Source organism: Hoplias malabaricus, unplaced genomic scaffold (genome assembly GCF_029633855.1).
Source record: "Hoplias malabaricus isolate fHopMal1 unplaced genomic scaffold, fHopMal1.hap1 H_2, whole genome shotgun sequence".
NCBI lineage: Eukaryota > Metazoa > Chordata > Actinopteri > Characiformes > Erythrinidae > Hoplias > Hoplias malabaricus.
The window spans coordinates 367302-428249 of NW_027101325.1; the positions used below are offsets into that span (position 1 = coordinate 367302).

Below are 60948 nucleotides of genomic sequence, written 5' to 3' on the forward strand. Positions count from 1 at the left end.
TATTGCATTATTTAGGGCTCTAGGAAAACCATTTTATTCTTTTGGCAAATTCCGTTTTCTATTTTTTCTGTTGAAAATAAATGGAATTAAACAAACCATAGGAAACGGCAACTTTATATTTATTGAGACTGCTACAGTAACATTTAGCAATAGCAAAAAACGTGAATGAAAGTTGTAAAAATATATTCAGGGCACATATTTTAAAACTATATTTATAACTATATGTAATTGTTTTCAAGGCGTATGTTGGATTCGACACAAATAGCAACAAAATCTTCCACAAACTCATGTGTCCGAAGACTTTGCTGTTTCCTCGATAGTTACTTGGACGGGCATATTCGCTGAGCTTGATTTCACCTTCCTGTTTTGGTGTGTTTTGAAATTAATGTGATCATTGCAGGTATCTTTTTGTGTCCAATCTAATGTATGTTGGCAAAACTTGCAGAAAAGCTGTTGGCCAGATTCATAAAAGTTATTGGGATACTGCTGTGTCCTGAATTATGCAGTATGCTTTTGGCATACTTAAAGCTGGTCTTTTGGACATGCCCACACCACCTACCACACCACGTGATGTACGTACAGGTATATGCATGAAAAAAGAAGCATTTTGGGATTTGTAGTAATTACAGATACTAAAATAACAAATTCACAGTTTCCAGATAGCAGATTTTATTTTAGATTTTCTAATTCTGTGTATTTCGTGCATATTCATTCATTATCTATAACCGCTTATCCAATTCAGGGTCGCGGTGGGTCCAGAGCCTACCTGGAATCATTGGGTGCAAAGCAAGAACACACCCTGGAGGTGTATTCACAGGGCAACACACACACTCACACCTACAGACACTTTTGAGTCGCCAATCCACCTACCAATGTGTGTTTTTGGACTGTGGGAGGAAACCGAAGCACCCGGAGGAAACCCACGCGGACACGGGGAGAACACACCAACTCCTCACAGACAGTCACCCGGAGGAAACCCACGCAGACACAGGGAGAACACACTGAACTCCTCACAGACAGTCACCCAGAGGAAACCCACGCAGACACAGGGAGAACACACTGAACTCCTCACAGACAGTCACCCGGAGCAGGAATCGAACCTACAACCTCGAGGCCCCTGGAGCTGTGTAACTGCGACACTACCTGCTGCACCACCGTGCCGCCCTATTTCGTGCATATTCCATATCTGAATTCCACTTTAATTCCTCAATTCCATGATTCCTTCCATGTTCTCCTCATCACGGAAATCATGGCACCCTAATGAGTATTTAGGTATAATACATCATGTGTTAATTTAGACCAGACTGTTTATATTTTTTGACACAACATTTAGTTACTTGTTCCAAAAGAGTACACATCTTTTAAATTGCTGCTTTTTGGTTGTGTTTCAGAGTAAATCACTTTTTTCTTTTTGTATAACAGACATACTGGGGTTTAACTTGAATACTTTTCTTTGTAATATAAAGGTTTATGTCAGTCATTGAAATCATAGGCGCTCTCTTCTGTTGACTGAAATGACAACCCCAAGTGTGAAATGTTGTCTATGCAGCTGGAGTCATTGGGACACCACTGTGTAAACTGAGGGAGGAAGAATGCATCGTTACTGCCACGACTGCCAGATACCAAACAGCAGCTGTGGCCAGCACCACGCCCTGCACTGTCTCAGGAAGCAGCCTGGCAGAGAGCCTGCACACAGCAGGGTGCCCTACATGGTGGGATGTGCAGACCATCTTTAGTCTCCAAGGCTAAATAGCAAGCTCCATTTCCATGTGAGTGTTAGCCCATTCTTTGTTTTCAGGCAAGCTTGAAATCCAGGGAATATTAAATTAATGTGACTCCCCAACAGTGTAATCATTCATGAGAAGATATTAACACTGAAATGGCTAAATTACTGTACAGTTGAGATGGATTATGAGAATAGCAATTAAGTATTATATAGCTTCCTTAGATGGTTGGGGTTGCACTAAACACCAAAGTATTAGATATTTGTGACAGGCTGTTTCAGTTGTTTAAATTTTTGTGTTTGCTCCCAAGAATATTTTGGTGTTGTTTGGTTATCATCCAAATTTCTGTAATGTTAGTGTTTTAATAATAAAAAAAAACACCCTTTTTTTAACCTCCTGGCATTCATAATAAGCATTTGGGAAAAAAAGTGTGGCTGTGCCTAGAGGATGTTTTTATGATAATATCATTCATTCATTCATTATCTGTAAGCACTTATCCAATTCAGGGTCGCGGTGGGTCCAGAGCCTACCTGGAATCATTGGGCGTAAGGCGGGAATACACCCTGGAGGGGACGCCAGTCCTTCACAGGGCAACACACACGGACACTTTTGAGTCGCCAATCCACCTACCAACGTGTGTTTTTGGACTGTTGGAGGAAACCCACGCGGAAACAGGGAGAACACACCAACTGTCACCCGGAGCGGTAATTGAACCCACAACCTCCAGGCCCCTGGAGCTGTGTGACTTCGACACTACCTGCTGCACCACCGTGCCACCCTGTGATAATATCATCTTGAGAAAAAATATATTGGTTTGACAACACCAAGATTTCTTGTTCCCTATTGGTCCTCTTCATTTTGTTGTTTATCGCTTCAATTTAGCGTTCCATACACTTCCATACACTGTTGGGGCAGCTGTGGCCTGGTGGTTAGGGAATTGGGCTTGAGCAAAGCACCTAGGGTTAGGGTTAGAGAATGTATGCTCACTGCCCCCTAGTGTTTACTAGTGTGTGTGTAAATGTGTGTTTCACTGCACGGATTGGGTTAAATGTGGAGAACAAATTCCTTTGTCTGCAAGTACAGTGACCAATAAAGTACTTCTAATTCTATTGCCTGATTGGGCAGTCAGGACTTCATGGCAAAACCACTTGTCCTTGTTCCTTGTCCGTGATGGGTTTTTTTTCAACAGGTATCCATACCCAGAAATAAATAAGAAGACTCAAGCTCCAGAGCTTCAGATAACCACGAGTCCTGCTTCCATGGTCTAGAAGCAACCAGTCATCACTCTGGAGTCCCTAAATCTTGATATATATGTCCATGTATTGACAAAGAGTAGATCAGGTGAGTCTGTCAACCCACTGAGATCTTTGATACACAAATCTGTGGAGAAAGAGAAACAAACCATTGTCAGTCTGGACAGACGTCTGTGGGAAGTTTGTTTTTAAGAGAACAATGGGTGGGTTTCCTCCGGGTGACTGTCTGTGAGGAGTGTGGTGTGTTCTCCCTGTGTCCGTGTGGGTTTCCTCCGGGTGACTGTCTGTGAGGAGTGTGGTGTGTTCTCCCTGTGTCTGCGTGGGTTTCCTCCGGGTGACTGTCTGTGAGGAGTGTAGTGTGTTCTCCCTGTGTCCATGTGGGTTTCCTCCGGGTGCTCCGGTTTCCTCCCACAGTCCAAAAACACACATTAGTAGGTGGATTGGCGACTCAAAAAAGTGTCCGTAGGTGTGAGTGAATGTGTGAGTATGTGTTGCCCTGTGAAGGACTGGCGCCCCCTCCAGGGTGTATTCCTGCCTTGGGCCCAATGATTCCAGGTAGGCTCGGAACCCCTGTGACCCTGAACTGGATAAGCGCTTACATATAATGAATGAATGAATGAATTACAAGCCTAACTAATCAGTTTCAGTTTTTTGGTTATATTACATTTGATCTTGATGGTTCATGGACACTGAGTTGATGCGAGTATCATGTATGTGTAATGTGATGTGTAATGATTCTGTTTCGGAGAATGCATGTATGCACACAAATACGTTTGTTGTTCCAGCACAAACTAGCCGCTTGTTAAATCTCTCAGTAGCGGTCACATTTTTTTTTATCCTGCTCACAATGGCAACTCATAACATTACCCCATGGTGTTCTGAAGAATTTCAAACGCTCCTTAGGTTGGAGTCCAACAAAAATCTCCAGCGAAAGCCAAATGTACAACAAGGAAAACTGCGATGTTTTGAGAACTGGGACACAGACCAAAAAACAAAAACAACATGCAAACACATGACAAGTAAACATTTCCCATTAGAGACATGGGTTTTGAAATGTCGCAGGATCCATTTTGCGCTGTGGGTGTGTGGGGGGTGCTATGCTACTGAAAAAATGACCAGAAAAAGTGAGTTGTGCCGTGCTGTGTCGATTCGAGCTGATCCCATGCAGTGAAAAAGCACCAGTAGTGCAGTTTCTACAGTGCTGAGCCCAAACTAGCAATGACAGAGGCTCCGTTCTCTCCATTACAGGCCAGTGAAGCATGATTTTTAAGCTATATTTTAGATTTAAAGCTATAGAATGCCTACAATAATAATCACATTTATTTGTGTGTGGTGTTATCTGGTGTTGTTAGTTATTGTACTTCTACAGTTTGACTTTCTCGGGAGAAAACATCTTAATACCATTGACCCAAACTGCACCTTTTTTTTCTAATCAGGTATCGTGCCTCTACATATTTTAGTTTCCATTAATGGTTCCTATAACCAATAGACCGCCTGTTATTCCGGGGTCTATTTTCTTTTAATCAGCTTACATTTGGTTTGTAAAGTGGGAAAGGACTTTAATAATTCTCTCAGGTAACTTGATTTTCTATGATGGCAGCTTTGCAGTATGTGATCCCTTGTAAATGCTTCCTGCCCAGTTTGTGACTAGCATTACAGCACTGAAGACATCTGGGTACTGCTATTATCTTAGCAGAGCTTATTCTCAGTCTATAGCACTCATGTGTAACATTGTCCCCTCTAGTCTTTCTACCCTTGAGTTAACACTGTGTGGCAGCTGTTTTTTTAACACTATGACTTGGTTGAGAGGCGATATGAGACTAGTAGCCCTGTTGTCTCCAGGAACCCTCAACACTCTAACCGTCATAATTGTGCTGCAGATGATGTGTCTACATGGTTCACCACAAATTTAAGAGTAGGCTAAGAAACTACAGATAATTTGGCTGTGATGGATATGAATACATCATACTGTCAGAGGGAGCAGACACTGCTGTGGCCTTTACATGACATCAGTGCAGACCAATATAAAAGTCAGCACTGTTAGATAATGCTAAGCAACTTTAGATAGTGCTACTGGAACTTTCTATTCAAACTTTAGAGGCCTGTGAGTTTCTTTCCACACAGAAAAGTTTGTATATACAACAACATCTTCAGTCATGGACAATTCATTGTCCTCTTTTTTCCTTATTCAACAGGTAACCAACTACAGACCTTGACTTATTACTATACCTGATTATATTCTATAAACACAAGGAATTCAGAATCCTAGATCCAGTGACAGCCATGTAGGGTGATATTTTGAAGGACATGGGGCACAATTAGGACTGGCTATCATGTCATCATGTCCATCTATTAGCTCCCTCAGGGCCAAGTCTACGTTAGAAGCAGGATGTTGTAAATATCACACTGTGGTGCACTCTAGGCAAAAGAAAGGTTTTACCGTTTGTTCTTTCAGCTTTCGCACCACCTCCCGAAACAAGATCTTTATTACAGTCAGCCCTAATTTGCCATAATTCTCACAATTCACGTGGAGAAGACCGTCCTTTTTATTGTCATTTCCCACCTATTTGCTGCTTTACTGCAGCCATCACCTGTTGAGTTGTCTGTCTTGACCAGGATGTTGTGGATTAGGGCTGTTTTTATCTAAATATTGCTGCAGGTAAGCAAAGGTAAAACCGTTATCAGTGGCAATGAAGAAATGGTGGTGGTCTAGTAGTGAAGAATCTTGAATTGTGAAGAATGGTACTTTGTTGCTACGACAATATGTCCCTTAGACCTCAAATTCCCTACTGCACCACTTACTACGCTGCTTAGACTATAGAAGACCCTTAGCCTTGTAAAGACAACCCCTTGTTTATATGTAATGACTCCAGCATGAATAAGAACGGAGTATTGTTTTAGCTTCATGAGCTTCCACACAGAGGATCTACTTCTGCTTGAATGAATGTTGTTGCAACAACCAAGCAGAGCTGGGTTTCCCAAAAGATCTTTGAAATCTTTGAAAAAAAGAAGATTCTTAACTGATAGAGTGCGCATCACACTGAGCATTCTCTATGTGAAGATGATCTGAACACAGATGTTTTGGGGAAACGTGGATCAGATTCGTTTGTATATCATTACTGTCCAAAGGAAAACAGGTACATCTATTGTTGTGGACTTTTTCTTTGGTTTTTCTACTGTGTAAAATTCATGATGGACCAATAGAAATGCTCCAAAATTACTTGGAATTAAATCTTTTTACACTGATATCCATTGAACGTTAAGAAGGTTTTCCTATAAAATTACTTTTTTGGAGATGCAGGTTTTTTTGGACAGCAATAACGTATTTTATATGGCCGTATAATTTGGGAGTTGGGGGTTTAACAAAGAAATGCCAGTTGGATTACATTCAGCACCACAGGGAATACCCCGGCTTGGGAAAAGTGGTCAGATAAAAATTCTCGTAATTGTGATACAGGTGCATGCAAATATATAACTGCATATTGGTCCATGCTCATTTACATTTTATGCAAAAGCCATGTCCTTCATGTAGCAATTTGCACTTTGCTGGTAACAAATGATATATTCCACATGAAAATTACAGACTACTTTTTACATAAAATAAAGAAACCCAGTGAACTTAGATGGAAACTGGCAGCTTACCCCACTAAGCCCTGAAAAGCAGAAGAAATTTGTGCTCCTTAAAGACCATCATCTCAAAGTGAGAATTAGCAAGTTAAAATGGAAGAGGTCCATTTTAGCTTAGCAACAGATGAAGCAGGCCCTCTGCGTTTTTAAATCACCTGTAACAGGTGCGGCTCAAGTAAGCTAACACACCTGGAGCCCAGCAGGTGCCTTAATCCATACAGCCTTGCTGTGACGCGTCAGTAGTTTTGTATTAATGCCTAAATACAGGCTGATTCACTGCATCTGCCTTGTTTTTAAATAACAACATTGCTACAAGAACGTAAACTTGGAGTTAGCCCTGTGATTGCTATGGCTATTGCTGTCTTACCGAGGCAGAAAGCACAAAACAGTTATGAATTGAGAAGGACTTTTTTTTTTTATTAAACACAGCTCTTAGTGTATGATTTTGGCTCATCATTAGATAAAGCACTGAACCTGTCTTTGGTGATTAGTGGTCTCAGACAGCCCTGTCCACCTCCTGTTGTTTTGTCTGGCTGGACTTTGTTTTAAGGCACGTTGGACCCAAGCTGCAGTGGGTTATGTCTAGCGTGGGCTATAATGACAGGATTAGTGTAGTGTACTATCTGTAATTTTGATAAGTGTCTCTTAGTTTAGCCACTGTCTGGGTTTTCAGGGTGGAATAAAAGACACCTTAACAGGTGCAGTACATTTAACAGCCATATAGTGATTTGTGAGTTGTTGAAGAGACATTGAACTTGATCGGATTGTTACTGCTTTTCATCTCATTAGTTTTTTAACATGTCAAAATGTTCTTGTAATTGTAGACTTCTTATATTTTGTTAGTCGATGTGCAGAAATGTCATCAGATCGTTTTCATAAATATTTTAATAGACTTGTTTGTCATAGAGCTTTTTAAGCAAATATATACACAGGTTAATTTTACAGTGTTCAGGAGCAGCATTCTTTGCTATTTGAAGAAAAATCAGCATGTTACAAAACACCATAAAAAATATTCATCTTTTAAACATTTCCACATGAAATTACAAAATTCAGTAAAGCAACATGTGGCATTACCCCATTTCTATATTTGATTGTGCCATAGCAATATAGTTCTCTATTAAATAGCCACCAACAGTTTTTACTCATAACATTAATATTCATCAACATGTGTTGGGATTAAAACAATGACCAGATGTGTGGGGGGTGGGAGTACAAAGATGAAATGTCAAATGTTAAAACAGACCCTTCACTGAGGCAAGGGCACTTCTTCTCTGCATTCTAACAGTGTTGCTGCAGGTTTTGGGCTACTGGTCAGACCCAAGCCAAGACTGTGTCCTCCTCTGGCTTTGAGCAGTTGATCTGGTCCCCAGTGGAGGCAATAGGGGCATGGGCAGGCTGGAGGGTGTTGCATTGTGTGCACTGGTGGATAAAGTACTGGAGATGGAAGCCCACCAAGCCTAGGGTAAGGAGAATGCTGAAGTCTCATAGTGTCCATTGGTCTCACAGAGGCAATACTATAAGGACTGGAAAGACCAGAGAGGGGGGGCATGCCTCCCATACCAAGATGAGAGTACAGCTGTAGGGGGATATGAGGCAGCAGGGGATATGGCATTCCTGCAGCTGCCTGGCTCACCATGAAGGCACACAGGTTTGGGTCCAGTGGGTGAGGCCAGCTCAGGCTGTGGCGCTGTCTCTTATCCTTCATCCGTCTGTTCTGGAACCACACCTGCAATTACATAGAGGAAGTCCCTGTGAGACCAGCAGAACCATGCAACATTGCTGGTAAGCGTTTAAGTGATTGCATAAAATGAATACTCCTGATTACTGTATGGACCAAGTTTGATAAACGATATGTGAGGGTCCTTTTAAGGGTTCAGGCACAAGTTTACACTCAAAATCAAAGTACGACACTTTAAAAGGTTCACTGCATTGGTCCATTTGCATGAAAAAAGTTCTCAAATAAGGTGTTGGTTATAATACACTGAAACAAGTTTTAAGGAGCTATGCTCATACAAAATCTAATCTGGGAAACCGTTAAATTTGGGAGACCTACATTTTTAAAGCTACACACAATTCCAAGATGGTTCCTCAATGTCATTCATTGAAGAACCCTTTGGTTCTGAAGGGAACCACTGCTGAGACTTAAGACTTGCTACTACTGTTAGGACCTGTTCTGCTCTAAACTCCCCTGTCCCTGAGCTCCTTCAAAACTGCAGTGTAATCGCTAAACACTATAAGCGTTTTTGTGAGTCTCTGTGGATAAGAGCATGCGCTAAATGCTGAAAACGTATATGGAATGTAATCGATAGGGAAATAAGGAGAGTGGGAACGGAAGTGGGCCACATACTGACCCTTGCAGTCGAAGAAGTTAAACAAACAGCCCATGAATATTTTGAGTGCAACGTGTCCGAACCTTTATGGTGGTCTCCGGGAGGTTGAGCGCCGTTGCAAGCTCACAGCGTCTGGCTCGTGACACGTAGCTCTCCTTGCTGTATTCCTGCTCTAGTCGCGAGAGCTGCTCGCGGGTGAACGCGGTCCGGTGCCGCCGACCCTGCTCCACTCCGGTCAGGAGCGCCATGCGGGCGCACGAGTCCTCCTCCGCATGATCACTGTCAGCATGAGCCACCGAGGACACTGGAGACTCCCTGCCCTCCGCCACTGCAAAGTATTAAAAAAATAATGAATAAAAATAAAAAATAAAAACCCCACACGCGGTTAAATATCGCACAATTCAGCAGATTTAAAGGCCGAGGGCCCACTACAACAAATTGCCATCCCTTAGAACCCTTCGAGTGTATAAACAGCAGTTTAAATTATTCTCTAGAACCCTACGTGTCCAGCCCTGTGGTCCCTATCAAATGTGGTGGTGGTTGTCAATCAAAACCCGTTACCAAGGATATTTCACACAGTCCTGGAGGGTCTCAGATCAAGTAAAACCACAGTTCACTTACACATTTTCCTTAGCTGATTCCCCGAATGAACTTTGACCTCTCTGCAGCGTAAAAGATATGATCAGTCCAGATATGTCCAAAGTGGAGGCCTCAAAAGTTCCTAAAGAAGTCAGCAGGCTTGTGGCTGCCCCACCGCTAAAGGTACCTTTCTAGACCCGATCCAAGTTCGTATACAGGGGGAACGATGAGTTGTTTTTGTAGCCTCTGTCCCCCCCACTCCCCTCCTCCCTGCGTGCGCTCGCTCTCCACTGTCCCGTCTTCCACTAATGAGAGGCGCGCGCTATCCGCTGCGGCGCCGCCTGGGCGCGCGGACGCAAGGAGGTGTTAAAGTGCCTTTGGTCTCCGACCCGCCTTTGTACTTTTTCTTTTTTGTTATGGAGAATTAAGATCGACCTCCCTTTTGCGGACTGTCAGAGAAGAGCGAGAGAGGCCAGGCCTGGCAGCTTCCAGCCGTTTGATGTTGGGAGGTTTTGGAAGTGGATCATTAGAAGCCTAATGTGCGTCGCTGGTGCGCGGAGACAGAACGACCGCAATGAACAACCAAACTGAGGCTTTTGAATCGCCATTATCCGAACGTGTCTGTAATAATGTTACATTAGTGCATCTCCTGGCCTTACGACTCTCTTCAGACTCATAAGTTCAGCAATGGACTGCAGCGCCCAGAAAAAAAATCCATATACAAACTCATGGAATCTTGCTGTGGTATTAAAAATAGGCTGTTTTTAACCAGACCAACGCAGCTCGGTTTTTTATTCAGTTAGCAGCAGACGTAGTGGAATAATCTTTGTAAACTTTGTAGTCTTGTGTGTAGTTAGAAACCACTAGGGAATGTCAATGTAGATTGAAGATTTCACGCTTGTCGTCCCTGTGAATGTGAGAGGGTTCTTCTAGGGGCTTCTGTTTAGAACAATTCGTTCTATATAAAGCCTTTTGTGGATTTTTCTAGCACTGAACGAAGAGTTTATTTTGTATTTTTTGTCATCCATTATTACAATGGAAAACTACTATTGGTTCTAAAAAGATTTTCCATCTATCTTTCTGAAGATAAATTTCACCAAAGAATGATTTCAGCATGCAAATGGTTAAGAGTGCGAATTCGTTAAATGGACACAGGTCATCGCTGGATTATTGGTTACCAACCTGTGATCATCGAGTGGGATGCCTTGTCTAAGGAAAACGAAGCTCTAAAAGCATATCCTAAAAGGCGCAACCGTAAAAAAGGCGCGAAAAAATAAATCGTAAATTTGAAAATATGCACATTTATGGCGCGTCAAACTAAATAGCTTTTATACGTTACGAAAAATAGGTTCAACTGGCGAGTTCGTTACCTCATAATCAATCAAACCAGACACGTTTGCGTGTGTTTGACAGCTGACAACCACTGACTCCAACACCCTAACCCATATACAGCTCGAGGTTTTTTTTTTTTTTTTTTAAGTTAAAGCGACGTTCCTCCGCTTCTCTGACGATAACTTGCTTGGTCTCGGTCACCAGGAGGTGCCTGGCATCACTCACTGCAATCAATGTAGTTTCTTTTGTGTTTTCGACTGAAATACGTTCTCCAAACTCTCGTAAAATGTGTTTGTGCGTCAGATACCGTACTCATATCGATTAAGAGTTTCTGTAAGGCAGCCCTTTAAGGTGCATTCAGTGTTTCAGACCTCTGGTTCCCATTACCACTAGTGAACAATGCTCTATGTTGCTCTAGAACGGAACATTTCACTTCACTCTGAACTACTTTTTTTGACATTTTGCATTTCATTTACGTAGTTAATTTTACAGGTGGTGTATGACAACTACGTGAAGTGTGCCTTTAAATTTCAGGGGGCAAACAGGTTCAAAGTGGTTATTCAAAGAACTTTTTTTACGATTGAAATGTGTGGAGGTTTGAGTTTAAAAAACCTAATGTGGCGCTTCTGCAACCAAACAATCATATTTTCAAACCAGAATCATCTAGTAGCCTTCATCATTATTATACGACACAAGGTGAACTTTGGTGTTATTTAATGACACTCGAGATTCTTTTTGATCCCCGAGTTTGAGCTTTCAACTGTATCATTTTATTTAGCAGAAGATGGTGCTGTATCAGCTCACTGTACTGTTACATTACACCTGAAACAGCCCTATCACCGCGTGACGTTTGTGTTTCCGCTTTTTGCACTGCGGCTCCATCGAGACTGGAGCAGATCTCACGCCTGGGTGGTAGAATGACGCTTTATACAGGCGAACAATAGTAACACACACACACACACACATACACACACACACACACAAATGGCGTTGTTTGATGGAACTGTTCAAAATATGTGTTAATATGGCGAACACCGCTGGGTTCCTGGTTAGATTTCACAGGGTCTGGCGCATGTTCGGTTCTGAAGGGTTCGCAAGAATGCCATGGACCCAATGGCAGTAATATAATATAATAACGCATATAAATTACACATGAATGATAATGCATGATCAATTGGGTTTCATTATTCTTAAATGCCACATTAAAATAATGTCATCCCAGTAAACATTTAGCCGTTGATTCAACGTTGAAATAACGTAATGACTGCTGTCTAATCAACGTTCTCTTAAGGTTGAAAATGAAAGTTGAAAAGACGTCCAAACACAGACATTGAAAAGACGACTATTAACTAACTTATTAAGATGGATTTTGGACGTCCATTGACGTTTAAAATGTGTCCTTGACGGACAGACTACTTTTAGACCTATTTTGAACGTCCAGGGACGTTCCTTGTTTACTGGGATAAACAATCATCTATATCAGTGACTGCGGATGGAAGCCACACATTGTCTTGGGTGAGGCTCTGGAGTGATGTAAACGAGAGAGAGAGAGAGACATTGTGTACATCCAGAAACACTCCCTGGACAGGGCGCCAGTGCAGGGCATCACACACCCACACAAACGAAGAGTCCACCTATCAGCTCGTGCTTTTGGGCTGAGGGAAACCGGAGCACCCGGAGAAAAATCCACGAATAAAAAACACCAAACTTCTCACAGTGATATGAGGTGTGATTTGAAAATCAACCCCTCCGTGGCCGCGACATTGTACCCCCTCCGTCATCCACGAGAGAACATCATTTTGATTCTTAACTTTGTCGTTTCAAAACTTTAACTTTTTTTACAAGTGAGTTTAAGGTCCTTGGAAAAAAGCCAGTTGAAGCAATTCAAAAGACTTTGTTATGGCTGCTGTCTTTTGATCTCTTTACTGTCTGATTATCGATCTTTTACCGTCAGGTTGCTCATCTCGTATCATCTCTCTTTTGTGTAAAAGTTCAGACCGCGCTCTCTACGCCGTGGGGGAGGACTCACTGCAGAAGTTTTGAGCTTGTGCCAGTCCGTCTCCCTTCACTGAAACTGAAGTTTGTTAATTTAATGACACTTGGCAAATGTCCATGGCGCTGGCGGTCAGAATAAACCAGATGTGTTGCGTGCAATGCGCAGGTATTTCTTCGCATGTTCCTCCGGATTTGAGTCACGCAAAGAGGCGTGGCTCCTCATCCCCAGAATATATATCCAAGCAGAAATAGCCAGGGGAGGCTAAAAAGTATCCATCGTTTTCCTCATTGACATAAAGACACTTGTAGAAATGAAAGTAGCCACTAAAATAACAACAATTAAATAACAAAAATCGTCCCTGAGCCTCTAAAGCACTACTGAGAGGTTTTACACTTTTGCAAACGGATGAGACAATTGAAGGTTTTGCGCAACGTCATAAATAAAAACAAACAAACAAACAAAAAAGCCCACATTCGGATGGGTGCAAAACTGGATGGATGCATTTAATTTGGTCTAAAACATCCCGAAGTTCTTATAGATGATGTAGAATTTGAGCAAAAGTGCAGTTATAAGACAAAGGCTACATTTGAAAGGAAAGGTGTCGTTCGTATTTTTGTTATTTTGAAAGTGTTTCAAATAACAGAACAAAAACGTAAACAAAAACAAAATCAAAAAGCACTATTCACGTTTAAATATTCAATCGCTCTGAGTCACATCAAGCGGCAAAAAAAAAAAAAAACATTCATAGCAAGAATCTTGCTGAACAAATCCTCTGTGTTTCGCTCTTTAAATTATACAGCGATTGTCCTTTTGCACTAAATATACGGAGGTCTTTTTGCACAAACAGCCCATCAGTTTGTGGATATATATAATATAATGTAATGTAAACACACGTAATTTGGTCGAAGGATTATTTAAATTGCGTACGTTAAAATTTAAATAAGACCGTTTTAATCGGTAATTAGCGTGGATAGTTATATTAGCCAGCGATGCAGGTGGAACGTTTGAGGGAACGTACTTTTAAAGATGTAGTGATTAACAGTAAATATGTTTAAAAAAAACGAAAATACACTTTTTCACGAATTTACAGACATTATTCGGGGTGTAAAGTATGATATAATTATTCTATGATATATAACTTAAAAGAGCAGACCTACTACAGTCCAAGCGAGAACGGTCCTATAACGCTCACCTGTAAGACGCGTTACGCATTGCGACTTATTCTGCGTTTGATCTACAATTAGCCATGGAATAAATCTGTATATTGAAGACTCGCTGAAAAACAACAGTGCAGATGTTCTACATGATTTATACATCCCCTGATTTAACATGTTGAAAGCTAACGGATAATACCACAGTCAGAGCACACTACAGCTTTATACCCGTGTGAATTATGAGCACGTTTGCAAAATCTGAACTTGGCTTTATTAACACGCCCCTCCCTCCCCAAAAGTCAGAGCAGGTAATTCAGACATTCTCTGTAACTAGACCCCTTTTGAACGTCACGGGAGTCCACCCTACTGTACATATCACGTTATAACCCGAATGTGGACGACGAATAAAAAGCTCCATCGTGTTCTGCTCTTTGTTCAATGTTTGTTTTCTCAGTAAATATTGAAAGAGCAGACACACGGCCTTATAATGGCGTTTCTTCTTTTTATTTCCCAGTTTTTGGAATCGCATTGCGCCAGTGTCGATCCTTTGGCCCAACGTGTTATTGGAAGAAGCTGGAATAGAGCGGGGCTCTCATCCAACCATAAAGCTAAATCAATTCCAAAGGCTCGTGTGATATTTTGTAAACATTTATAATGACCGCCTATGAAAATGAATACAGATCGTAATAAAGCATTATTTTTACAGAGCCAGCATGATGCTTCTTTACCCATTACAGCGGACATGTCCCTCAAATTAGGCCAACATTCTTCTTTTTGGACTTTCACATGACCGTGAAAGGCCATTATTGCACAGTCCCCAAGAGTTTCAAACTATATTCAAAACATTGTTGAGGAAATTACTGAGTAAATGAATAAAAAAACAATATTATAGCACTTCTCCAGAGGGGTTCCATTGAAATCAATTCTTCATATGAATAGCAGTATGCAGTGGTTAGTACCTGCCAAATGTGGTTTAAAGGAAGACAGCCACTGCAGGGCCATGGGTGGTTAAAGCTCAGTGATGTGCCCTGAGAGCAAAGGCTAGCCCATCTCGTTCCATCTGGTTCCATCCCACAAAAAGGCTACAGTAACACAAACTCTAATAAAAGGCCACTACTGGATCTTAATGAAAGTTGCTTGAAAGCATTGCATGGCAGTGCTTGTATATGGTGCTGATGCCCATGGTAATCCCTCTTAAGTATCTGTAAGCCACAAGCTGCCTACCCGTCTCCATGCAGTTCACCATTTCCCTGTTTGGACCACTTTTGATAGACGCTTAACCACTGCATACCTAAGAACACTCAATGAGACATGTGTTTTGAAGTTGCTTTGACTGTAACATCATGACCCTCGCAATTTGACCATTATTGAAGTCGCTGAGATCATACACTTGTCAATTTTCCAGAAACAACAGTTTAAAAAAAATAATAATTCAGAGAAAATAAAGGTACGGTAGGTACATTATTGTCACTAAAGTTACAAACAGTGTAAATGTATCTTTTAAAAAGTTCAGCAGTGGTTGTGAAGTCCAGTTGTGTTCCCTAAATGTACATTACATTCTCCAGAGAGAGAGAGAGGCAATCTTTCATTATAAAACGGTGTAAAATAAAAGAACTGGAGATTACACTGGACATAAATGAAATTAACACAATTTTAAAATCTTCTATTAAAATAGAATAAAGTACAATTATGTTCCCTCAATAAAGATATATAAGGTTTACACTCAAATTATCGAATGACTATTTAAGGAAACGTTTTTGCATTATTAAACCATTCTTTGCATCATGATGGGATTCTTCGGATTGATGGAGAATGTTCTACAGATTATAGCACCAACATGTTGCAATGTCAATCTTGTTACAGTTGAAGAACCGTTCTTGGTTCTATAGAGGACTCTTCTCTAAAAGGTGCTATATAGGACCACCTAGAACATTCTCCATCAATCATGAGGCAAAGAACCTTTTAATCATGGAAAAGTTCCTTCAAGTGTTCAGGGTTCTATATAAAACCATTTTCTTTACTAAAGAACCCCTGTAGAACCATCATTTTTTTCCTTTTGAGAGTGCCAAGAAAACCAACGTTACTTAATTAATTTTTAGTGGTTCTAATCTTGTGGCTCACCAGTGTATGTATAATAACACCCTTGATTAGAACGTTTCATGAATGTTTCATGCCTGGATGCAGATTTGCAGGTGTAGAATGTGACCATGCATTTCTGTTCTGTCATGTAATAGTCACCAACTCAGCTCAGTGAATAATAAATCTGGAAAAAACACAGACAGTGGAATTAGGGCTGAATTTTTGTTAAAACCCAACCAAAATTACCTTTTCTGGAGGTTTTGGAATTTTATGAAAGTTATTTGAACGTACGAACCTCATTCAAACGTACACACAAAGACCTTTCAACAACTAAAAATGGTGAATAAACAATAAGTAGTTCCAGGGCGGATTCGGAGACGTTGATGTTTTGGGTCTTGGGTGATAAGGCCATTCTTTTTGTAAAAGTTCGTTAATGTAAACAACGTCTGACACCGCTGTTAGTTCACATTGTCTGTTTAACTTTTGATCACAGCTTTTTTTAGTTTGCACTCATGCTTTTTTCTTCCTTTGACCTTCCCTCAGATTAATTGTTTAGTTTTTAATCTCCTCAGAAATAGCTTTCATTTTCTTACTTGACATTTTGCATGGAAATGAAATGAAACCTGGTCTGACATTTGCACAGTACTGTATTCAGCTAATTTAGTTTACACTGTACTAATATGACTGTGTTTTGCTGTAACATCTTCCTAACATCTGTCTGAAACTTCTATAAACAGTTTAAACATTTATGTCACTCTAAGCTAACCTTGGTGTGCATCTACACTGACATATAATGGGTCACTAGAAAACTAACGCCTCTCTGGTGTCTCCTCTAGTAAACAATTGTATACGCATTGGGCCCATCCATTGTAAAAGTAGTCGGTAGCCACATCAGATTAATTTGATTAACTCATGGCATTAGAATACATAGAACTGAGATGGTGCACTTAGTATTTAAATGCTGTGGCTTTATTAGCAACATGCTAAACTTGTTTGAACCTACTGGGCAATCTTTGATATTTGGACTGTTTTTTTTGTATATATTTTTGACAGATAGTATATCAGTGGCCCCTAATAAAGTTCTTAAAGTCCTATATAGGCCTGGGTGAGATGGGCATATAAAATATGATCATGGTACATTTTTCTGCATTGATCCATAGATAAAAAATTTCTAAATTTCTATTTCTAAATGCTGTAGAATGTAAACACAATGTTTTAATATGAATGCTTTTTATTATATTTTATCATTTAAATGTGCAAATATTTCAGAACATAATGCACATGCACAATATGCAAATGACTCCAATCCTCAAAGAAAGCATTATTCTACTAATGTCAGTTTACATTTTGATAATTCGGCCCAGATAATGGAAAAACTAACACTGTGAAAAACTGCAAAAACAATCTTTCCATTAAGAAACAGTGTGATCTGTGCCATGAATACATTCTAAACTCAATAACAGTTCCACAGTTCGGTGCAGGCTCTGCCCCGGAGAATAAAAACACTACTTTTAACCATTCCTTAACCATTTCATTACCATTTCCTCATTACTAGCTGTAAATAAACAGGCATGATGTTAAAGCTGTCTCTCGGGTTGACTGGTGTTTATGTTGTTGGTATTAGCTAATCGGCTAGTTACGGATTTGACTATTCTTAACTCACAATCACTCCACTGTGCTCAGTGTGGCCAGTTACAAAGGTTACAGTTATGTATTATTGGATAACATTCTGTTATATTCTTTTATAATATTATTATAGTAGAATGTGATCTATTATATTAGAATGTAACACGGTATGGTGGCTTCTAGGCGTCATTTTGTTAAGCAGATCGCTAACCAATTATTTAACTACATTCCTGCTCTTGGTTGGGACAGAGCATGTTCTAATAAAATCTGTCCAACTGGTGAGCTGACGAGTCCTTGTTATACATAGCTCCCTCTACACACTTTGTCACTCCACATGCTACAGGTGATTGGCTGTTTGCATGTCACTCCTAGCATGATACATTATGAAGGGACCTCATAGGCTGTTTTAGAGCCAGGGCAGGAGCTCGTTGTTCATAAAGCCAAAGGCTGTGTATTCCTTATGTGTTTTCCTAGTGATATGCCAGGTCATTTATTTTTATCATTATTTATCAATGTCATGTCTATTGTGATATATATTGCTATCATTTTATCACCCAGTCCTAGTCCCATTACTTGTGTCAAGGATTACAGGATGATGTGCATTTAAGCTAAGATATTTCAGTTATTGTCTTCAGTCTTGTGTTTTGGCTTTGGAAATGCCCTTCAGATTCTCTTTTGAACATTGAGGAAATACCTTTGTTTTAGCCTTGTATAAATGTTCGTTCATTTAGTCATTATCTGTAACCCTTACCCAGTTCAGGGTCGCGGTGGGTCCAGAGCCTACCTGGAATCATTGGGCGCAAGGCGGGAATACACCCTGGAGGGGGCGCCAGTCCTTCACAGGGCAACACACACTCACACATTCAATCACACCCTCAGACACTTTTGATTTACCAATCCACCTACCAACATGTGTTTTTGGACTGTGGGAATCAAACACACAACCTCCAGCTTCCCTGGAGCTGTGTGACTGCGACACTAACCTGCTGCGCCACTGTGCCGCCCTTGTATAAATGTGCTTTGTTATTTTTATTCTGTGTATAGAGCATGTATTTAATGAGTGTCCCAGTGTCAAGAAAAAAAAAGTCCAGCACACATAATTTGTCCAAAATCCATGCTCATTACCATTGGCTTCATTGGTAAGAAAGAGAAAAATAGAAGACATTGACATTTTGTGCAAAGACTGAATGCTTTTTGGCAAGTTATGTGTAATAGCTGTGCAGTTTATTTTATTTCCAGTCAGAATGGTCATCATTAAAACATCTAATGTTTTGACAGCTATCATTCCATTCCCAACTGTAGGACTGACAAAAACACCAGAGAGTTTTAGCTCTGAAACAACACATTTTGTCCTGTTTATCAGATGGTCACTATGTTGGTGGTCTAGGATAATTGTTAGGAGGTCTCTATACCTGTTACTACCCCCCCCCACCCCCCACCCACACACACACACACATTCAAAAAGCCTCCTTGTTTTTTTCCCCATATATTTGTGACATCTTAAGTTATGAAAATGGAGCAAGCCTTTTTCTTATGTGTTGTAGATAAGAACATTGGTTGTATATTTGTTCTAAGTTCACTTGCTTCTTGAAAGCTATCAGATGTTTCACCTCACCATTAAATGTAGTGTGAGGGTTCTTTCATATAGTTTAAAAGGTCAATTTGGGAGTCCATGTTTGACTGGCACCAGTATGTGCCGTGTATGGCCAAAGATTAATATTTATGCAGCCAGTTCTTTGTATGTCTGTTATTCCATGTGCCCTCAACAAGTACAGAGTTTTGTATTATTTTTATTATGCTGCATGGCACTGCACCATTCTTAATTTAAAAGTTCCTCTGAATTCTTTTATCATTGCCCCATATTAATAACACTTTATTTGGCACTAATGAGTTCAACAATGACAAATAGGTGTTAAATGTAAATAAGCATGAAGATCTGTCTCTTGCCTCTCTCTCGTTATCTCTTATTTAAACTTTAGCATTGACTAACTTTGTATTGTGCACTGCTTTATTTTTGGGGGATGTTTTTTTTTATGTTTTTACATTAACAAGCTCAACTTCAACATATTCCATTATAGAGTTTGGATAACAGCTCAAAACTAGTTGTTTTCTTTAGACAACTGACCTCAGTTTTCCATCAAAGGTACACAGTTTGTAATCATCATCACACAAACAGCCATAGCTTTTCAAACATTTAACATAATCTTAATGTTTATTAATGTTTAAAAACCAGGGACAGAGGTCCATATAATCAGTTATTCAGTTCATAAAATTCTCACTGTTACATTTAAACCCATATGTATCTGATTGCGAACTCCCCAGGAGTTTTATTAAGTTCATTACACAATCCTCATAAGCCTCTCCACCCTTATTTTCTCACATTTGGCTTTCACGGCCTGTACACTCAGAAAAAACATTAATATTCAGTTCAGCACATGATCTTTGCTGATATATGTCGTTATTTAAATCAGACTCGACAAGTCGAATTCACCTGTAGACTTCGGTTGATTGATTTGTTCTCGAGTGCGTAATTTTTATATTGGAGTTTATAAGTTTAATTTTCAAAAAACTAAAATGTTTGCAACACAGAACTCGTTGTGTTGTCAGTTTGTCAAGTGCAAAGAACGTACTCGTTTACAATTATTTCCCCCTATATTCCGAAGATTAAAAATTCATACGAATATTGACGATTCGGTATTTTATGACTTTGCGGTTAATGTGAGAATATTTTAGTTGTTTTGTCTGAATAAAGAATTTCTTATCGTTAATTTTCGCTGTAATATAGTTCATCATTTTGTTATAAAAAAAAACAATAGTAACTAAACGCTAAATGTGTCTCTCGTTGTGATTGGGATTATGTTTATTACAGAACTTCCTTAGCTCATTAATAATCTAATGATAAACGATCTAAATGTATGGCGACTAAAATACTCGCACACCACACTTCATCTCGGGGCTGCGTAACAGTCTGATAAACGACATGAAAACAGCTTGCCCAGACAAACAGTAATATTCATACATCTACACTACACTAATGTAGTCGCATTAAATAGAAAGTACATTACTGTTTCTTAAGGAAAGTTACATACCTTTTCATAACTGAACTGTTTAAAACACACACACAAAATAAATCTGGATTTGAAATTATCTTAGTAAAAGAAAGCTACAAATATAATATGACAATATTATGTTCCCGAATTAAAGGTAGACGTCTGTACCTCTGAGGCTCCCACCACAGCTACAGCGCAAGGTACCACCGCAGTGACTGTTTAACAGAGTGTAGTGGCGTTCTGTTTTACTAAGTTAAAGCGTTATGTATTAAATGCGATTAATAAATAAACTTCCACGGCCTTCCTGGCGCATTGATTTATCATGTTGAACAGTTTCCGGTTTAAAGCGTTCGAAGACTTGACAGAAATCACTCAAATCATCGGCACCACTCAAAGCTGACACAAATGAAACTGAGATTTCGTTCCTTCATTTTAGTATTTTGAGAATGCCTTAAATATTGACAAAAGTGGTGCAGTGGACAGCAGTCCGTGAAGTATTGCAACGTCTGATGGACTTGGTGACAGCTTGATTAATGCTAGTGTTTTTCCCCTCTTTCGTCCTCCCCCTATTAAAATTCTAAGTAATAAAATTATTTTCAATTATTTTCGCAATTCTATGAAACATTGCCAGAATGTGGTGCTCAGGATAATATTAAAACATGTTATTTAAAAATCTCGTGGACTTTCAAACGTGCATCTTAACAACAATATCATTTACACAAACTGAAGAAAGCTACCTCAGCTCTGGTTAACTGTGTTGGTTTTGGGATATTCACTGTTTCAGAGCTCATCTTCTTCATGAATCTCATTTTCAGCCCCGTGCATATTTTTAAATGTAAAATCTAATTTTATTCTCTTACCTTTTAAAGTGATGTCGTAATGATTTCCTCTGATCATTGACACCAAAGGAAGTATAGTTTTATACGCAAACAATGACATATTATGGCCCACATCATATCATATAATTTATTAAAAATATACAATAAAAAAAAATGGATACTGACTTGATCCTAGAGAAGAACAACGTCATAAGCTCTTGTTGACACTGAAGGATAATGATAGTTTACCTAAAGATTTTTGATTGTTCCTATTTAGTTCCCAGTTATGAAAAACGCGTAATTTTAAAACGCGTAAAAATATGCAAATTTCGACCCTCCGTATTGCTATGGAAACGTGTTCTCAGATTTTCCCGACAATATATTCTTAAAGTTATTTTCTAGAGGTTTGGTTTAGTTTTGTGTTTATTTACAACTCGCTAACAGTGGTGAACGGGGGCTATTCCACAAAGCAGGATTTCTTTTTTCATTTTTCTTTTTTTGCCAGATACAAAGGCAAGCCTGTCCAATAGGAAAAGGAGCAGATCGACATTCCTGTTGGACAATCCTCAGCTTTTGGATTAAGTTATCTAGCTAACTGAGATAGCCTCCGGTAAACAGAATGGCAAAGATTTTCTAAATAGCATTAGCGTGTGGGTATTGTTTTACTCGTGCACCGCGGCTGTTCATATAAACTTTACACGTGGCATAACGGTAAACAACCGCCGTATTCGCTATGTTTATATAAACTTACCTCGACTTGCTGAAGTCGCCAATATTTAGTGTCGAAGATTGATTGGCGTTTATTATTTTTCTCTTGAAAGGCGGGAGGCTAGTCAGATGTAACCTGCCTGAACGTGGACTCGTTATGGACCTATACGTGTGGGCAGGACGTTTGACAAAAAAAAATCATTAAACCATTTCCTGGGTACAGTAGCTGCCACGAGGCAGCAGTGTTGGGGGATGACTACAGGACCATGACTACGCTCTGGGAGCTCAGCTGACGGTTTGAAATGTAAATATCGAGGTCTTGGGTTAAGTTTATTGTGTATTATGTAGATTCAGTGATATCTGTTAGCATTGTTTGTTACAAATGTACGTTTCTGTCTGACTCCTGTACCCTCAGGCTCCGTGTCGGTCTCCTCAGTGTTTGGCTGTGATGACAGACTCAGAGCAAAGGCCTTGAACTTGGAAGGTTTGTTTAAGGAGGGACTGTCTATCGCCGCCGCCCGAACAAGCCCTTCAGGGAGGGCAAGGCTCGCCACTTTAAACTTGGCCTTGACCTTGAAGGCCCCGCCTGACCTGTAAAAGACGACGTGTGTGTGTCTGTGTGAGAGAGTGAGTGTGTGTGTGTGTGTGTGTGTGTGTGTGTGTGTGTGTGTGTGTGTGTGTGTGGTGGGGGGTGTTGAGGGGAGGGGGGTGGCAGAAAGACAGACAGACAAACAGACAGACGGGTGCTGTGAAGAATGGGGTTTAGCGTGGGAGGGTTCTTACTCATCTCTTTTAAAAATCTGCAAACGCCAGTCTCACCCGAGATAGAGGCCTGCTTTAAGAATCGCTGCTTTAGTGAAGTACACAGCGCAAAAACACTTCCTTCAAACATAATGATTAGACTGATTTAGTCAGCGCTCTACAACATGTTTCTTTAGACGAGCGTACAATACTGTGTATATGTACTATTTCATAAGCTCGTGAAGACGTACAGGTAACGTAAACGTGCCAAAAAGAGCGTGCCATTTAAGGTCCCATCCAAGTGAGCTGAGAGACATCAGTTGAATTTATACAGTAAAGTGGATTCAGACGTTATCTTTCAAAGAACTAGTTTTGACATCGTTATTTTGTGTTATGCTTCGGTGTGAAATACAGATAATTATTTTGTCGAACATCGCAAATTGGTTGATTTCACACAAAATTGCGCACGTTTGTTTCGGGTGAAGGTACAGAACTTACATGGTGACAGACAAACGTGTGAAATGTAAATTCATTCAGAATCCATTTGATGAGGATATTTATGTCATTTAGATTAAATGAATTATATAATACGCTCTTGCAGTCGAAATGCGGTAATTACATTTTGAAACATCCTGAAATTGTTATTTTTTGGGTGGCGTGGGAGCAGAGTGTATAATTTTCTAAGAAACCCAAATGTGATTCATTTCTAACGTCCTTCCAAAGAACCAATTTTAGCAGATTTATTTTATTGATAAACATTGTACAGTGAAAGAAATGCCCACTGAAAGAAATAAAACAGTAATTTTGTTTGAGAATTCCTCTGATCCGTAACGACAGTCGAACAATATTTGTGTTTAAATGCAACGTATTTTCACGAACATTTTACTAATTCGCAACTTTTACTTGAACTACAAAGAAACAGTGACCGTCACTGCGGTCAGACTCCACAGAGATTCATCACTGCTCTGCACGAGCCCGAGGGCTTTTACACTCTGCGTGTGTGATTAGTATATTTAAAAAATAATAATAAAAAATTATGCGCGAATTGCACCACTGAGACCATCGGAAAAAATCATTTTAGTGAAAGTGTGAAATGGGGGATTTCCATAAAACTCCATTTTAAAGTTTTGTTTTAAGAGTTTCTTTAAAGATTTAAGACTTTTAATGTGAGCGGGTGTGACGTAATATATAAAAAGAAAAAAGAGAAAGTTATAATTTTTCATTTTTTTATGGCCTGATAAATCATTTATGCATTTGGCACCAAATAATACTCAGCCCAGTCGTGAGCTGTTAAGAATAGACCTAGATTTTCTTCAGCGTGTATTAAAGTGTGTTAAATTTTTGAATATTTGCATATTAAATATAACATGCTCGTTAATACACGTATTACCAGCATAAAATGCATTATATAATTAGATATTTTACATTCTGTTTATGTAATTAAATAATTGGTAGATGCATTTTAGGACACCAAGGTACAATATAAATGTTCCCCGAATGAGCACTGGCTGCAAGCTCCTGCTGTGTACTTCCATTATGTTATAAAAACATACTAGTGTCACATAACATTTTGAAACAGAAAAAAAAAACAAAAAAAAAAACAAGAGACAACATAGCAATTACAAATGAATAGGAGTGGAATATGGTACCATTCTGTTCCCAAACTAAATGCACTGGAGACATACCCCTGAGATGACAGTACGCATTTATTTTATTGCATTTTTAAAAGTATTTATATCTTTTAAATTTTTTTAATTCTGTGCGTGACGTTAAAACGCAGAAGATTGACTGGTGTTTTTTGCTTTATGATAAACATAGCAATTTCTCAAGGGCAGATATATATTTCTTGTCAATATATATTTTGCTGCTTATCTTTCTGCAGCGTATAATTTTGTTACTATTTCGTGCGTTTTAAAATTGCGGTTAACACCGTGAATTTCACCGTTATTCGCTGTAACCAGACTACTTTCTTCTGAAAGTTCACCACGCGGCTTTGTCAAGAATACAAAGGGTCTGTAATGGAAGTAGAGAAAGACAGGCGTGTTTAGGGAGGTAAGATGCTGATGTGCACCTCCACCTCCATTTCGCAGGATGACTTAAAAAAAAAAAGAGAAAAATGAACTCTTCCATGGTTAGGGCCAGTTTTGCGCCTCACGTGACCCGCCCTCCATCCAATGAGCGCACGGCGATCCAGACTTTAGTCCATTGCGTCAATGCAGCTGTGTGGATGTAACCGCGGGTCCTGCTCCGCGCTCGGGTCTTTGCACGCTAATTCTTCGCCCGAATGGTGAGCGTGCTATGACCGCCTCCCTGCTGCTGAATCCTCGCTGGGCGGACACGGTAATGTTTGTGTATGAAAACAACTTGGATGAGCTGAACAAGAACATGGAGGGTTTGGTGGGTGGCGGCAATTTCGCGGCCAACCAATGCAGGAATCTTATGGCTCACTCGGCGCTGAGCGCGCACCCTTCCAGCCTCGTGCACGGCTCCAGTTACCCAACTGTGGACGTGTCCACTTCGAGCTCAGCCGAAGCGAACAAGCAGTGCGCTCCGTGCCCGCCGACGGTACCCCAAGCCTCATCCACCGGTCCCATTCCCTATAGCTACTTTGGCAACAGCTACTATCCCTGCAGAATGGGGCGGGGTTCGCTCAAGTCTTGCACCCAAGCAAGCGCGCTTAGTTACTCTGCGGAAAAATACATGGACACCCCCGTCACGTCTGAAGAATACCCGAGTAGGGCCAAAGAGTTCGCCTTCTACCACGGCTACCCCAGCCCCTACCAGTCCATGGCTAGTTATTTGGACGTGTCCGTGGTCCAGACGCTCGGGACCGGGGAGCCACGGCACGACAGCCTCCTGCCGATGGACAGTTACCAGCCCTGGGCTTTGGCCAATGGCTGGGGAGGTCAGATGTACTGCTCCAAAGACCAGAGCCAAGCAGGCCATCTGTGGAAATCTGCATTAGCAGGTATAACTCATCTGAGCACTCCAGCTCAAAATACTTCATTTTAGAGTACGTTGTCTGCAAATGATTGAGCAAATAAAAATGTGTGTTTTCCACAGGTACATATCCTCTACAGAGAAAATCATTTGGCACATTTTAATGTATAAAATTGGATAACCAAATGTGGCTCATGTAAAAGGCACCACATGTTTTATTTTCCCAAATAAAGGGCATTTGGTGCTACATTTAGCGGAACATTTTCATATTCAGATGTTTTCTCCGCGCAGAAGGTTTTATTTATTTTCTTTTACCACTTTGAACACTTACAGTTGAAGCGTATTTGCACGCGTTTACTAAAATAAATCAATGCTAACCAAACACATAAAGACGTAACAGAATTTAGAATGAAGCAATGGCTCCCTCAAAATACTTCTGTGAGACCAAAACAAGTTCAATAGCTTGTTGCACATGAAGGTATTTTCTGAAGCTATCTGTGTTAGCGCTCATGCAGCTCCCGAGAAAGTGCTGTAAACAACCGCCGTCGACCGGTCATATTGTCAAGATATGTCATGGTTTGTAGAACTGGTAGGCAACTGGAAAGTCCATCAATACTAACCCTGTTTATTACTCGTTCCAGATGTTGTGGCCCACCAACATGACGGGGGCTCTTTCCGCCGAGGCCGAAAGAAAAGGATACCGTACACCAAAGTGCAACTAAAGGAACTGGAGAAAGAGTACGCGGCCAACAAATTCATCACGAAAGACAAGAGGAGAAAGATTTCCGCAGTTACCAACTTGTCCGAAAGGCAGATCACAATCTGGTTTCAGAACAGAAGGGTAAAGGAAAAGAAATTTATCGCCAAAGTCAAGAGCAGCGCGCCTTAGTGCGGATTGGCGCAAACAGACATTTCCAGATTTAAGAAAAAAACAAAATGTCGACTTATTTTTTTTTTAAACTGGGCTTCTTTGTGCTCGCCTGCTTGCGTATTTTGCATTGTAAATGCATTAATTGACGGACGAATAACACAAATATGAATGCAAAAGGACTATATCTGTGTAAATATGCCTGAGTAAATATACCGTTGTGTTTTGCTTGAAGCCCTTTTAGTTGTGTTTTTATATGGATTTTACATAATCTAGAATAAATGTAAGGCATGTCTGTGTTGTTACTGCAGTAGGTGTGTAGTTTATTACACTATACCCATCAATATCCCCTATAACTGTTATGTAGCTTGGCTTGTAATATATATATAGGAGAAATGCTTAATAAATTTTTAACTCTCACAGGCTTCTGGAGTTTGTAAGTCGGTTAAAAAAAACTGTAAAACTGTACATACTATTTTTTTCCTCGTCCCCGCATGGTGATGTACACTTTCAATAGGACTAACATTTTCCAGAAGAATTTTTAAACCTTCTAAACCTTATCAAACCTCACATTGATAGGCTTGTGTTGTTGTCCTGTGTTATTCTGATGAACTGTCTGCCTTAACTAATGCCTGAACGGTTCCCAGTAAACAATTAGCCCTTGATTCAACGTTGAAATAACGTAATGACTGCCGTCTAATCAACGTTCTCTTAAGGTTGAAAATGAACGTTGAAAAGACGTCCAAACACAGACATTGAAAAGACGACTATTAGACGTGTTTTGGACGTCCATTGACGTTATTAATTGGTCCCGAAATAAATTACTTGTATAAAACTCGTTTTGGACGTCCACTGACGTTATCGATTGGTCACCACTTGATAACTAACTTATTAAGATGGATTTTGGACGTCCATTGACGTTTAAAATATGTCCTTGACGGACAGACTACTTTTAGACCTATTTTGAACGTCCAGGGACGTTCCTTGTTTACTGGGTTACCCCCGTGTTGTCCTGCAAATGTAGCGCTTCTGTGCATGTCCCTCTCAATCAGATTCGAATGTTGTTGGCGCTTGTACAATCCTTCAAGCTGAAACAAATGAGCTTCCGTACTGTTGCTTACATTGTGCTTTGTATTCGTTTTTGCAGTTTTCCTGCTGACAATCTTTACAAGCCTCCTCTTTTATACTTGTATCGTTAAATAACACTCTCAGCCTTTTTAGACGCAGCGTTTTTCTAATCTCGGTGGAAACTGTGTAAAATGCCCGTACTCATTTTCAATGCGTAAATAAAAAGGATGAGCAGCTGTGCTCGAAATGCATGGAGGATCTGCAGTGTTCCTCATCCCTACCAGACAGGGACGGGGGTGGGGTGGTGTGTGTGTGTGTGTGTTTGTGGGGTGGGGGGTAAGGACCGCGCGACTTGTAGACAGACCCACTAAATCAGCCCTTAACCTTGACCTTGAATGTCACGTGCTCTTCAGATAAGCAACCACTTTCCTCTTTCCGTAGCCCATGAATTTCTAAGCATTGCTCTAATACGGCAACATCGAGTAACGCGCGCGCTCGACCTCTGACGTCCGTTCTTGTTGCGATGCAATTATCCGTCATTCCTCTTCGGCCAAAATGAAATCCTGTTCATTCTGTTTGTGGCTGCACCATGGGCCTTGCGTTTTAAAAGCACCCTCTACTTCCTGCCACTTTATGGTGCCTTAAACCTTGAGCCGGGAGACATAAATATCTCCCTTTCGCGTATCTCATTCAGGTAAACAGATTTACGCACCCTGATCTACTTTATAATCTCCCGCAGGCGTAATTTACGCTCCTGTCCGAGCTGGAGCAGTGGAACCGGGTGACAGTTAGCAGAGTCGAGGCGCGCTCCCTTTGCAACTCTACGCTTTATGCCGCTGTGGATTAGTGGGGATGTAAAAGGTCCATCATTACTCATCATCGCCTCCCTCGCTCTGATCCGGGTAATTCACGCGCCTGTAGCTTTGCTCTGATTACACCCAGCGCTGCTTCTCACATCTGCTCCTGTCTCTGCCGCTTTCTTCACCTCTCCCCGCGCAGTTGACTCTAACACGGAATTATTGCATTGAAAAACGTATTATTCACTGATTACACACAACAACGTTTAACCTATTTGTAAGTTGTTAAATGTGAGGGATGGAACGTGGACCGCGGGCCTGCTCGTGCTGTGCTGCGAGCCAGTGACATATGAGGCTATGTTACCCACAATTGTAATATTATCGTGACTCTCTAAAGGCGGGAGGAATATATAAGAACAATAAAAACATAAAAAATGTAGTTTGAATGTCATTCTTTTAAAAGTTCGCCGTTTGCGGTCACTGTGGTGAACATTTAAATAGCGAACATAATGGTACCTTGCTTTATTATTATTTTAGATTTTATAATAGAGTTGGTTACACACGCCCACTTTCATCTCCAGGACTTTATAGATTATGTTTTGTTTTATTTTCCACAGTTAAATAATGAACGTTTACAAATATTCACATCTCCTTTTGGAGAAGGGAACGTAATGCACCTTTAAGGAACGTAACCGGACTTTAGAAGCGCTTTAGTTTACACTGTTTGTACATTTAGTGACCAATAATAGAGGAATATTATTTTCATGTTATAGAACAAACCAGCAGCCGTCATCAGTCAAGAACCTTTGAAGAACCCATTTAAAATATATATTTGTTGTATTTCAAACTCCTCGCCATATATATTGTGTTTTTAACTCCATGTCTGTTGCTTTACTTTCAATAAAATTAACGTTATTTTGCACAGACAGTGCCCTGGTTTGAGATGTTTAAAAACAATTGAAAAACAAACAAACGCTAGTGATGTTTCTGGTGTTGCTAGTGGTTAAATTAAAGCAGAAATGTTGACCTAAGTTAGCTTGAGCCTAAACCCTACGTGTGGGTCAAGGCACATGAAAATGCCCAACATCAATAATAACCACAACAAAACCGATAATGAAAAACGCCATTTGTTTTTTAAAACACCAGTGGTCTCTATGGTTGATATCAGACTCAGATTTCTCCTTTTCCCAACATAATCGGGCCTAGCAACTCTCGGGGTTTTCACAACACAATGCCACGAATGTAGACGTGATTTCTCTCACACTCAGACAACAGAATGGGCAATAAAGTGCTCGGGCCCTTCCTTCCACTTCTAGTTAACATTGAACTTGACAAAAGCATTCTAACAAACGGTGCGCCTGCTTGGTGTTTACTCTGAGATTTAACTGTGGTTCCTCTCCCTTTTCACTATGTTCACACCAGCCACAGCTAAGTCACAAACTATCGACTACACTGTCTTTGCTGAAAAGCCAAATTTCCCCCTATTTGTTTATGCTACATGCTGAAATTTCGCACATGCTCTGGTCTACAGTGAAATTGGTGGCACAAGGAAAGAGTGAAACCTTTTGTTGACATTGGAGGTCTTCCTTAAGCTAATGATTGACTTACTACAACGTGACTTCAACATCCACACGTCCAAGGGTGTTCCTGCAGTCTTTTTCGAGAAACCAGTACTGAAGCATTGATTTAAACAGGCATTCGCAATGGTCGCCTAAGTCAAAGGTCTATTAAAAATGCGGCGGTAAATTAAACCATTAAACCAAGAGCGATTTTATTTAGCGTGTTATTGTTTGTAATTCACATTTTTGGCGGCGACATATGCTTTTACGTCAAATCGTTAAGAATTTTGCTATAGCTTTTAGAAGAATACACATTCTGTTTATTTATTTACATTATTTTGGAGAAAGCGACCCCTCAGACCTGAGTTAATTTAGCTAATTGTTTAACCACAGCCACGTGGAAAGAACCCTTAGACCTATGCATATCCTTGTGATTAATCTGAGCTGAAGCAGGTGAAGGTGAGTCGAGCGTCGTATTCCCGCTCTTAGAGTTTTAATGAATATGTTTAATGCTCACATGGAGGAACATAAAATAAATCGATAATAATAAAAGAATTACGTTCACACGGGTAATGTTTAAAGGGCACAGGTCGTATATTCATTAAAATATATCTGTTTGAGAGGAATGATTGATGCCTTTTCACTGGTCACTTTCTGGCAGACAAATCTTTCCAGCTGTTGGCAGTCGTATGACCACTGTTCACTTTTTGGAATGTTGGACAAGTCTCTCAAGTTCACGTCCAGTTCCCCTCCCCCACCTAACGACACCCCCCCCCCCCCCAAACACCCACACACCCACAACCCAGCCCTGTCTGCGTCTCGGACGGTCTTTTGTTCCGCAGCGGACTTTGCAGTTGAACTTGAGACATCTTGTAAACAGTAAGTAGTCTGGCCCCTGTCTGCTTCCCGGGCCCACTGACCACCTCTATCCAAAGATGCAGGAAGAGGAGAAATGACTTCACAAGGCCCCCCAACGACGCGTGGGGAAATGTTTGTCCACGACCAAAACTGATAAAGCGAGAAATAATGCGCTGCTTTGACAGTTACGAGATTATGACTAAGCCATGTTGATGGTAATGCTGAGAGTTCTGAGTGTTTAAATTCCACCTAACATTTTTGTAGCTTTTGTAAAGCACCTTTAGCCCAATGTAACCTAAGGGCTACATGCATATGTCCACGCCTATTGAGCTGGATTCCACTGTGAAAGGGAAATGTCCTGTTTTCTGAAAGAAGAGAGAGAGCAGAGAAATGTGTTGTAGTTTACAGGCAGCCGAAACGGGTAAAATTGATATAAAATTTAGAACATTTTAATGCAGAGAATACGGCATTAAACCAGTGCTGACACGGTGGTGACATGTAATGCGTAATGTATAGAAAGTCAAAGAAAACATAAGAGTTAAGATTTTTAAGGACGTTAGTCAGATATTTACCCATAAATATTACATTTTTAGGAATTTGAATAAAAACATCAAAACGACGTCTTCATATGATTTGAAATGGACAATAGTGAACACCAAATGCCGTGACGGAATTTTCGGAGGTGTATATCAGTCATTTTAATGTAGTTAATGCCAGAAGAGTGTCCACTGTGTAGAGGATATTATTAATATACTTTGTACCATATGCACATTTTAACCAATTAAATTTGAAGTACGCTTTTTCAATAATGCGAACTTACCCCAATTCTACGGACTTGAAAAAAACTGCTTAAAAAGCTGTGGAATTAACATTAGGACGTACAATTTGGATCTCATTGATGAAAATATTATTATATTTAATGTAAATCCATGCGCGTATAATGTATGTCACTTTTATATTCCGTTAAATCATGTGCCCTAACACACAGCTTTGCAGAAAGTGTTGTGGAGCTTTTATACCGGTGATGTAAACGCTAACTTCTCCATTAAGGGTATGTGTCTAATTTTTCCTCCCCTGAAATGATGTCAACAGAGAGCTATTTACAAGCGTCTCTATATATTCCTTCTGCATTAATGCAGCTTGATGTCCGTTGAGTCAATTAGGGTTAAGAGCATTTTAAATATATTGCCTCACAATCGCCTGCCTTTCAGTTTAATGAAATGCTGTCTTTCCTAAAATATAAGATGATTTGGTGTTTTCGTAGTAAGTGAATTTGAATCGTTAGATTGCGCATTATTTTGAAAGTTGCAGTATGGTAAAGACGTCAACGGAAGAAATTCGTATATAAATGAGCTCACGTTTGTTTTCCTAGATTTAAAAAAGACAACAATTAGCGAATTAATGAAAATGGTAGAAATGTAACACACAATTATCTACAACATGAATGTGTCGTGTCAACTGTTTAAAGATAGTCACCGATATAATTTATTATTTGGGGTGCACGTCCCAGGAGAAATTCGTAAAAACATATATAGTGCTAAATTATACACAAATGTAAAGACATTAAAAGATTACCCTTTATTTTTTAAAGAATTGCGCATTGCGTTTTTCCTTGGCCCTGTTTGTTAATGTGCGTCGTATATGGACTGTATACTCTATTGATCCTGTGCTATCAGCGCTCAGTAAACTCTTGTTCATTGCTTAGTCTCTCTTTTATAGCCACTGTAATATGACACGTATCAAAGCTGAGCGAGGCTCTGAAGTCTGGTTTAATTCTTGTGGTTGGGACCCTTGGCAGGTATGAGATAAAGAAGTGAACTAAACGTGATCAGGGTGTTTACAGACTGCCTCGTACAGAGGACCGAATAACTGCAGGGACGGTGACTCTTGTTGACAAACAAGAACAACAATAACAAATCTGAGATCCAGCTAATGAGCTCGAGGCCACCCGTGAGCGGTGACGTCACGTGATGGATCTTCTCCCGTTGCAACTCAATGCCAGTCCGTTTCAAACACCATCTACATAACTTTAGGGCAACGCAATAAAAGAACCGAATGTATTGGCATGCAGCACGCAGCTCATGTGTGAAATTTTACAGGGCGCTACAATTATGTTGACCTTATAAAGAGGAGTTGTTTTTGGAATGAATTGGGGTTCTGCGACATGATGACCCTTATTTGTTCCTTTATTCCCCTGGCCGCTAAAATCGTTTACGCGGCGAAATCGTTGATGATCATGGGACCTAAAATGGCCTTTTAAGCTGGTGTGTAGTCTTATTTACTACATACGGAAAGCGCTGAATTACATGGCTCAGTCTACCTTTGTTTAATGTCAGAATATACACACATACGCACTTTCACGTGAGAAAATGACAACGTTATTACTCTAAGGAAAATGTTAGCGTTTGTATTCTTTGATGAAGAAAACGAAAACCGTTTAGCCGTTTCTGCAACAATAAGTGCCTTATTGTCTTTGTGGTCTTAAAGCAGGAACGCTGTACACACTCCAGAAACATCTGCACGGGCTTCAATGAGAGCTGTTTACGTTTGGCAGCAGCCGGTCCAACCCACTGGCGCTGTGCGGTCCAGATGTGGTGTGCTGGATGCGCTTTAATGCGCACATTTACTGCCCTCCACAAATCTGCTGCGGTAAAACACAGGGCCTAGCCAGCCCTGCAGCATTTCTTGTTGTTTACCAAAAAAAAAAAAGTTTATGACAATGATGGGAGCTAACCTCAAGACACGGCCACAAACGACTGACCAGAGACAAAACCATTAAGACATAAAGCATTGATCTCTGATCATGCACTTCGCCTTGGACACGTTCATTATAATAACACCCTGGTATCGTACACAATTCTGGTATCGCGTTTATAAATGAAACGTTTTAAATTTGAGGTACGTTTTTAAAGTTTTGTTGGTTCAGTCTTAGAGTCAGTGGTCATGTTTTATCATTATTTCTGTTGTTATAATAAAATGAACAATAACGAACTAAAAATATAAATAGAAATCCAATTAGACCTGTAATTAATTGGCGTACTACAACAACACAAATCCTTTTGAACTACTGTAAGTGAGTATTAACATTGTCACCTCAAAGCTTAATACAGTATTATATTTCCATTTGCTCTTCGTTCAGCGCCAGCGTGCTTCTAATGTTTGATGTTTGTGGAGTAACTGCGGCTGCGCTGGTAATTCCAGTCTATATTCTTTAATAATTAGTGATAATAAATGCGGTTTTTGAAAAATCAAACGTGAACGTGTATCCCAGTAAACAAGGAACGTCCCTGGACGTTCAAAATAGGTCTAAAAGTAGTCTGTCCGTCAAGGACATATTTTAAACGTCAATGGACGTCCAAAATCCATCTTAATAAGTTAGTTAAGTGGTGACCAATCGATAACGTCAGTGGACGTCCAAAACGCGTTTTATACAAGTAATTTATATCGGGACCAATTAATAACGTCAATGGACGTCCAAAATACGTCTAATAGTCGTCTTTTCAATGTCTGTGTTTGGACGTCTTTTCAACTTTCATTTTCAACCTTAAAAGAACGTTGATTAGACGGTAGTCATTACGTTATTTCAACGTTGAATCAACGGCTAAATGTTTACTGTGATATGATTAAGATCAAGGAACGTGTGTGTGATACGCAGGAGGATTTCTTGAAAACTACCAATAACACCTTTAGAAATGTCGTCGCTCGTTGACAAAGATTAAAGGAAAGTTGTGTTTTTAAAATGGGCAAATATAATCTAGACGAACTTGTCACTGAACTTGAACTTTACAAGTTGCAAGAGCATTAAAAGATTGAACTTTTTATACGATTATACTACAATAGACATTGCTGACGCATGTATACTGAGAACTGTGTTTACCTTAGATGTTTTATCTGGATTACACATGCTCCAGTCTGATCCTGTTCACTCCTCTATAATGTACAAGGCATAAATGCTATTTTTATGCTTTGACCATCCTTTCGTTTTTATTCATGTGCTCACTGTTTAATGTTTGACATTTGAACCAATCTATGAATCGCCCACATTGGACAAGGTTGGACATTTAACGAGCGTTCTCAAACATTGCAGAGTGCTGTTTGTGTTCAAACCTGAAGAACTTTGGTCCATACTCTGAATAATTACTTTATTTAATAATGCATTTAATAACAAACACTTTATGAGCAGCTTATGTTAATAATCACAGGACCACATGGGATTATAGTATGTATATTAGTTCCTTTTATAGCCCAAAATTAGTTCCACAGATTTGCACAAAGCATATTTTATGTGAATACAATATGGTTGACTTATCGGCATAGCACAAGCTATTAATTAATATCCAATGTATTATTATTCTTATAACGTTATACATATGTTTGAGTTCCTATAGGGAGCTTTCAACTAATACGTCACTATGTCCACGTTCCCAAGCCAATTTGCTTTTGATGATTATACATATGTTTTAAAGGAGTTTTAAGGAGTTATTTTTTATATTTTATTGTATAAAAGTCTGTAGAAATATGAAGTAATGCATATTTTGTGGCAGTTATGACTAGTTGTATTAAAATGACATTATGTACCTGAGGGTTTGTCAAATCCAAAGGAGCAAAGATGTTTGGCATATTATGTCTTGGGGGAAATATTATTTTGCTCGTATAAATCAAAATATTGCACCACTTCACGAATTAACAGGGGTAGTCAGATTCTCTGGGTTTGCTCTATGAACATTTTAGAGCTTAAAATACATGGCCTATATTCAATTAAATGAACATTTGCTTTGCTAGATTAAAGTTAGTAAAGGTAGTCTTTCCTCATGTATGCGATCGTTGGACATATCTAATATGGTCTTTATCATATCACTGAAAACATCCTGTGCTGATTTAATGAAACATTAAAGTTCAAAGATGTCCATAGTTTGCAAGATTAGATTTAAACAATAGGTTTATGTTGAAGAACGGCAACCACCGTTAAAATTATTGCTTTCAAAACTTAAGTGTAAGAAGTCAGACTCAGCTATAAGGCCATTTTATTCATGTAACTGCTAAGAAGTGATTGTACAATAGCAACAAGCACAGCAGAGGCATGCTGAAGCCAGTCAGTTCCTTTAAAACTGCAACTTTAAGATGGAACGGTGCAAAAGAAAAACAAGGGAAGATATGTGGTGCATTTATTATCACTTTTTTTCAACAGTAAAAGTTTAAGATATCACTCTGATTTAGCTCTGACCACATTTCTTTGGTTTCGTTGCATATCCAAGCTTTTTAAAATCCTTAGAACACTGACAGATGTTGCAGATTAATGCGGCCCTTTAGTGTTGGAACCGACCCCTTTGTTGTTTTGCCCAAATTTGAACTGTGCTAAGAGCATTATTCCCAATATTTAGAAAGAGGACCAGGTAACCTCTTCATAAAGCAGTAAGTCTTATGTAGGCTTCCCTGCCTGAACTTAATAAATGTCAATTCATTGTTAATCTGCAAAATAATTTGGAAGAATTTAACATTATTCGTGTCTATTTCTAGACTGGGCTTTGGAACAAAGTATTTTATAAAAACGTGAGGAAAAAGACATTTCAAATCATTTGGACACTATACATTCAGTAAACCACTGGTGGAGGTATGGGCTGCAATGGGTTTGATCAGAAAGCATGTGATCTTCTATTTTCTTACCAAACAATACTGTAATTACCAGTTTGTCTGAAATCTCTAAACTGAATATTTATATAGACTATGTTTTTATTTTCGTAAGGTTCCTCTGTACCTTTGCTTTGGAAGAACTGCAGAAAGACTCCAGTTTGATGCTGCAACATCGGTTTAACATCTTTTTAGAACAAATGAAAACAGATATCCCACATTCTCTAAACCCTAGCAGTGTTAGCTGTTATTTTATAAACATAGCAACACTTCTGGACTTATGTCTGAACACACTGATGTGTTTTTAAGAATCTTTTTAACTGGGCTTTTCATTCAGGAACCACTATAATGCACTGTACAGCAGAAGCCATCAAATTTGCTCAGACTATGTTTAACCCTTCATTGTAGAAGCGGTAATCAACATGAAAGCTTTCACAACAGGTTTGAAATATTTGAATTTTTACAGATGTTTGATCTGTGCCTTCAAAAGAGTTGACTGTGTATATTCCCAGTTCAGACTGGACATACTTGTGAATTGTGTTAGTGCCATCACTAGAAATCATTCATTATTGTTATTGAGCTTCCCTTAACTTACATATTAAATATTGAACATCCGGCCTGGACAGCCACAACTCAGCACGGCGGAGTATTTTCATGGTTCTTACAGCTCTGATTTTTCTGACAAGTTTGTGGAGGAGGTTTGTAAGTAGGCTGGAAAACATCACATTTTGGGCAAATAAACTAATTTGTACATTGTACGGTAATGGTTATAACGTGTAGGATGTTAATGTTCATGAGGCAAATACCTACATTCATTAAACACGGCTACAGTAGAGTAAAAAATGTCAACACAAATCTGACTCGACGGATAGTGCGTGGTTGATGTATCTTCTGCCACCGTCTGGCGAAACGCCGCCATTACAAGTCTCTTTTGTGGTAAAGAAGTGACGGGATTCTGAATTCTCTTTAGACTGGAGCGGAGGAATGTGTTTTGAAGTGGCCAGGATTCCGCGATAAGAAGCTGCAGTTTGCCAACGAGGCGATTTCTCGGGCGTTCGTCCTTCACGGGAATAACAAGGTCACTTCGGGGGTCTCTGTGAAGCTCGGATTTGAACACGACTAGGAATTTTACGATCCTGAAAAAAGGGGGAAAAAAACCCGGTTAAGGCTCTCAATGACGACACCGACTGGAGGTTTTACAGGAAGTCTCTTTATTGAATTGTTCTCGCTCTGATAGCCACCCGGGACACTGTGCGTGTGTTCTTTGACTTAATTGTCTGTTGTGCGGCTGTAAAAAAGTCACTGAAATACACAACGGTAAAATAATTCATCCATGTCCAGTGATAAAGACTGGCTGCACACCCCGCTTTAAAACCTAGAACCCCAACCTCTTTTTAAATACTTTTACTATTATCATTTAATTAATACTTTTTTTTTCTTCACATTTGTATGCATTCACATAAAATACGTTTGGTGTTGTGCATCGTGATTACTCCGTTTTCAGACGCTGAGGCAAGGCCGGCTAGACAAAAGACTACTCAAATATGCTGACGGGTCTTTCTCTCTTTTCTTCACCCGCGTCTTCATCCCGGAGTTGGAGATACAATATCGCCATCGTGTGGCCGGTGTGCAGTATGACAGTTGTAAGACTGTGCTTAGGATGTTTAGGATTTCTCAGAAATATTAGCACCCATTAAGCTCTGAACTAGTCATGTCACCGGATATGACGTCAGTAGAGGACATACCTGGAAAACGTACTTTGATCTAAATAGCCACAGAACACTCCTAGGGGCACTTTATGCCGCCAATCCACCTTCCAGTGTGTTTCTGGACTGTGGAGGAACTAAAGCACCCAGAGGAAACCCATGCAGACACAGGGAGAACACATGACACTCCTCCAGCAGAGACCCAAGGCAGGATTTAAACCATATTTACATTCATTTTCATAATATTCAAGCCAATAAACGCTAAATAAATAAAGTTATTTATTGTTAAAAATTATGGCAAATGCTCATCACATAACTAACAGAATATTTTCATATATGTGCAGCGCTTATAAAAATAAAAATAAAAAAGTAGAAGTGCTGCTTTATTAATCTTCTTGGGGAAATTCATTCTCTGTTTCTAACCCATCCATAGGTGAGTACACACAACTGTATTAGCGGCCTGTCAGCCACAGCCCCCCGAGGAGCAGTAGGGAGTTAGTCTCAATGGCACTCCAGGCAGGAAGAGTGAAGGAGGAGAGAGTACAGTTCCTTCATTCTCCCCTCCCCCGTTTTACCTGATGGTCCTGGGGATACTTCTCTGACCTAAAGGCCATGACAACCTCCACAACAGTAATGAAAGTGATAATAAAAAAAGTCACCTTGCCGAGCACATTGTCACTGTCCTAAAAAACGGTGTATCTTCAAAATAGTAACTTTATAGGAGACAGAAAATCCTTTTCAAATTTCAGTGGAGGTCAATACGAAAAAGATTTTATTCCAAGTAATTCTGGAGCATTTCTATTGGTCCACACAATGTGAGGGAGAGATGCTGTGTACAAAATGATGCAGTAAACTAAAGTCAATGGCGACATGCCAAACACTGTAGGAAGGGTGCAGTATGCCCCAGAATACGCCATTTGTAATTGTTAACTGGACCTGAGCCCGTCGTTAAAGTCTGCCGCTACAGATTAGTGCCGCTGAAGTGTGTATGGCCTGATTAAAATTCTCGAGATGATTCATTCCCCAGAAATTGAATTTCCTGTAGTGTGTGTATATTCAGACAAATATTACTTAATATTACTGTAACTCTGTTTGATTATTTTGAAGAATCAAAGAGCACTTAATGTGATCTTGGTGTCATCACTTCTTGCCGGATCATTAATGATCCCCTCCCACAGTGAAGAAGAGATGAAGGCTACCTCTGCAAGAGTCAGGGTGAGTTATGGGTGCTACCTGGAGCTTGTCTGCATTGGCTACAGCTGCTGTCTATGTGGAGAAATGTTTAGCCATGCTTTGGCATGCGGCATATGGATGTCCTCCGTAGTGCCTTAAATCACCACTTCAGATCCTGCAGAGAGACAAACTTCACATGCATTTTTCCCACTAGTGTGAATGGATTGCCTTATCGGTCCAAAAGACAGTTCCCACCACTTTTTCTCACACCCCATGGACATAGAAATAAAACACCATATATATTCATCTGTTCGATCTGTTTATCTCTCAAACACAAGCAAATCAATAAAGATAAGGAGACAGTAAGAGAGTTTGCCCCTTTATGCCCTGGTATGATTTTTCTAAGCTGTCATTTATTGTTAGTTGAGAGCCCAGTATAAGCTTGGGATAAGCATCACACCCTACACCACCACAAAAACTCCACAAACCACACGCAAAATTGAGCTTTGAAATAAAAATTCATCAAACATTTACATATATTTTGGGGGGTTAATTTAAATAAAAAAGAAAGTGATTTGTTAGTACTCTCCAGCTTTTATTTAATGAACAAAGCTACAAAGGAATCATCTCCAGTATTTTTTATTAATCAACTTGTATTTTTTAAAATATGAACACATTTAGAATTGGATGTCTTCAACACACTCTAAAAACAATAAACCGGGACAGATGCACGTTTACCACTGTGTTTCATCACCTTTCCTTTTAATTACACTTCTTAATTTCTTTGTTACTAATGATACTAATGCCTACAGTTTTGCAAGTGTATTTTTCACCAATTCTTGCTTCATGAAACATCAGCTGTGGTAGCTTTTATGATTCTTCTCTTCAGGATGTGTCATAGGACTGCGGTCAGGCCGATCTAGCACACACACACACATCCACACTGTCTATGAAAACCATGCTGTTGTAGCACATGCAGAATGAGGCCTGGCATTATCTCATTGTCTTGCTGAAATAACCATGGACTTTTCCTTGAAACAATGTCACCTTGGTGACAGCATACGTTTCTTAAATCCTACAACATACCTCCACATCAATGGCACTTTAGACATATACACGTTACCTGCACCATCTGAAAACTCAAAAATTACCCATATTAAACAGTAAAGTCTTGCCTTGCTCTACTAATAACGCTATTTCACTGGATTCCAGGAATCTTTTTAAACATTATGTACAGTAGATTATAAAAATCTTAAATTTGTTGCGATCTTGTTTTGAGAACTGTTTAAAAGTACTCTCAAGAGGTTTGGCACATTCATTCATTGTCTGTAACTGTTTATCCTGTTTAGGGCCACGGTCTGAACACAGGGCAGGAACTCATCCTGGATGGTGCCAACATGCCCAAGTGCCAAGTATATATATATATTTTTTTGTTTAGATCAGTTGCAGGCATCAGATTCAACATTTGTTTTTATTTAAGGACTACAATCCAGTCAGTCAGTCAGCAAGTCAGTGAAATCAATTTTTTTGCACTGTTGTAACTTTTCATTCATTCATTCATTATCTGTAAGCGCTTATCCAATTCAGGGTGGGTCTAGAGCCTACCTGGAATCATTGGGCGCAAGGTGGGGAATACACCCTGGAGGGGGCGCCAGTCCTTCACAGGGCAACACAGACACACATTCACTCACACACTCACACCTACGGACACTTTGGAGTCACCAATTCACCTACCAACGTGTGTTTTTTGGACCATGGGAGGAAACCGGAGCACCCGGAGGAAACCCACGCAGACACAGGGAGAACACACCACACTCCTCACAGACAGTCACCCGGAGGAAACCCACACAGACACAGGGAGAACACATCACACTCCTCACAGACAGTCACCCGGAGGAAACCCACGCAGACACGGGAGAACACACCACACTCCTTACAGACAGTCACCCGGAGGAAACCCACACAGACACAGGGAGAACACACCACACTCCTCACAGACAGTCACCCGGAGGAAACCCACGCAGACACAGGGAGAACACATCACACTCCTCACAGACAGTCACCCGGAGGAAACCCACGTAGACACGGGGAGAACACACCACACTCCTTACAGACAGTCACCCGGAGGAAACCCACACAGACACAGGGAGAACACACCACACTCCTCACAGACAGTCACCTGGAGGAAACCCACGCAGACACGGGGAGAACACACCACACTCCTCACAGACAGTCACCTGGAGGAAACCCACGCAGACACGGGGAGAACACACCACACTCCTCACAGACAGTCACCAGGAGGAAACCCACACAGACACGGGGAGAACACACCACACTCCTCACAGACAGTCACCCGGAGGAAACCCACGTAGACACAGAGAAAACACACCACACTCCTCACAGACAGTCACCAGGAGGAAACCCACACAGACACGGGGAGAACACACCACACTCCTCACAGACAGTCACCCGGAGGAAACCCACGTAGACACAGAGAGAACACACCACACTCCTCACAGACAGTCACCCGGAGCGGGAATCGAACCCACAACCTCCAGATCCATGGAGCTGTGTGACTGCGCCACCATGCCACCCCTGTTGTAACTTATATAACTATAAAAGATAATGAACAAATCACAGATTCTCATTCTTAATAAAATTTACAAAAAAAAGTCTTTAAGTGTGTGTGTGTGTGTGATACACATCATCCAGAGCTGCCCAATATGAATGTACTGACAGTTACTGTCTACAAAATGAACAAACCAAAATGTTTTAGTGTTTTTTAAAAGAACGTTTCATATGTGTCTATCGGCTGCAGGAAAAATTCAACAGTTGTATTATTGTGTACAAGCCACTGACGTGAAACAAGTGAAAACACACATAGTACGAATTTAGTTCTTACATATTTTATTAAGTGATTATATATATATATGTGTGTGTGTGTGTGTGTGTGTGCGTGTGTGTGTGTGTGTGTGTGTGTGTGTGTGTGTGTGTGTGTGTGTGTGTCTATTCAATTTCTAATAGTATTACGTGGTATAATCAATTAGTGGGATATATTCCTCCAGTGACGGTATGATATCCAGTTGTAATGCTTAATTTATTTGTAACTGCATAAACAAATTTCATAACTGACGTAATATACAAAACCAAGACAACGCGCTCTTTGTGTCTCTTTGTGCCTGTGTGTCCTTGTTCTTTTGAACAAAAGGGTCTTACTTAATTCATTCTTTCAGGTTTTGACTGGTCGCCGACGCACCTTGCAAAATAAATAATGATTTTACTGAAGATTTTTCTTATTAAAAAAATTATCAACGTTTTTTGAAATATACACTTTTTTGAAATACGTTATATATATATATATATATATATAAATATATGTTATTAACTTTGCTTAAGTTTAAAAGGGCATTCAGTATCACAAATCTTGTGCTACACTTCTGTTTATACATTTGGGTTTATTTACAGAACGTCAAATCAAATCAAATTTATTTATATAGCGCCTGTTACAACTGACGTCAAAAAGCAGCTTCACATAGTTAGTATCAGAACAGAACATTTAAATCAAAGCACAATGCGAGCAGCCGAAGGCGACAGTGGCAAAGAAAACCTCCCTCGAGGCTGAAGGAAGAAACATTGGGAGGATCCAAGACTCACAAAGCGGACCCATCCTCCTCTGATCAAACTATAGATTGAAATTTAAATTATCACCAATTAAGTGTAAATATGCTACAGTACAATAATAATAATAATAATAATAATAATAATAATAATAATAGTGCACCAGATTAACGTGTGTTTATGTGCTTAATAAGATCGACCAGTTCACACTCCGTAGACTTGCGCCGAGCGTTGAATATCGTTTTCTTAGCAATTTTTTGTTCGCAGAATGTTGTTTCACTTTTAGCGTAAAGGAAAATACACGCGGACTCTTACTCTTCTTATTTCAGATAATTTCAGCTCGGAATTAGTGATTAATTTCAAGTGCAAGTTTGTCTGAATTTCTTGCGACCTGAGTTTGCCTGCACTGCATTATGGATCACAGGCGCCCGATTCATTTGTAGTACACACGTGGCTTGAAGACTACTTCCATAGCTGCTTGGCTAAAGGCTGGACGTGGCCTAACTACGCGTGACTTCGAAGTTCATTATCTTATGTGGCTCTCCAATCTGATACACCATCCTAAGTTTTGTGCTCAGAGAAAATGTATATCTTCCAATTTATCTCGAAGCTTTTGGGAAACTCTCTTTAGAGAAACTGTAACGCACAGGTCTCGCGCCTCTAAATAACAGTGATCTTTTCTCCTTTCCACACCAGGCACATGCTGTTTAGTGTCTGGCAGTAAAACTTTACAGCAAATGGGGGGTTCAGTTGTCATGGCTACAGTTAGCCGACATGAGTTTGGCCAAAGATCGTCTCGCCATTTGGGTGGGACTAGTGACTCTGTTTGTGATTAAAAGCTGGAAAGCAAGGAATGCAAAAATGGAGCTTCATGTCATCTTTGTGTCCGTGTTATTTAAGTTTTCTTTTCTTCCGCTGAAAAAATGCAACGAATGTGTTGGTCGGGATTTGTCGTCTGTCGCAGGTTGGGCGACCGTTTTTGGTTTACTGCAGCCGGCCAGACGAAAACTAAACAACCGCTACTGGCGTTGTCAACGTCAACATATCTGTGTGGGCTCGAAGACTTGAAGAGCGAGGCCTACAAGTGTCTGGAGCTGCTGAAGCTGTTGTGACTGGAGCGAAGACATGAAAGCAGATGGATTCAAATAATATTAAGCTGATGCTTGACCTAAATTTTCAGTCTACTGGATGGCTACGTAAGCAGTAATTATTTTGTGTATTTCTTGTTTATTCGTTCCTGGTATCGTGAATTTTGATTTTGACATTTACCTCTTTGTGGCATCTAAAATATTTAATGTGACGCAAACGGGTTGTTTTGGTTGTGGCCTACTTATATTATATATGTCACATGGTTTCAGCCTATAACGCTACCTGTCGTTTGCTTCTTGACAAACATTTCCTCGGCTCTTTCCGTAATCGGTAGAAATACCCAGTAAACAAGGAACGTCCCTGGACGTTCAAAATAGGTCTAAAAGTAGTCTGTCCGTCAAGGACATATTTTAAACGTCAATGGACGTCCAAAATCCATCTTAATAAGTTAGTTAAGTGGTGACCAATCGATAACGTCAGTGGACGTCCAAAACGCGTTTTATACAAGTAATTTATTTAGGGACCAATTAATAACCTCAATGGACGTCCAAGATACGTCTAATAGTCGTCTTTTCAATGTCTGTGTTTGGGCGTCTTTTCAACTTTCATTTTCAACCTTAAGAGAAGGTTGATTAGACGGCAGTCATTACGTTATTTCAACGTTGAATCAACGGCTAATTGTTTACTGTAAGCCTTGTCGTATTTTACTTACCTCAGCTTAACGTTTTGTCAGCAAATATAGACGTCCATCAAAAAATACAGTTCACAACAAATGAAGTTATGTTACAAAATATATTTATTTTATCAGCCAGGTTTATTTACCAATACATTACAGTTTGTGGGTCTACATAGATAGAAACGACAATAAGTAGAGTTCACTTATGAATTTGTGTTGATGTGAAAGAGCACAAAACCATAGACTCAACGTGGACTTGGCTCCTGTGCTTGTGGTAGAGCGACCTCTGGAGGCAGTGATATGCTTGTCATGGAGCTCCAAAGACTGGTGCTTTGTTCTGTGTATTTTGTGTTATGTATTTGTTCATGTGTGTTATGAGGGCAAAAGTTATTTTTTCCCCCTTCATTTGATCTTTTCTATAAGTTAGGTCTTTAAACAATGAAAATGCCGCATGAATACATTTTTATTTGTTAGAATAAACAAAACAAGTCTAGGCTACTGACACGTCCCTCAAACTTAACGCAAGGCATTGACAAATTAATTATATAAAATACGCCAGTGAGTAAATAAATACACAAGTATATAATTTTCACGTAATTACCCGTATGTAAAGACATAATGTGTGACAAAATAAATATTTAATCAGTGGAGTTACCAAGAAATTAACCATTATTTTCAGTGAGTATATAGTTCCGCAGAAATTACTGTCATTTTCACAGATAATAATGATCGGTTTAGTAGGTAAGACAGCATTTGTAATGCGAAAATGTTGTTATATATTTGTTTCGATGTATCGGGTAGGGATAGTTTTATTGTTGCCGGTAATGAGCGTCCCTTTTTGTTTATTCTTTGGCTTTGGTTAAAGAATCCTTCAAAAAATAGTCAAGGGATTGTGATTTTTGTGGAGCCACTGTAATAAATAATATTACTAAATGGAGGATGATGATGATTACTGTAATTATTATAATTATTATTATTATTAGTTGTTGTTGTATTAGTGATGGTGGCTGATGGTGTTATTAAGAAGTAGAACAAGTAAAAGGACTTAGAACTAGGGCAATAACTTGTGCTACATTCATATACAGACAACAGTAACAAGCATTAAATATAAAAGTGATAAATAAACTATATGTTTAAATAAGAATGCTTATTATACTCATATACCACGGTTGGTTGAGAGACTTGGTTTCCTCCAGTAGGGTTCTAATCCCGTTATTTCTATCTGAGGTTTCACGTTTTTATATGAATAGACATATATATGAATATATCTCAGTGTGGATATCGTCTTGTGGGTCAGTGTTAAAATATTCAACTGAGAGAAAGTCAATTGCAGCGTCGTATAGTTTGATCAAGCACTTGAAAGGAGCAGTTATGGAAGGGGTGGAGCCTGCCCGTGAACCACAGTCTCTATTGGGCTCTGTGAAGGGGGAAGCCTGCGCGCGCCTCGCTGCCTAAAAAACCTATCGTCAGCGACGCGAAAAAATATGCCGTAGCGATGTCATGTTCCGAAAGATCCGTTTTCACGCCTAGCGAAATTAATTCTCTCGTTAACCGAAGTCCAAAGGGACGTATCCGCATGGCGCAGGAGGACACGGACTGTCAGTTACAGAGGACCTGGGTAGCGCTCGAGACAATAAAGCAACTGCACCCGTCACCGGTGCAGGATGATGTGGCTGCTTCCAGGCGCCTAATCCACCATAGGGGAAAGGATTGGGAAGCTACGCCGTCGGGTGCCTTGGATCCACAGGTGAGCACGTGCTCTTTCAGCGGATTAGACCAAAAAAGCGGCTCGTATGTCACCCTGGACTTGGACATTAACTCAACGCAGCAGCCTCCTGGTGTTCCAGGTATCAGCAGGATGATAGACGTGGGCTCTGTTAACGGAGCCGGTCGTATTCCAGGATTTTTTCGTCCAGGACCGTCCATTTATCCTGGGCACACACAACTTACAACTCACAGCATAGACACTCTCCCTGTCAGCCTGCCGCACACACCGCCTTTACACTCCCAGCGTTTGTACAACATTAGGTCCCACGGGCCTGACAGCAAACCTAATATCCATAACTTTGCATTGGACTGCAGAGAATGTCCAGACCAAAGGAATGAAAGCTACAGCAGCCGAGGCCCTGTATCCACCACCTCACACAAAAGTCAAAGCCACGCAGACGCCACAGAGGCGTCTTGTTTACATACAGAAACCCCCCTTCCAGACTTCCCCGAGGACGCCAAAACCCCCACAGACGAAACACAAGGTGGGTATTCCACACTGTAGAGTTACGCATTTCTCTAAGAGATTAGGCACACGCGTTGCACGTTTTAATTAAATAATTAATTAGCTAATTAATTAATTATTTTTACAAACATTGTGAAAAGGAATAGAGAGAACTCAATACGCTAGCGACCTCCAAATTAATTGATGATTTTATGGCACCACGTCACTCTCTTAAAACAGTAAATTGCCTGAATTGCTTTTTCACACAACACTTCAGAGAACCAGAGAGCATCAAAACAGCGGAAGACTCCATTATCCACCGGGCCAGGTGTGTTATTGTTTTACGGCACACGAGGATTTGAGTCCGTTCAAAAATGTACCATTCTGGATGTTCGTTACTGTTTATTCCAGGCTGAAATTTTTGTTTATTTATTTTTTTAAATAAGAAATGCATTTGCAAAATATATATTCCATACAAATGGAGCCTAAATCCACACTGAAAATTTGGATATTTTTATTTGCAAATTTGCTTTTTATTTGATGGTGTAAGAATTTACGGCCGAGTTTTTAAACATAAACAATGCTGAACACTATTAAAGATATCGACCATTTTTTGGCACTTTCTAAGCCTTTTTTTTTTTAAATATCATATGAAGGCCGTGTCGAAGATCGCAGCTGAATTTTGTGTTAAAAGGCAAAGAAAATTGCGTTGAGATGCTACAAAAATTATTTTCGTGGGGGCATTACTTGTTTAACGAACATATCCAGAAAAAGTACTGCCTAATACACGTGATTCAAATGTATGCAGCGGAACCTATGAAAAACTGTACACATTTACTGGACAGTATATGTGTGTGTGCTATATATATGTATATATGTATATGTGTATATGTGTATGTATGTGTATATATATATGTATATGTGTATGCGTGTATATATCATTAGTACTCGGCGTGATGCTTAAGTTCTTTCAGATTTAACAACTGAAACAATATTTTTATCTGCAGTTAACCAAACCCTTTTCTTTATTAAACCCAAGTGTTATTTGCTTCAGAAAGATGACAGGGTCTAATTCATGTGCGGATTTTCAAGGCTCATATTTAATTTGAATCGTCTGTTCAACTTCTGCGTCCACGTTAACTGTTTCAGTCAATGGCTCAGTCGCCCACACAGTCAACAGCAGAAGGCTAATGACTTTACCTCTTGCCATAAAAGATCTGTTTTACTTCTGTCCTAAACGTAGCCTTCTAGTGCACTCTAAAATGGTTCCTCTTGGGTTCTAATTTAGCCAATATTTTAAAAATAATTTTTGAATAATCTATTTTAAGCTCCTTCATTTTTATGTTTAAAAAAAAAAAGCCAAGGAAACTAATTAACTTTTTTACTGTATACCGAAGTAAAAAAATGTTGTTGTGTCTAACTTTCACAGACTCGATTGTCGACGATAAACTTTAACAGGGCTATATGTGGTTCATTATTAAAGTTTCTCCCATGGAGAAACAAGTATAATATTCATGTTAAAACCTTTAAGGTTCCCTTGAAAAGAAGCAAAAAATCATTTAAAAAATCCTGAGCATAAATCATAAATATCTACTAAATTTTTACAATTATTAGTTTGGTTATTTGCGATGGTACACGTTGTAAATATATTTACAAAAGCAGTTTAGAAATGTTTAGAAATGTTTTAATATATGACAAAACATGTTTTCACTTTTTGCGACCGCCGGAAATTTTGCGAAGAATGAAAAACAGCGGTTGTTACTTTGTTCACGACCGAATCTAAATAGCGACTTTCTTCTGATTTTCAGCAGAAGACGCAAAGTTGAAGACGGCTCCGTGCGGCTGGTTGTCGGCGAAGGCGGGTAGAAAGAAGCGATGTCCCTACACCAAACACCAAATCCTGGAGCTGGAGAAGGAATTCCTCTTCAACATGTACCTAACTCGAGAGCGCCGCCTGGAGATCAGCCGCAGCGTCAGTCTCACTGACCGCCAAGTGAAGATCTGGTTTCAAAATCGCAGGATGAAACTAAAGAAGATGTCGCGGGAACACAGAAGGCATACAGTCACACATTTACCAGTGTGATTCGATGAGGACTGTCATTGAATACCAACAAACACCTGAGATCGTATCCGAAGCAACGACAACAACACGGTTCTCTGCCTAAATATTTTGAAAACGTGTTGGATTACAGTGGGCTACAAAATGTAATTCAGACATTTCACAAGAAGACGAGAGCAATACTTTCAGAGCCAAAACGAAGGCTTTGCAAAGTTTCACGTGCACTTTATTGTTCCAGTTCGACCTGAAGAATATATCTGCTTCCCTCGACTTTTGTTTACAGTTTATTTGTGGTATAAAATGCGACATAATTTATGTATTTTATTTATTATAGGGTCAAATACCGACCTGATAAAAGTGAAACAGCACAATAATTAGCACAAACATGTTAAAACGGAGAGAAATAAAGCACTAATCTGCCAATTTAAACAAAACATGGAACTATAGCTTGGCTTTGTCACGGCACGGGAATGTTTCTGCACATTTATGACTGATAATATGGTATTGAATCTGATAAATGGTCATTTGAAATGTGCACGAAGGTGGCATTTTGAAATAAAAAGTTGTTAGTGGCGACGAAAATATGAATCGTATTTTAAATTCTCAACAGGATATTGGGATAATTTTTGATCCGTTTGAACATGCTCCAAATTTAAGTAATGAACCAGGCTCTTCCTTAAAACTTCATTTCTTTTAAACGTCAGATAATACATGAATTAGATGGACTACTTATTATTGTTCTGTTAATTTATAGTTAATGCAAAAATTTTAATTTTAATTTTACCTTACACTAATTATATTGCAATGTAAAACAAAGTAGGTTTTAGGTTCAGTGTCGGTCTCGATTGATGACGCTGAGTACTGCAGGGGTTGTATGTATTGAACTTCCGTGGAGAAGATTTTTTGAATTTTTATTTCTTTTTGGGATATTATGTATCTACGTTAGCTTTGAACAACTAAATATTATTATGTTACACATCTTTTGTTGTTTAGCAGCTAGCAGTGTCACAGAAAAGAAATGGAAAGGATACTTGTCCCGCAACTGGAGATAAAAGTTTGAAGACGTTACAAAGACAAACGGTGGCATATTAATTTTATTAAAATGTTCTGCTGAAAAAATGAAGAACGTATTTTAAGTGTGTGTGTGTGTGTGTGTGTGTGTAGCGCAGATGTCTTTACTCTTTTGTCCATCCTTATTGAACTCGGCCTCGTGATCTCAAAAATAAAACCGCCCCAAGTCCAAAAGCCAAGTTGCGAACAACAGGATGTTCAGGGATTTATTAATTCAGCGTCTAAAATCCACATGGCCTTAGGGTCCAAGGCCCTTCAGCACGCCTTCAGTGAAAATGAGAGAAACATGCTGTTATTCTGTTCGTAATTGTCCTAGAAAAGGAATGAGACAATCCAGTTCTTCTGCATTCAGCGGGGAATGCGGGGAAACCCAATGTACTAATATTTTAGAATATCAAACCGAGGCATGACTGTGTTATTCTAATGCCAGTGAGCTTGTGCCTCACATTCCTGTTCGAAGCAAGGTTAAGTGGATATTATGGTGTATGTTTTTCATTTCTTCCCAAGCTGCTCAGCTCGCCCCGAATGGTTGGAGAGTTAAAGAATAATTCAGAACATGTGCGGATAAGAGGCACATAATACAGCTGCTGCCCTTTTGTCTGTATTCGCTTTTGGGAGTCGCCATGTTTAGAGCCCGCACTTCCCAACGTCATTGGCCAAAAAGACCACCCCCAACCCCCCCTTTATTTAACGGGGGGCAATCGAGCCGCGTTTTATGACCAGGCTAGGCTGTGGAAGTCAAAGGACCGGATGTGCTTGTGAACTTAAATTACTTTATACCGGGTAACTGCTTTGAACAATCGCCCGAAATTTCGGTATCGTAAATAATCTGAACACCACAACACAACTGTAACGTTAAGGTTTTCCAACGTTTCAGACTCGGTTTTTGTTCGCATTTTTTTGCAAATTCTCATCGCTTTTGCGCTGTCTGTTTTTAAACTTTACTCTCTGATGGCACACCATTTCCCTACAGGAGAGCTGTGTGGAAAACGTTCAATAACACGTTTGACTGATGTACTAAGTTAAAGTAATTATACGCAACTTGAAATATTTGCCGAGTTTAGTGTGTGTTGGAATTATAAGTGTACAACTTTTATACAGCGAGTCTTTTATGCTGTTCTGGTGTCTATACATGTTTTTTATTGAGGAAATGAACACGACTTGTGCATTAAAAAGTGTAGAACCATCTCCTGTAGAAAGTCCTTATTTATTTTCACAGAAATTCAACAGAATAATGTCATTTCCCCAGCGCTCACAAAAGGCTCTAGTGGTTTAGACCAGTGGCTGAATGTAAGATTAGTTTTCTACTTGGACATTCCACATTCGCTGTGTTCGAATGCCTCTCTCCTCCAGCGTGCTCGCTTTCCTCGTCCACTGGCGGCCGTCCAGAGCTTCGCCTTTGAACGCACAGAAGGTCAAGCTGCTGTGTGATTTAGGTAGTTTCACGTTGTTGGGCTGGACCTTTAATAACACAGGAACCTGAAACTGCCTGAATTACTCCAGCTGATACACTCCAATGCACCGGCGTGATGAAGTGCGTTCGCGCAGAAGGGGATGGTTTGCTGCTGTCCATGTGGCAGACTGGGGTTCACTTCCCAACACAGGCATCTGTACTACTCACAACCAAAAAGAGTCAACGGGCAAGACTCCTAAACTTACAGTGACTCAGATCTGTACCGTGACTGAACTGTTATTCGCTGTGGATAAGAACGTCTGCCAAATCCCGTGCATGTAAATGTAAATCTGTCCCTGATTAATGAACCCAAGCCAGCAGATGCAAATAGTTATATCTCTTTATCAAACGGAGCACAGTCGTGTCGCTGCTATTAACTGCTGCACGCGGGGCAGCGCACGGGCCTGGGATGACTTCTCTATCTCCGCTCCGTTGCGAGCGTCAGTTCATTTACAAACATAATACGGTTTTATGAACGTTGCAGCGGGCGGCAGCTGTAAATGTGTTAACGCACAACGGCCCGTTACAATTCTTCATTTACACCCGGGGGTTTGACTCTTCACCGCGGAGGACGCTACTATACAGTGGAGAGCTGGTCTATACCAGGTCAGCAGTTTCAGTACCCTTCATTCTTCTTAAAAACAGTGTGGCGCACAGTCGGACATACCACGTCCAAGTATGTTTTGTGGAAACAAGCACGGAAAGTGAATATGACATCGTTTTATTCGTTAATTTAATATTGAAGAAGCCTTAACTTATGCGCAGATCTTATACTAAGTTTCATTTCAGTACGAGGTGTGCAGGAGTGTGTTCCCTGTGTAGGATGTGTGTATATTTGTACTTAGAAAGTCAACAAAAATGTGTAATTTGACAAGATATGAATGTTTTTTCCCGGCTGTAATATCATTGCTACAATCCAAAATGGTAAACAATAAAGCGGTGTTACTCTACAACCTTCTTCAAACTGCTACAGAATTCAGTGTTTGAATTCATGTGAAATTCATGTGCAGTGATTGACGCTTTTGTGGAATTGTGGAATCCTTAGACACTTAACTCACTCACTGTCCAACAGCAGCGAAGCCACACACGTCTCTCGTGTTTAATTAGATGTTAATAATTGTGAAACTGTGGCAAAATTTGGAAAAAAGTTCTTGGAGAGTAGTCCATTGGCTCGTCTGTAAATCTGCATCATTAATGGGTTTAAAATGAGCGTTTGTACCCTTATTAAATAATATTTATCCAGAATTAAAACACTGTGGTATTCGGACGTCTGGATCAACACCACTGTGAACAACTTGGACTCTGGAACCGAAGACTTCACACGGACTGTGTTCACGTACCAAACATAAAATGATATTCAATCCAAATGAATGGAATTTTTTACTTTCTGCTGACCGCAACAAATCATCTATCAATTAAACAAGCTCGTGTGTGTGTGTGTGTGTGTGTGTGTGTGTGAGAGAGAGGGAGAGAGAGAGGGAGAGTTCTATGTGTTTGTCTTAAACAATTAACTTATTTCCTATAGCTGTGCGGATGTAACAGTGAAGTTGGACATTTAAAAAATGTAAATAATAGAATAAAACCCGCTATAGATATAAATAGGTGTCTAAACGCGTTTTGCATAAAATTTTATCAACTATCTATCTATCTATCTATCTATCTATCTATCTATCTATCTATCTATCTATCTATCTATCTATCTATGCACTGATTTCATGATAAATGCATAAATTATATTAAAACCACAACACGGCTTTGACAATAACTGAGAAAAATATGCTCGACTACCTGTAAGTATATTATGCTAAGAACCTACCGTCTATAAATATTTCACGTAGAATTACACCGACCTACAAACGGTAATGTACTGAGCAGGGTTAGTGGAATTAAACGCGTTTTCTTTTCGGTTGTATTTTGTGAAGACGTTCAATGATGTTTATCGTTTTAAAGGCGACAAGCTGAAGATTTAATCACAACAAACTGTTTTTATTTTCTAGGCTTTAAACGAGTTAAATCTTCCCAAAAGTTCTTACAAATAAGTTGTAATCATAGGCTTTGGTAATTGGTGATGATTATTATTATTATTATTATTATTATTATTATTATTAGTAACTTTGCCGCTCTTTAGAATGTTGTTCGTTTTCATTAAAGCCTTTATAAGTCTGCTGTGTGGTTGGTGACACAGTGTGTGGTACTCTATCCTGTTGTAATCCTGGTCTATGTGTTTAATATGTGCTCTCTGAGATATGGTGTATTTAAACATGTGAGTTTGGAATGATAAGGTCCTCTCTGACATTTTTATGAAACTCAAGATATTCATAAAATTATTTTAACCAGTTGTTAACAATGAGGTGAGCTTATTTTTGTGCTGGACCCGGAAAACGAAAAGGTTTTTATCTACAAAGTCAAACTGTAACTTTAATAGTGACCTAGTTGTGAACCAATCAAATCCGGTCAGAACTCAGACACAAACGTCTAATGCCAAAGAGACTATAGAAATCCACACACTTGCTGTTATAATCAGCCTTAACTGTCGCCTTCCAACTGGGGATAGATAGATAGACAGACAGACAGACAGACAGACAGACAAATTTCGTACACTGCAATTAATAGATAATCTTTCCACACAGCCCTGTAAGACATTTAACATTGAGATGTTACCAGCTTTGCCCTTTCATACGTTGACAGCTGCTTAGCGAAGCAGGGATATGATCCTCGAGTCTGAACATGATCCAGGAAAACGGCTAGACTCTTTTAAATGGGTGAGAGTTATAGTGGTAGTAGGTGGTTGGTACCGCACTGAGAAACTCTCCAAAACGCAGCTTACTTTCAATAAAAATGTAACGACATACTTAAAATAAAACACTCTGCTGTACTTGGAAACATCATATATATAGCTCCACAACTCAGTGCTTTGTCAAAGCCGTACTCTCGTATTTTAAACTGTAACAGAAGCGTTTGTTTGATAGACAGTGTTTATTATCACGTGTTGTAGCTGAGGATATCGATTCATCGTGAAAGTACAAATATATCAACCGCGTTTTTTTCTCGTTAAAATAAACAAATTTACGAAGCTAGCTTTGAATGTGGCTATTTTACGTTCATAATTATTAATGCAGTTAGATTTCGCAACAACATGAGGCCCGATTGCAACGCGATAAAGCAACGCACAAGCCACGGGGTTTATTTCTAGGCCTAGTACTAATTTAGCTTAAACGATCAGGAAAGCAGTAAGGTTTTAATTTAGCTTTTAGGTGCTTCGCATTTCTGTGGTTTTCTGGCTTTCCCAGAGCTTATTGCACAAATGTGTCTCATTATGATGCTGGGCCTGTTTACTCAGGGTTCCAGGGTGTGTGTAAAATTAGCTTCGTGCCAAATGCCAAATTATAACCAAAATCGCATTTAAAAAGGCTTCACGCAACTACAGTGCAATTTTAGTGAAACTAGTGTTCTCTCAAGCGGTCAGACCACTGATTCTTCAACATCTGCCTCCAGTCAGATTTAAAACGTCATCATCGTACCTTTATTTGGTTATTGGGGTGCACTTGGTTTCATTTGGTAATCTTTGGTCATACAAGAGGTGGAAAGCAGTTCACAGAAAGATATGACGTCACACGTCACCTTAGTGGCTTTTGTGAAAATCGGAAAAATAAGCGTCCACATTTCAAACCATGGGCGTCTAAATCTTAGCGAGATTCCTCTTTTTTTCTTTCGTTTTTTTTGCTCGTGAGCGCGTGCACGGAATGCTACGGCAGACTCGTTTACGGTCTTCGCCACAGGCAGTATATCAGGTCTATAAAAATCAAAGCTGCCTGATGTAGTATTTTATTATGGTATTAAACGACCAAAAAGTTCAAGTAGTTTCTTCCATAAATACAAGAGGATTGTCGCTGAGTAGTGTTTAACACACTCGTTAAGAAAAATTACTGTTAATTTCCTAGTAAAACTCGGTATTATCTCCACGCGCCTTGAATAAGACCCGTCTACAGTGAAAGAGCGGAGGCGAAGGCTGTAAAATGTCTCAAAAGAATGTTACAACAGGTCGAACTCGTGTTAGAAGATGGATGAACTTGACAGAGCGATGATTTTGTCTTCGTTTAGGCACCTTGCTGCCTGTAGTAGGGCCTCCGCGCGCGAGCTCCGCTGAGATCATTATGATCAAAGTTATCCTAAGCATTTACAACGCTCTCACACATAAAACATGCTCCGTTCCGTAAAAAAACGAAGAAATAAACCGGATTCTCTCACATCTTTGTGTGCTATTGCTTGGCTCGGGCTTAAGCCCCTGGATTTTTATTCGTTTCGTCAAAACCTCGTATAATTTAAGTGGATATTTCCCAGACAGCTCGTAGATATGTGAGGATATATGGATACACTCCCATTTTGCATATTACATAAACAAGACAGTTTATTTAGAGGGGGAAATATGGATAGCGCGAGAGGAGGAGAGCCCTGCGCAGCCCCTTGGCGGATTGATTTACGCCCCATTGACTCTTTATCAGGCTCGCGCAAAAAAGACTGACCAATCATTTCGCTCGAAGCGCACAACACAGCAGCCCGGCTCTACTTTGTTGGCGAACGAGTGGAAAGGCGGCATTGTGGAGAAAGGGGGGGAGAGCCCCAGTTCTGTGTGGTACATGTTTTTTTCCCTTCAATGAACCGTACGTTGTATAATGTCCGAGAATGTCCATTTCTGGAACTCTAAGCAACTACTATGTCGATTCCATCATAAGTCATGAGGGGGAAGATCCGAGCGCTGCTGGCCGATTCTCCAATGCGCAGTACGCTAACTCCAGACAACCGGGAGCCGGGGAGCATCCCGAATTCCCCTCGTGCAGCTTTCAGCCCAAGCCTCCGGTGTTCAGTTCGTCGTGGAGTCCCTTCAGTCCGCACGCTTCCAACGGCTTATCGGCGGTCTACCACCCCTACATCCCCGCGCAGCCCGTGCCTTCCACGGACACCCGCTACCTCCGGACATGGCTGGACTGCGCCCCGAGAACCGAACCCCTGCCCGGCCAGAGCCACGTCAAAATGGAGCCGCTGCTGGGACACCTCGGCGAGCCGCCCAAACTGGGAGCTCAGCACGAATACGTTTTGGAGTCGTCCTCGGCTCCTCGGGACGTGAATTCCGGCCACGGCTCCGGATTTGAAGACAGTAAGGACATTTGCGAAGGTAGCGAGGACAAAGAAGGACCAGATCAAAGTAAGTTATAAAACGAGGAAGTGGAGAGTCTGTAAAGCTTTTTAATGCTGTCATAAAAGGCGAACAAAGCAACGCACAGCCTCCCCACCCAGCCCAGGTTCTGCCGGGGTGGTAAAGGCACAGTTCGGAGAGCGGCGTGTTTTGTTTGTAGGCGACATCAGCGTTAAGCTACTTTATCAATGTTCTAGGTTTTTAAGACCCAGCGCTGTCTACAGCTTATAGTTCGTTGGGGCTGTTTTTCTTTTCTTTTTCTTTTTTTCCTCCACAGTCACGCACACAGTGAACGGTGTTGATTTGGCAACTTTTTTGGACCTTGCGATCAAAATTGGATGAATTTGCATATTCTCTGTGTGTGTGTGTGTGTGTTTGACAAAGCTTCATCGTACCATGGGTTTAAGCTGCCTCTTTTATTTTGTACACAATGGACTACTGCCCCGAAGCTTCACTGTTTAGATTTCACAGCTCATGCCTTATCTCCAGCTTCTTTGACATGTTACAGTGCATTTATTACAGAGAATACATGGAAAACCTTGTTGTTCTACACCCAAAACCAAACGGTCTACTGCTTCCTGTCAGTGTGCTATATTCAGTAGCATGACAACTCAAATCACCATCTGACTCCTTATGTTTTTGTTTTGCACTAATTCCATGGTTGTGTTTGGATTAAAAACGCGTCGTTTAGGGGAAATAAAGATCATGTAGATAAATAAATGGTGTCACTTGAGCAAAGTGTAGTATAGTATCTGTTAAGAGGTCAAGCATCCCCACCCCCCACAAATAACAACACTAATACTCAGTGCTGAGGACAGATGATAACGTGGCTTTGAGAACCCGTATCTCCGTGAAATGTAATACTGCCTAGCGCTAGTAAACTAGTAAATATGCATTGCTAGGTGTCCGGATGTTAGTCATTGCTTTCTCGTTTTTTTTCTGCACAAGACTTTCTCCCTCTCTCTCCCTCTGTGTCTCCAGAGAACGAGAGCTTTCCATCCCGCGTAGTATGAGCAAAGATGATTCATCAAGCTGTGCTGTACTGGCACTTATTCATGGTTGCTCCCATAGAGAAGGGACAGTAGAGAGAAATACGCAGCCCGGGCTTCTGCCGAGATCCCAACACGCTGAAAATATGCTTTAACTCTTCCTCGACTAGGGCATGTGTCTTGACAAACGGCCGTTTTCGATTTGGGCGGACTGACGTGGAGCGGACATTGATTTTAATTCGTGAAGTAGACTCGATCAACACACAAACACTAATGGAATGGTGCGCGACAGAAATCCCCATTGTGCTGCCCTGGGCGGCGTTCCAGTATAAACTGTAAGAAAGAGCAATGAAGTTAGGAATTACATGGCCCACTTTGTGCTCGCGGCTGCCCATGAGAAAGAAAAAGAAAGTTATTGCCCCCCAAGTTTATTAAGTTACAAGTGAAGCCAACATATCCATTAATTGTTGTATGTGGGCTCCCTGGGACGTGTGTGGTGCAAAAAGGTCGGGATGAAAAACGACGCAATCTAAACGCACGGAAATGTAATAACGCGCTTCCTAATATCAAACCCCCCATTTTCAGCCAAAACAATACGATGCTATTGTCAAGAGGCGTTGCCATAAACGAGGCTGTAAACTCTCAATGTGTTGTTGATTTTTTCGCTTCTCCCTCTCTCTCTCATTTCACCTAATGGATTGCACTGGGCGGCCTTTTAGTGATTATTGTTAGACGTCTCGGAACTGTGTCCTAAGTCAGAATGTGGAAAGGCAGACTCCACATATCTCAGACGTGTCTGCGAGGCCTGTCTGACTGACACATGCATGAATTACTGGACCTAGAGCTATGATATATTTTTAGAGATGTAGGATATCCGAGACCGTTGAGGTTCTGCGCGTGCGAGAATTAGAACGAGCGCATCCCGAGAGTTCAAAACCCCATTAACGTGCGCGTTGGTGACCCTCAAGCTCTAGGGCCGAGTTATGTGCCCAGTATTTGCTAGCGTGTCACGCGACGTTTCCTAGTTATGCAGTGGTGTGGAAAAGTTTGGACACCCCCTGGTCTTCCTAAATGACACGTTTCCATGGTTACAAAAACGTATATGTCAAATTTCTGTAAGGTTTAGAGCATGTTTTTGTTTATTAAAATGTAGCGTGTTCACAGCTTCAGCACAGGCCGGACCTTGTGTGTAACTGGACACTAAAATGTACAGAAGCGCTTCTTTGTTGAATCGTTGTTATTATACACAGTTAACTCTATTTAAACAAGGATGCCACATTTTGTTTACAATTTAAAAATAAAGGCAGCCTCGAAAGCTTTTTCTACGTCTTCCGTTTCCAGTATATAGAGGAAATTCCGAGCTGCTAGGCTAGCAGAGCCAGAGATACTGTATCCTAATATTTCTTATCCCAAAGGCAACTGAGTGGAAACATTTCTGAACTCCCATCTGCATTCCCAAGGAAGCCACTAAGGGAGAACGAGCCTCGTTAGAGAAGCTCCTCCGTCATATTTCTCTCCACATTTCTCCCTAAAAGGAGATAATATAACGTCACTAGCGCGCGCGGTTTAGAACGCATTCCACTTTGGCTGAGCTGTTGTGGGGTGAGGAGAGCGGGGTGACAACGCCATAATTCGAACGCCGTGCCGGAGGTGACATTAGTTGCTTTCTTATATGAAGCGGTGTTCACGGTGAGAACACACCGGTCTTTTTCCTGGACTCATCATGTCCGAACACTGCTCGGCCAACACCCTAATGTACCATTAATGTGAGTTCTGAGGCCTTACATAAGAGCAGGGAGATCTGCTAGTCATTAGGAATGTTCAAGACACAAAAAGGCTGACAGGGCCACTGTGGAATTGCATGTGTGGTGCGAGACTGTAATAATGGGTGTACAATCGAGTGCAAAATTTGGGGACCTCTGGTTAAATGGCATTTTTGTGTGGTGTCGTGAAGATAGTCCTCAATTCTGCTCATTTTAATACACAGTAATAGTTTATCTGATAAATGTAACCCAATGATTAGAGTTCATAACATAATTCAAATATGGCGGATGAAAGATGTTATTTTCTTTTTAATTCAGAGTGGTTAACAACAACAAATGAAAAAGGTACTAGTAAAATACAATAAATAAGGCATTTCAGCGTCTTTATTTGACAAATTACATTTATAAAAACATGTCATTCAACAAATACAGATGTACGTCTCCAGTGGTTCGTCCCCTCCATGTGTTTTATTGTTATATGACACTACCTTTAGCCGAGGTGTCTCTCTGAAAACTCTAAAAATAGACGCCACTGTGGTTTATATTTAGGCAGCGCACAACACCCTCCATTTTCTTCTTTCATTAGAGGAATGGTGATTTGGGTTCCGGTATTCTGCTTTGAAACCCTGACCGTGTTTTCCTTTTTTTCAGACGACCCCTCGGCCAACTGGTTACACGCTCGCTCGTCCAGGAAGAAGCGGTGTCCATACACCAAATATCAAACCCTGGAACTGGAGAAGGAATTTCTCTTCAACATGTACCTCACGCGAGACCGGCGGCACGAGGTAGCACGCTTGCTGAACTTGACGGAGCGGCAAGTTAAGATTTGGTTCCAAAACCGAAGGATGAAAATGAAGAAAATGAATAAGGACCAGTCCAAGGAATGAGGGCAAAACAAAAACAGAAGCTACGCCCAGTCTCTATCCACCCCCTTTATCAAAATTATTCTTACCTCTGGACTGTGGTGTGATAGGAGGTGTTTGTAGCCTATGTTTATATATTATTACTTCCGCCCCATTAAAAGAAAAAAAAAAAAAAAAAAAAAAAAAAAGATGCTGGCAAAGAGAATACTTTACTCATAAATATTCTTCCTATGGGTTCTTTATATGAGGCTACATTTGCTAGAAAGCAAAACTCTTGTCATTACGTGACTGGCAAAATGAACCTATGTTATGCATAATTTACTCACTGTTGTTTGTTTCTACCATTC

At 40.2% G+C, this 60948-nt stretch overlaps 4 protein-coding genes across 4 annotated transcripts; 3 read left to right on the forward strand and 1 right to left on the reverse strand.

The window, feature by feature from the left end:
• Positions 1–7509: 7509 nt before the first annotated feature.
• Positions 7510–30470, reverse strand: LOC136686028 (homeobox even-skipped homolog protein 1-like). The gene is made up of 3 exons (XM_066659504.1): positions 30299–30470; positions 9018–9262; positions 7510–8330 (listed from the first exon to the last, which is right to left on the reverse strand). The coding sequence occupies exons 1-3, from the start codon at positions 30315–30317 to the stop codon at positions 7851–7853; spliced, it is 744 nt and encodes a 247-aa protein (XP_066515601.1). The 5' UTR covers positions 30318–30470; the 3' UTR covers positions 7510–7850.
• Positions 25280–26846, forward strand: LOC136686027 (homeobox protein Hox-B13a). Its single transcript, XM_066659503.1, has 2 exons — positions 25280–25985; positions 26599–26846. The coding sequence occupies exons 1-2, from the start codon at positions 25316–25318 to the stop codon at positions 26844–26846; spliced, it is 918 nt and encodes a 305-aa protein (XP_066515600.1). The 5' UTR covers positions 25280–25315.
• Positions 30471–46573: 16103 nt separating the features above from the next.
• On the forward strand, positions 46574–49292 carry LOC136686045 (homeobox protein Hox-B10a-like). The gene is made up of 2 exons (XM_066659521.1): positions 46574–47249; positions 49018–49292. Exons 1-2 carry the CDS (start codon positions 46574–46576, stop codon positions 49290–49292), a joined length of 951 nt encoding a protein of 316 aa, XP_066515618.1.
• Positions 49293–56408: 7116 nt separating this feature from the next.
• LOC136686037 (homeobox protein Hox-B9a) lies at positions 56409–60625 on the forward strand. Its single transcript, XM_066659513.1, has 2 exons — positions 56409–56995; positions 60390–60625. Exons 1-2 carry the CDS (start codon positions 56476–56478, stop codon positions 60623–60625), a joined length of 756 nt encoding a protein of 251 aa, XP_066515610.1. The 5' UTR covers positions 56409–56475.
• Positions 60626–60948: the final 323 nt, after the last annotated feature.

Excerpts from the sequence above, each read along its gene's own strand:
- LOC136686027 (XM_066659503.1), top strand. The coding sequence starts at position 25,316 with ATGACCGCCTCCCTGCTGCTGAATCCTCGCTGGGCGGACACGGTAATG. Across the intron at positions 25,986-26,598 it reads GTGGAAATCTGCATTAGCAG|ATGTTGTGGCCCACCAACAT; the intron begins GTATAACTCATC and ends TACTCGTTCCAG.
- LOC136686028 (XM_066659504.1), bottom strand. Across the intron at positions 8,331-9,017 it reads TCCCGGAGACCACCATAAAG|GTGTGGTTCCAGAACAGACG; the intron begins GTTCGGACACGT and ends ATGTAATTGCAG.
- LOC136686045 (XM_066659521.1), top strand. The coding sequence starts at position 46,574 with ATGGCGCAGGAGGACACGGACTGTCAGTTACAGAGGACCTGGGTAGCG. Across the intron at positions 47,250-49,017 it reads CCCCACAGACGAAACACAAG|CAGAAGACGCAAAGTTGAAG; the intron begins GTGGGTATTCCA and ends TCTGATTTTCAG.
- LOC136686037 (XM_066659513.1), top strand. The coding sequence starts at position 56,476 with ATGTCCATTTCTGGAACTCTAAGCAACTACTATGTCGATTCCATCATA. Across the intron at positions 56,996-60,389 it reads CAAAGAAGGACCAGATCAAA|ACGACCCCTCGGCCAACTGG; the intron begins GTAAGTTATAAA and ends CCTTTTTTTCAG.